This window comes from Puma concolor, chromosome D3, assembly GCF_028749965.1.
Source record: "Puma concolor isolate L17-30 chromosome D3, mPumCon1.1.hap2, whole genome shotgun sequence".
Lineage (NCBI taxonomy): Eukaryota > Metazoa > Chordata > Mammalia > Carnivora > Felidae > Puma > Puma concolor.
Window position 1 is genome coordinate 84,653,346 of NC_141678.1, and position 72,089 is coordinate 84,725,434.

At 36.8% G+C, this 72,089-nt stretch overlaps 1 long non-coding RNA gene across 1 annotated transcript; it reads right to left on the reverse strand.

Moving 5' to 3' along the window:
* Nucleotides 1-25,178: 25,178 nt before the first annotated feature.
* LOC147575680 (uncharacterized) lies at nt 25,179-51,735 on the reverse strand. The gene is made up of 2 exons (XR_015242767.1): nt 51,637-51,735; nt 25,179-25,352 (listed from the first exon to the last, which is right to left on the reverse strand). It is a non-coding gene; the product is annotated as an uncharacterized LOC147575680 (long non-coding RNA).
* Between the last annotated feature and the right edge of the window lie 20,354 nt (nt 51,736-72,089).

Sequence of the window (72,089 nt, forward strand, 5' to 3'; positions counted from 1 at the left end):
ATATAATTCTCAACATGGGATCAAAACACATGAGGTCAAATGCCAGCGTTACCATGAGCGACCATTGCTGTAAAAGTAAATAACATCCTCCCTGGATATAATGCAGTTCTGTCCGTGGTGTGGCACTTAAGGAGACAAGATGTATGGTGAGACAATAGCTTTGAAAACTGTCACACTGAAGAGTTCATTTCTCAAATGTGAGGAGATGCTACAGCCAAAAGAAATCCATGAACACTCTCCTGCTTCCTCTATTCTAACCCCCATAATCATGCAAACACTTTGCACTGTAGACAACAGTAAGTTTAATTGCTTTTTTCTGCTGCTGCCTTTACAGTTTATATTATATGGCTTAATTATCTCAAAATTCATAATAACTGGGAATTTTCAATAAAATGCACATATATTATGCTTCAACTTCATTCCATTTGATTTCATCAAAATTACACTTTTCTATTTTTATTATCAGAGTATTCATCCAATTTTTTACATATTGAAAATATATATGCAAAACCTTGTTTAAAATCTATTCAAATCAATCGGGGTGCCTGGGTGGCTCAATCGGTTAAGCGGCTGACTTCGGCTCAGGTCATGATTTCGCGGTCCGTGAGTTCGAGCCCCGCGTGGGGCTCTGTGCTGACAGCTCAGAGCCTGGAGCATGCTTCAGATTCTGTGTCTCCCTCTCTCTGACCCTCCCCCGTTCATGCTCTGTCTCTCTCTGTCTCAAATATAAATAAACGTTAAAAATTTTTTTTTTAAATCTATTCAAATCAAAGTGTTTATTGAAAAGAATGAAAACAAATTTCATACCACTTTTGACAAAACAAGCTTCCGATAATTATAGCACTTAGCATTCTGTTCAAGGCAAAAAATAAACTACAATATTTTCAATGCGAATAGAATTAATATTTTTATTATAACTAATGTTTTGTTGTTATTGTTGGTCTTGTAATTAACTTAGTTATAATGTGATATTAATTCTAACTCTAATGCTATGTTGTTCAGAAGTCAGTAAAATCAAAAAAACAAGAAAAAATTGTTTGGCTCTACATTTAATTAGATCATGTATTCATTTCTTTTCTTATATAAAATAGATGGGTATGCTTAGAGAATTTTCTGATTAAATCTTTGTGTACTAATTTGCATTGTTAAATCTCTGCTGCATGAGTCATCAGCATGTTTGAGGAAGAAAGATGGATGTAGAAAAACACTTTCAAAATAGACTGTAAAAAAGTGTTCCAATTACATAATCTATGAGTAATATTTTTCAGAAAAATCTTCATCTTATGTCTATTTTCTCTGTCTTGACATTGAAATCTTCTTTTACATATTTTCAAATAAAAGCAACTCTCTTAGCATCACCAAGAAATGCCATTTGTCAAACCTTGGTGTACATATAGTTGCCTCAGCAACTCAGCAAGACGGTCATTGCAGAGGAAAAAGAACACACAGAAAAAGAGAGAGAAAGAGGAGGAGGAGCATGGAAGGGAGCGGAGGGACCCGGTAGTTAAGTGAACTGACCCGTAGTTGCACAGCCAGTAAGTAACCAGCTGAAAGTTATGATAGGAATATAGGTTGAACTAATCACAAACTCCTGGCCTTTCACTGTACCTGTAGCATCATTTACTGTCCGTTCTCCATTGTCATATTCTTCCATGCACAATTGGTTTCAGAAGTCAAGCATCACTGTTTCTTGGGTTGTTATGTTTACATCTAATTCACCCCACTTTTACACTAAGCAAGACCACTTGCACAAACATTAGGCAAAGATGGAACAGGAATGAGGCAGATAAAGACGAGTGGTAGAACGAGAGATCTTTGCTCTTTACGATTTCCAATAATTTTAAAAATAATTAAATTAGGGGCACGAGTGTCCGACTCTTGTTCTCAGCTCAGGTCGTGATCTCACAAGTTCATGAGATCAAGCCCCAGGTCTGTGCTCCCAGCAGAGACTGCTTAGGATTCCCTCTCTCCTCTCTCCCTTCCCCTACTCCCCACCCCTGCTCCGCTCATGCTTTCTCTCTCAAAATAAATCAATAAACTTTAAAATATAATTAAATCATGGGGCGCCTGGGTGGCTCAGTCGGTTAAGTGTCTGACTTTGACTCAGTTCATGATCTCACGCTTGGTGGGTTCAGGCCCCATATTGGACTCTGCACAGACAGCTCAGAGCCTGGAGCCTGCTTCAGATTCTGTGTCTCCCTCTCTTTCTGCCCTACTTCACTCACGCTCTGTCTTTCTCTCAAAAATAAATAAACATTAAATTTTTCAATAATAATTAAATCATATAAATTTAATATATTTTAGATCAAGTCCCTTGGCTGAAATATGTATGGCTTACGTATAGGATGGGTATAAAGTTCCTCATTTATTTATCTTGTATGAAACCCATTTGTGATTCTGGCTTAATTTTTCCCCTATGTTGTGATCCAAACCATAGTAGTTTTAGTCTCCTGTTTTCAGATCCTGCAGCATCAGTTCTCCATAAACCCAATTTTTAAATGCTTCTTTCCCTAGCATTTAAGCTTAAATTGGTTTTACCAAATTTTCACAAGTTTCTTTTTTCTTTTTTTAAAAATATTTCATTTTTTTCAGTAGTCTCTGCACCCAACGTGGGGCTCAAAGTCCCAACCGCAAGATCAAGAGTCACATGCTCCACTGACTGAGCCAGCCCAGGCACCCCTACAAATTTCTCAATAACATCAATTGCATTAAAAAATAAGATACATTCATGTTTATATTTAATAACTAACATTGCTACTGTACCAGAACAGATTTCTAATCACTTCATAATTTTTTATTCAATTTTCGCCAACCAAGGAGAGAGATTATTATTTTATTTTCTCCATGTTGGAAATAAGGAAACCAAAACGTGTCTATATAAGTAACGTACTCAAAGTCACACAGATGGAAAAATGTTACGATTTCCTTATTAGTAAAATCCTCTAAATTTCTCTAGTGTGAAAGATTAGACAGGCAGGAGAAATTTGATATAAAAATCAGAGGCCAAAAAGCAGTATTACCAAGAATTTCAACATATAGTAATTGGTGATATCTATAGATGGTGTCAAGGAGTAGGGGAGAGAATAGATACAATTCAGCCAACAGGAAGTTGAGAGGGGCTGAGTGAGAAAACTAACTGCAAGGTCAGAGTTAAAACTATCAGGTCCAAAACGACTTCTGACACTCATTGAAGCTTCCCCCAAGACTCCCTCAGACAGCAGCAACCATGCAGAAGCTTGGTTGAGAAATCTGGTCATGACTAGTGACTTTTCTCTCCCCATAAACTCCTGCATCTCAACCACTGGCAAACCACCACCCCCCCGCCCAACCTTCCGGGATGTTTTTTCTGTAACCCACCAACATGTCACTGTGTATAATTATCTTATTGCTTCCTCACTGGTGTCCTCACTTCTAACTTTGTCCATTTCTAACCTTTATCCACACGGACACCAAAGTCGTCTTTCAAAAGCATCATCTTACTGGATTTATCCCATGCTTCAAACCTTTCCGTGGTCTCCTCTGATTTTTTTTTTTTTTAATTTTTGTTTTCAACGTTTTTATTTTTTATTTTTTTTTATTTTTGGGACAGAGAGAGACAGAGCATGAACGGGGGAGGGGCAGAGAGAGAGGGAGACACAGAATCGGAAACAGGCTCCAGGTTCTGAGCCATCAGCCCAGAGCCCGACGCGGGGCTCGAACTCACGGACCTCGAGATCGTGACCTGGCTGAAGTCGGACGCTTAACCGACTATGCCACCCAGGCGCCCCTCCTCTGATTTTTAACTTCATTACATTCATTCTACTTTCCATTGTGTCATTGAATTTTAGACAAAACAAAACAAAACAAAACAAAACAAAACAAAACTGGTTTCTTTCCATTGTTAGGCAAACTCAATTCATGCCTCAGTCCACCAAGTCTGAAGTTTTATACCTGGATACACCCTTCAGATGAATTAAAATGTATCATCTCATTCTAATCTTTTAAATGATCCTAATTATGTTACCTTAGCTGATGTTGAGTGGACAGTGACAATATTCCATACATTTTCTTGAGGCCTTTCCGAGTATTAACACATTTAATCTTCATAATACTGAGAGGTAGGAACTGTTATGTTATGGACTGTTATGAATGTCCACTTTACAGATGAGAAAACTGAGTCATAAAACCAATGGACAAAGCAGCTGAGATTTAATTACAGGGACTCTGGTCCTAGACCTCACGTTCATAGTATGAACGACATGTGCAGCATTTCTTTTTTAATTTTAATATGGTAAGATTCATGAGGGCAGAGACTACATATATAAGCTGGTCTTCATACAGTAGTCACATAAAGAGTCAAGACCATGATCCTTACATAAAGAGATTGCCAATCTCAGACTTTACTTTCCTGTTTCCTTGATGAATCCTTAGACCATCTCTTTTCAAAAACTCAGAACTACTAATAAATCTCTGACCTTACCTCTACTAGTATTCCCTCTTGGTCTCGTTTTTCCAATCAAGTACCAAAATCCTGGTAACATCTATATTATCTGCTAACTGCTAGAAGGTGGAGAAAAGGTCACGCTGATATAAAGTTTTTCCTTTCTTATCCGATTTCGGTTTTGGTCATCTTATGCTAGAACCCTTGACGGTTAATAAATAATCATGCAATGAATTAAAAGATCTAGTTTCTTCCATTAAATGTGCCCCTTGTTGTAAATGAGTTTCCTGAAGGCATGGACTAAAACATATTTTTTCTCATAGTGCCCGTTATAGTACTGAGCACACTGTAAGCACACAGTATTTATTTATAAAATGAATACAAACTTGACTGGAGCTGTATAATTCAATATTTTATACTTATTTCACAAATGTCGTAAAAAAGATATTTAAAAAGCCTCAGCAGAGTATTTTTTATTGTTTGTGTTTAAAACAAGAGTGGCTTCTTTTATAACGATGCAGGTGCATCAAATATACGCATCAGTTTTATTGAATGAGCCATATTGTATAAATTGTAAGTAGGACATAACTTTACTATTTCCCAACACACCCTGCTAAAATCATTTTGTCAGTTTCTTCATGCCCTTGAAAGAAATCACAGGCTAAGTCCCATCGATTTCCCGGGTGTTCAAAGATGATAAAAGTCAGACTCTTACACTCGCCATAACATTCTGATTTATTTAGGCCTGACTTCATTTGGGTTTCTTCTCCAATGTCAGCCCTCTCAGTCCGACAGGTATTTCCTGACCAGTCTGAGTGATAGCAAAATCATGCTGTCTTTATTCCCTGGCTCCACTTTATATTTCTTCTTAGTTTATCATCTCCCTTATTCAACTGGAATGCCAGCTCCAGGAGAACACCGATACCGGCTTTTTATTCACTTCTTATCCCCAACACTATACAAGAGTGTCTCCACCAGTATTGGTTGAGTGAATAAAAATATTAATGAAGTTAGTAATATAAAAGCTCTGTTTAGTAAAGCTCCCTCCTCCAACCCTCAACCCCATCTTCAGGCTGGGGTACTGTAACATACAGAGAATGGGATAAGGTCATTTTCTTCTTTCTCCTCTGTCTTTACCAGGTCACCTTCCTGCTACCCCCAGGGCATTTTCCACTTACTACATCAGAATTAACAGGACTCCGCCCATAGTTTCAACTTCAATTTACCATGTGTAAGTGTTTGTAAAGCTCCTCAGGACTTTGGTCATGAGGTGTACCCAGGAGAGAGAACCACCTCCATCACCGAGGTTGAGTTGGGCTCTGGGGTAGGATTAGGGGAAAGGCCAGTGCGGTGTAATCTCGAGCTGATTCCTCGGGAATTTGTGGATGCACAACTGCTGGGTCTTGTGCCCTGGGTCCCTCCCTGGGAGAGTGCCTACCGCTGGATTTCTGACATCCATGTTCTTGATGTAAACTACTGTCTCCTCTCTGTGCATCGGGCCACGGGTGGACCTCCCCACGCAGACCCTCGCCAGGCCAGCGGCATTTCCGCAGCCTCGTGGTCCTCAGGTGTTACCAAGAGTAAGAATCACCTGGAAGGTCTGTTAATCACACGCTTTCAATTAAAACAAAAACAAAAACAAACACTGAGATGGGGGTCTCAATCTTTGCACTTTTCACAAGCTTCCTTGTGGTACCGATGCTGCTGGTCAAATCATCAGGCCATGAAAATCACTGCATTAGGTAATTTTCTGGTTAGGATTCAAGATTGGGCTTCCTCTCCCAGGTGCACTTTGCCCAAAGCAATCTCACACACCTGGTCCCACGGCTAGTTCCGACAATTTTTGTCTTTGTCAACTCAGGCCAAAATGCCAGGAAATACCTGTCAGATCCTACAAGTGTTTACCTTGAAGAGCCATCCACTTAGCCTAAGGCAAAGGGAAAGGTGACTCTTCTATTCCCCCCTACAGCACAGCAGGGCTGTGGGGACATATGGCACATGGAACACTTTTTCCAAAGAAATCCTCGCTTCAGTACGGACTTACTTCACTTGGTGATCACCAGCAGGGTGAAACTAGATTGCTAACCTCCAGTTCCTTGCTTTAGGTTACATAGATATTGTCACTGGGTGCACCAGCTTTAACCTTTGCGACCCCGCCCAAAACACAGACAAAGCATTTCTATCCAAGTCCCTTTACATACATAAGAATACAACTCTGAAAAAAAATATATATATTTTTTTAATGTCTAAATGGAGTACCGAGTAGACTCTAGGAAAAAAAAAAAATCCTCCAGAGTGGTGTGCAAGCTTTCTTTCTGAGCTTGCTTTCCCCACTTGTGATAGCAGAGTGAGAGCAAGAATATATCATATTTTGGTATTCAATAACGCAGCATCATCTATTGTATTAAAAAGGTAGAACAAAATCACAAGAGTAAGGGGAGTAAGGGGATTTTGTTTTAATTTTAGATATTCTCCATTGTATAGAAATTTCCCACCCAATTTCCAAGTGTTTGATAGGGACTTCAGGTTTGGGTATCTGGCTTCTGGCAAATATCCAGTCCAGAGCTATCCATTTAGTCTGATACTGTGTATTAAAACATATACATACCGGGGCGCCTGGGTGGCGCAGTCGGTTAAGCGTCCGACTTCAGCCAGGTCACGATCTCGCAGTCTGTGAGTTCGAGCCCTGCGTCAGGCTCTGGGCTGATGGCTCAGAGCCTGGAGCCTGTTTCCGATTCTGTGTCTCCCTCTCTCTCTGCCACTTCCCCGTTCATGCTCTGTCTCTCTCTGTCCCAAAAATAAATAAACGTTGAAAAAAAAATAAATTAAAAAAAAATAAAACATATACATACATATATACACATAGCCTAATAAGTTCTAAAAATTCCGTTTCTTTCACAGGGGTGGGAAGTTAATTTGTTCATGCTTTAGCTTTCTGTATATATATATATATATATATATATATATAATTTTTCACATTATTGCAAATGAAGCTGCTGCTTTCGCTTTCTAGCTCTTTTTCTTATACTTTTATAAAATTTCAAATTTTATTTAGCATCGTATTACAGAATTACAACACTATTCCTCAGACATAAAGGATGAGTCTTTTAGACAGCGTGTTTCTGATGAACATTAGCTTACTCTCAGCAAACAAAACTATCCCCAATGATTTTTTTCTATTTACCCTTAAATTCAGAAGATGAGACTATCAAGTATAAATCTAAACTTTATATATAGTTTTATATATACATATATATGCATTTGATCCATTGCTTCTGTCATTTCATGACTCTTAGCTGTGATGAAAAACTAGTAGAACGGGTAGAACTCACCAAGGAAGAAAGAAGCTCATATTTACAGAAGGAAATCAAATTTTCACAGCATTCAATAACTAAGATGTCATTAAATTTAAGGTTTTCAAGATAAATTCATGTCTGATGAAAGGGATCAGGAAAATGATTGCCTCTGGGGCACAGAGGAAAATGACTGTAAAGGGTCGGGCAAATTTCTGTGGGAATGAAAACATTCAGTATCTTGACAAAGTTGAATGGAGACATTTGAAATATTTCATTCAACTGTTTAACATCTGTGCATTTTACTGTATGTGTTTTTATCTCAATAAAAAAGAAGGGGTGCCTGGGTGGCTCAGTCGGTTGAGCATCCGACTTCAGGTCAGGTCACGATCTCACGGTCCCTGAGTTCGAGCCCCACGTCGGGCTCTGTGCTGACAGCTCAGAGCCTGGAGCCTGTTCAGATTCTGTGTCTCCCTCTCTCTCTGCCCCTAACCCACTCACATTCTGTCTCTGTCTCTCAAAAATAAATAAACATTATTAAAAAGAAAAAAAAAAAGAAATATCAGTTCAAGTGAAAAGGGAAATTTATGGTTATTTCTGTTACCCGTCATTTCTTTATATAAGAAATTAAAGCAATCTAGTTTTCAACACCTTTTAATAAAAGAAAACTGATAGTGATTGAAGAAATAGCTATGTTAATAAAAAATTTAAAAGTCTCACTCCTGATGACATTACAGACTGAAGAATAATCCTAAAAACATTTTTTTCTAGGAGGATTTATTAAATTAACCTGTCACTAAAACTCATATTCATGAAAGACCGTGTATTTCTTCTTTAAGACGTAAAATAATGTCTTCATTTTCTTTTCCTTACATGAGAAACTGTTTCGTTTCAACAGTTTCTAGGGAAAACAAGACAGAGCAGCAGAGTATATTACTCTGAAGAGCATTTCCAAGAATAAAAATGGTTTTATTTATCTGATCTTTTCATTAGCAAAAATCAACCAAAAACCTAAATGCATATGGTACCAAAAAAATAATGACAGAAAATACATATGAATCGTTACTGTCTGCAATTGCTTGATATTTAATCTACAACTTTCAATCAAGTGCTACAGAGATATCCCAAAGGAATAAAATATGTGTGGACTTCAAAATACTAATATCTGCTTCATGTTATTGTAAACTGATGCAAGCATATAGCACTTTTAAAAAAATTTAACTCAGGTATTGGGGCGCCTGGGTGGCACAGTCGGTTAAGTGTCCGACTTCAGCCAGGTCACGATCTCGCGGTCCGTGAGTTCGAGCCCCGCATCAGGCTCTGGGCTGAAGGCTCAGAGCCTGGAGCCTGATTCCGATTCTGTGTCTCCCTCTCTCTCTGCTCCTCCCCCGTTCATGCTCTGTCTCTCTCTGTCCCAAAAATAAATAAACGTTGAAAAAAAAATTAAAAAAAATTTAACTCAGGTATAATTGGCATACAATAAACTGTATATATTTAAAATACACTATGTGAAGAATTTTGACATGTATATATACCCGTGAAACCAGTCAAAATAGTAAACAAGTCCCTCACTCTCAAATTGAGAAGGTAATGTCAAAAATATCCTTTCAGGGGCGCCTAGGTGGCTCAGTCGTTGGGTGTCCGACTTCAGCTCAGGTCACGATCTCGCGGTCCGTGAGTTCCAGCCCCGCGTCGGGCTCTGGGCTAATGGCCCAGAGCCTGGAGCCTGCTTCCGATTCTGCGCCTCCCTCTCTCTCTGCCCCTCCCCCATTCATGCTCTGTCTCTCTCTGTCTCAAAAATAAATAAAACGTTAAAAAAAAAAATTAAAAAAAAAATCCTTTCAAATGAGGTTTTTTTTTTTAATTACACAAATAGATGGCTATGAGGTCGTATGTAACTATACACAAAAAAATCATTTAAGTTTTAGCTTTAATTCATCAGAGTGGCAATGTTTAAAACAAACAGAATCAAATAACAATAGTTATGAGGACTCTAACTTTTTCAGAAAAGATCATTTTTAAACATATGAATCGAATGGCAAAAATCAGCATGGAAGCTAAAAAAAGTGAGCGATTCAGGAAGTGAAGTTTTTGCTGATGGAAGGGACCCATGGCGTCCAAGCAGCAGAGAGAAATTTCTTCCAGATCTATTGGTTTTCTTGTCGCTCTAATTCTTAATTTTTAAAACCTGTAAAAATACTTTTATATTTATGTACTTCCACATATGCCATCAATTTCATGGTGAAATGACATTATTTAAATTTTCCATTTTAGTTCACATGTCATGTATTCATTTTATCACTTTATCGTAAGAGCACCTGCTACTTTAATTTATCATTAAGTTGGAGATTGACAAAAAGAAAATAAAATGTGTCTATGGGCAGTATAGTACATTAATCAGTATTTGCACTTTTCTATCTACCTTAACCTCTTAACCTCAGAAATGCCCAAGTAATCAAAAATGACTTAATAAATTCACTTGATTTTATTGTTGTCCAAGGACAGTCAATTAAGGATCTTGGAAATCATATTTAGTATTATGTCACAGAGCAACATAATCAGTATAGTCAAAGAGATGATATTTATATTCTTAATGTTTATTCATTTCTTTTTGAGAGACGGAGAGAGAGAGCAAGGGAGGGTCAGAGAGAGGCGGGGGGTGGGGGGAGAAAATCCCAAACAGGCTCTGCACTGACAGCACAAAACCCGATGTGGGGCTGGAACCCACCAACAGCGAGAGCATGACCTGGGTCAAAATCTAGAGTCGGACACGTAACCCACTGAGCCACCCAGGAGCCCCAAAGAGATGTTATTTAAAACTGGCACCCGCAGATCAGAGGTGGCGTCTTTAAGTCCAAATGATATGCAGTGGAGCATTTCCTGAGGTTTGCAAGACAGTTGCTTTAAAAAGACATCCGTTATTAAAATTCAACTTACTGGAACATTTTTGTGATGTTAAATTATTCACGGAAATACTGACAGTACATTTGACCCATGAAATTAATATAGAGAAATAGAAACTTCAAAATAATCACACATTTCATGAAATATTTAAAAACAAAAACTCAAGACCTTCAAAAATTAAGTGTTATGTTCTTATATTATTCTAAACTGGATGTGACCAGAGAGTAGACAATTAAGACTTAAAATTTTAAACCTAATTAGTCAACACATGTAATTATTCTAATGATTTGCTTCCACTAGATAAATTCTACAAGTTGATCCTTATATAATTATTTGCCAATATATATATTATATTGTCCAATTATATATTTGCCAACATATAATTTATTTTCCAAGCTTATAATAAAAAGTTTTGTCAGTTTTTATTAGGGAAATTTTTGTGACTCTTAATTTCTGTCTTAAGGTATAAACACATTCCTTTATTTCATATGGAGCAATCGGCTCTTGTCTTTCCAGGGTGGTTATTCTATAGCCGGGAATATTTTAGAAAAGAGTTTTCCTAACAGGAAAAGCATGCACAACACATTGGTTCTTGCTCTGGCATCACTCTCCATTTTCTCTTGTCCAAAGTCTTGAAAACTATTTTCCAACACATTTTGTCCGTATTAAAACTTTTCAAGTGGGAGAGTATCTGGTCTTACTTACTCCATGTTGGCCAGAATGGGTATCGCCATTTCTTTTTATTTTTAGAATGTTTTCTTCTCAATTCCCTTCACTGTCTTTTTCTCTAAGGATCTGTTATGTTTCAGCTCATATTTTCTTTCTAATTTAGGCTTCATGCTGGACGTGGTTTATTTCTTCTATTTCTAGGTTTTTCTTGAGGTAGACTCTCTCACTTCTGAATTTCACTCCTTTTTATTTGATGCTAGTTCACATATTATAATTTCCCTACCATATTATATCTAGTTTTGAAATTGTAAGCTGCGGTTTTGAATTATTTTGTAAACATGTCCTTCTGTTGGCATGCTTTTCTATTTATGATGTTATTGTTGATGATACTTGAGAATGTAATTGTGCCTTGATCCTTCCCTGTTGCTGGTTTTTACGTGAAATTATTTGTCTGAACAACTTTTTGAGCTGGATCTGCCCCTAGTCCCCAGACTTGGTTTTTTTTTTTTTTTTTTTTTTTTCTCTCATTTTTGTAGTAACTTAAATTCTGAGATTTCTTTTATTTCCCTTCACTATGTTTATCTGAACTTTCGCTTCCGGATCCACAGGCGTCTTGACCTTGGACTTCTCATCCTCCAAAACTGTGAGAAATAAATATCTTCTTTAAGCCATCCAGTCAAAGGTGTTTTGCCCTAGCACAAAGACAACTAAGACAACGTTATATCATTTACACTTCTAAGTATAATTAATGTAGTAGTTACTGAATATAGTGCCCATCATTGAATTGATAAAGCAAGGAATTTAAATCTGCTAAAACAATGGTAAATATGTAATTATTTACAATAGTTTGGGCAGAAAACAAACTGAATATTTGTATAATATAATGAGAATAATCTTTCACTGCCATCACGTGAAAGCAAATTTTCCTTTTCTTTCATAGAATTTTCCTGATCCACTTTTATTATGTGAGTTAAAAAGACAAATAATTATGCAAAACATGTTTTTTTTTAATTTTAAATATGACTTTTTATTTCAATTAAAGCTTAAAATATCAATTCAAGAAGAATCATATAAATAATAATGTCATTTACTCCATATATTTCAACAATATTACTGCCTTTTAAAAGACAAATATGTGGGCACTTGGATGGCTCAGTCGGTTAAATCTCTGACTTCAGCTCAGGTCATGATCTCATGGTTCATGAGTTCCGACCCTGCATTGGGCTCTGTGCTGACAGCTTAGAGTCACGAGCCTGCTTCAGATTCTGTGTCTCCCCTGCTCACGCTCTGTCTCTCTCTCTCTCTCTCAAAAATAAAATAAACTTTAAACAAAAAAAAATTTAAGGCAACTTTGCATGAATTAATTGTCGAGGGGTTTATAACATTTATACCATAAAGGACAAATAAAGACAAGAAACGTACAGGGATGCCTGGGTGGCTCAGTTGGTTGAGCGTCAGACGTTAGTTCAGGTCATGATCTAGTGTTCGTGGGTTCAAGCCCTACATCAGGCTCTGTGCTGACAGCTCAGAGCCTGGAGCCTGCTTTCGATTCTGTGTCTCCCTCTCTCTCTGCCCCTCCCCTGCTCAGGCTCTGTCTCTCAAAAAATAAAATAAAAATGTTAAAAAATCTTTAAAAGACAAGTAACATACATACAGGATCCCTCTAAAGAAAGTGAATTCAGTCTTACAGTATTAAATAATAAAGAGTGTCTATCCTTTACCAAATTCGCATTTCAAACTACTTTGAGATGTTGTGGAAAGAGAATTATTAAGTTATGCTTCATGAGAATATTTATAAGACAGTAAATATATTGAAATTTTTGAGACCTGCATCTTTAAACATCTTTCTAATTTTTTTTTTTAGCTCTAGTATAGGTAACATACAATTTTATATTAGTTTCAGGTGTATAATATGGTGACTCAACAACTCTATACATAACTCAGTGTTCATGATAATAAGAGCACTCAATCCTCTTTATCCATTTCACCCATCCCCCCATTCATCTAACCCTTTCACATATATTTACCCTTTCTGTATATTTAAATGAGGCTCTTTTTCTCTTTGTCTCTTTTTTCTGTTTCTTTTCTCTTCTTAAAATCCACGTATGAATGAAATCACATGGTATTTGCCTTTCTCTGACTGACTTATTTCACTTAACATTATACCCTGCAGATCCCTCCATGTTGTTGCAAATGGCAAGATTTTATCTTATTTTTTATGGCTGAGTAATACTCCATACTATATATATCCATTCTATATCCATTCATCTATCCGTGGACACCTAGGTTGCTTCCAAATCATGGCTATTGTAAACCGGGCTGTAATAAAAAGAGGGGTGCATATATCTTTTCAAATTAGTGTTTTCATTTTCTTTGGGTCATGACTCCGTAGTGAAAACAAGTCTATTAATTTTTTGAGGAGTCTCCATACTATTTTCCACGGTGGCTGTGCCAGTTAACATTCCTATCAGTGCACAAAGCTTCCTTTTTCTCCACATCCTCACCTGTACTTGTTCCTTGTGATTTGATTTTAGCCATTTCGACAGATGTGAGGTGACATCTCATTGTGGTTTTGATTTGCACTTCCCTGAGGTTTAGTGATGTTGACCACTGTTTCACGTGCTTGTTGACCATATGTATCTTTTCTTTGGAAAAAATGTCTGTTCGTGTCTTCTGCCCTTTTTGTTTGTTTTTAAGTAGGCTCCAGGCCCAACATGGGGCTCAAGCTGATGATCCCGAGATTAAGACGCACATGCTTTACCAATTGAGCAAGCCAGCCACCTCTGCCCATTTCTAATTGGATTATTTGGGTTTTGGGGCTAAGTACTTTAAGTTCATTATATATTTTGGATACTAACCCCTTAACAGATACATCATTTGCAAATATCTTCTCCCATTTGGTGCACTGTCTTTTTGTTTTATTGATGGTTGCCTTCACCGTGTAAAAGCTTTTTATTCAGTACAGTCTCAGTAGTTTAAATTTGCTTTTGTGTCTCTTGCTAAAGGAGACGTATCTAGAAAAATATTTTTGCAACTGATGTCAAAGAGATTACCGCCTGTATTTTCTTCTAGGAATTTTATGGCTTCAGGTCTCACATTTAGATCTTTGATCTATTTTGAGTTCATTTTTGTATATGGTTTAATAAAATGATCCAGTTTCTTTATTGGGCACATAGCTGTCTAGTTTTTCCAACACTATTTGTTGAAGAGACAGCTTTTTTTTTTTTCCCCATTGTATATTCCTCCCTCCTTTTTCACAGATTAACTGACCAAATAATTGTGGGTTTATTTCTGGGATCTCTATCCTGCTCTATTGTTCTGTGTGTCTATTTTTGTGGTGGTACCATACTGTTTCGATTACGACAACATTGTGTTATATCTAGAAATCTGGTATTGTGATACCTCCAGCTTTGTTCTTCTTAATGATGATTTAAACGGTTTGTAAGAGTGGGCCAAAAAGATTATGATTGGAGTTTTGACATTTATTTTAACATATTGTGCTCTAAATATTGTTTTTTAAATTAATTTTTATAGTTTGAGCCTCAAAAGCCACATGCCCAAATACATTTTTGGTCTCACATATATTTGATAAAAACCTGTTCAAATTTTTAAAATAATAAATCCAGCTGATGGAAGTACAAATCGTGACATTAAATGCTGGAGCTCTGGTAAAAACGAGTGCCAAATGAGAATGGCTATACAAATTCACAGTGAATAGAATTTTTTAAACTTTATTCAAGTTCCATTTCTAAAAATTATTTGCTTCTTAACAATGGGAGAGTCCTTGACGTATTACCTCAGGTCTTTCGTATGCAAAGTAAACTAGCTGGCCTGAGAAAAAACTTTTTAGCATAAATGACAGTTCAATACTTTCATAAATATCTCTCTACTTGCTGTTCAATGGTGATGATTTCATTTAACTTGGCAAGATATTTCTCCCCATTTAATTTTATTTTGACAATTAAAAAGATACTACTGAAAATTGGGGTTTTGTCATAAAGCTATAAACAAGGCCATTTGGCAATTTTCACCAGATTTTTGAATTTACGCCATAATTTGTGAAACAAAGTAAGCATCCTGAAAAATGTTGTTTGTCATGCAAATTACTGCAGAAACATCACTCCCTCTTTGCTCTCTAATGTTAATTATCAAAGTAAATATATTTTGAAATGTTTCTATTAAATAATCAACAGAATTGTTGAAGAAAATATTCTGATTATCAAGATCATTTATAAATATGTATTCAAAATATTTTTGTTGCTTTAGTTTATATTTGAATAGTAAAGGAAATAATTTCCTCAAATCTATAACTACTGTACAAAGACATTGAGAGCATGTTTTTATATTAACGTTCTGCCTAATGTTATGGTTTGCTCATCCAAATTTATTGAAATAGACTTTCATATGATAATACTAATTATGGGACATTTGAAAATTCTCTTCTGTATTATGAGTTTAGGAAATTTACACACAAGTGAAAATATACCCACTTGATATTTCTAAAAAAGGCAACTGACTGCCTCTTCCAGAGTTTAGTGAACAAAAACAAAATTTGTAGACCAAATTTTAATAGACAAAATTATTATTGTTGTTATTGTTATTTTGCTTTTGCTAGGGCTAAATTTTTCATGCACTTAATCTGTTTCATGTCTCATTCTAAGTTTTTACTTTTTGTAAAGTTTATTTATTTATTTTGAGAAAGAGAAACAGTGTGTGGGGAGGGGCAGAGAGAGGGAGAGAGAGGGAGACTCCCAAGCAGACTCTATGCTCTCAGTACAGAGCCTGATGCTGGGCTGGAACCCAAGAACCCTGAGATCATGACCTGAGTCAAGATCCAAAGTCAGATGTTTAACCAACTGAGCCACCCAGGAGCCCCTATATTTTACTTTTTTTACTCCATTTTAGAAACTAGATATTGATCCTCAACTTATTTCTTGACTGGAAGTTTTGTTTAGTTTTGTTTTAAAATCGAAGTAAAATTAACATACACTATTATATTAGTTCCAGGTGTGCAACGTAGTAATTCAATATGAAATTGGAAGCTTAGATTTTGATCTTTTTGTTCTGTCTGTGCCTGAGACCAAGTCTGATTAATCCTCCTCTACTTTGCCACTTAAATTATCTCTGAAATATGCTAGTATTTAAAAAAAATAAATTAACAAGTTGTCATTCATAAAAATGTTCAGAATATTTTTAAAAAGCAGACTAACAGATATGTAAAATCATATTTAGCATCAGACTGATAGTTTGCTTAATAGTCTTATGTTAATTTAAGTCAAATTCCCTAGTTAATTTAGAATTCAGCCTGCTCTTCATAATCAAACAATAATAATTGAAAATAAAATGTATGTTACTATAGTGTATATTCTCAACCTGAAATAAAGTAACCAGGGAATTGCATTTAGTGAGGGAAAGAAATGGTATTAGGTATTTGCTTTAGTTTTTCAATTTGATAATAGCAATATGTTGGGCCAACTTTTCATTAAACCAAATTTTTAACACCCCAATGACTTTTATTATATATTAATTGCTTCTTTCTATTTTGTTTGATTCAAGCTGTTTGTCTACTAACCATATAATGATAATCCCACAATGATGATACGCTTTATGAACATAACTAAGGACTATTAACTTCTATTTAAGAAAAATATAGGTAAAACATTTAGTTTGCCATAAAATCATATATTTACCGTTAATTAAATATAACAATTTTTTGAGAGTAATAACATAAAAATTACCACAACATCCATATTTGGTTTGAAATTCTGTTTTGTTTTTACTATGTTGTACTATTTGCAAAATTTATTTGATATAATTTTAGAAATAAAGATAAATTCAAGGAAGGGATTGAGTTTGTTCTAGAGTGTTGAGGAGATTTCATAATATAGTTTTGTTTGTATGCCCATAAATAGTAATATTCTATTCTTAAATGTTAAAGATATAATGAAAATATACTAGAAACAGTCTAACAAAGATCTTAAGATATTAGTTTATATCATATTTGCAAAGCTGTTATGATTCTAATACAATACATAAAATCATAAAAGAATCTTTTGGGGAAAAATAAGTATCTTGTTATTTGGAAACATTTTGATTATATACTCAAGAAATCTGAAGGGACTTAACTGGGCAATTATTACAATAAAGTTCACTAGATTTTCTAAATACAAGACAAATAGTAAATGAAGAAGCTTACTTATTATTTGAAACAGAAAAGCTAAATATTGTAAAGATGAAACATTTTCTAATTAATTCAAGTGTATCACAAGCTCATTTAAGTGACCTGGTGTATGTGATAAACAAACAAACAAACAAATTTAGTAAAGGGTCACTGCCTTGTGCCAGATATGAGCTAATAGAAAAATAAGACATTTATAATAAATTGCAAATGCTTAGTCATTACAACATGATATGACTTAATAAAATTTTACTGCTATCATTACTCCATAATTATCTTTATTGTATAATTACCACAATATATTAGAGTGGCGTAATTCATATTTAAAGGCAATACTCCAAAAATCAATTCCATCAGTTAAAAGAGTGCAAATCACAACAAACAAACAAAAAACAAATAAATAAATTGGAAGATTGTTTAATGGAATATTTGTAGGAAATCATGGTAGAAAGACTTTTTAGAGAAAACATAAATATCATAGGTCTTGATGATTGTGTCATCATGAGATATCTAGATTGAAAATATTTAAGATTGAAAAAATTTAGCATTTTATTTGAACAATGATTTATTACGGTAGATTAGTATATTACACATAAAATAATAAATGTTTCCATCACTGTATAACTATATGCCATGGAACTCATTAATGAACTTTATTTTGTTTTCTTAACTTTAAATAATTGAGTGTCATTGATATCTCACCTACAAAATCCAAATTTCATACATATGGGATCGCCATAAAAATATAAGACCAAAGGGGCAGCCAGATATTTGAGACATATACCATTCAGACCTTCAGAAAGGGGTAGGGATCCAGGGATATGAAGAGAAGGGAGGCATTTCACAGGAAGGGTGAGGAGATATTTGGAAAGCAAAGATTACCCTGGTAGATAAGTTTCTTCAGTAAAAAAGAATCTCTAGGAATAGATCACTTTCTGGTACAGGCCCCATTTCCAATGTAAATTTAGGCAGTGAGATGGAAGTAAAGAGCTTTTCCTGAATCTGTGGGGTTCTGATGGCCTTCAGCAAAAAATAATCCTTGTGCCAAAGAGGCACACTTTACACCTGCTCCCCTCAGCAGCCACTGGCATCCGTGAGCTGTGCTGGCCCTCACAGCCAGGTCTTGGTATTCTTCTCTTGAACACAACCAATATTATATCAGAGAAGCTCTGTCTGTGGCCTAGCTGGATCAAGACAAAATAGTTTCACTCTGCAATCATGTTTTAACAAATTTACAAACATGAAGAGTGTACGAACCATAATATGAACATTAAACATCCTTTTATCCTGGCTAACAAAATGACTTCTACTTCTTAACCAATCGCAGCTTTGGTTTTTCTTCATCTCTACCACCATATAGACAAGATTTATAAGATACGGAAAGATAGACTTGTCCCCAATTCCTGATAGCATCTGATATTATGAAAAACCCTAACTTCTTGATGTCTCCCCAAAATTACCTGGCATGAGATTAAATCCTATAATTAGTGCTTGATAACAGCCTCTTGTTGTGATGTCTGTAGTTCCCTAAAACTGTGATCTCCTTCACTGCAATGAGTTATACATTCAACTTCTTCAACTACAGATGTGTACTTGGCAGTCTCTGAATGCAGGGCATTGACAGATCCAATTAAACTTTAAGCAGAATTGGTACGTCTATTAGCTGTGTATAGTATATTCTATGGGCTTAACTGATTTCACTAACCCATTCCCCAAATGTCATTTGCTATGGTAGCAGTAACCTGTCTGGAAATGACAATCAGGCTAACAATAGCCTTGAAGAGTTATCTGAGCTCACTGTGAGATAAGTCTACTTTTAACTTCTCTCTTAATGATTTTAGTAAATTTAATTAGTATTATAGGACATATATCAATTCATATTTAACTGTGTTCACTTTATTTACTCCTAAAAGTTGAATAGTCACCACAAGATACATTAACATTGATTTCCTGGTACCCACTCTAAATTAATATGAATCCTTGATATATAAATATGTCCAGCAGGCTATTAATAGCAAGCTGGAATGTTTCAGATGCCTATTGAGTTTGTATGAAGTTAAAAAAATGATGTGACCAACTACAGTACAAGCTACACTAGAATCAGACTTAGAAAGCTATAATAAAGTCCAAACACCATTTAAATACTGAAAGTTCCATTAGAGTGTGGGGATTGTTGGGGAGGAAACTTTTTATTCTATCCTTCAAGGGTTATTTTTATGTATAATTAAATTGACGTGAGACAGAGTAACAGGAGAAAAACAAATTTAATTTTGTGCATACAGGAATCCCATATAATGAGAGGTTCAAGGACAGAAAGGTAAAATGAAGTATATGCCATATTGAGCTAAGTAATAGGGTAGGACTCTGGGGTTTCAAAGGGGAGGAAGGGAGTCCACAGGGCAATGAGAAGAAAAGGAGATGTTAATTAAATGTCTTTCTTGCCATACAAATGGGTCATTCAGATAAAATTTATCTCCGGTAATAACTCCTACTCTGAGAAAGAACCTAAGCATAGACTCTTCCAGGGAGTTAAGGGAAGGGCAAATTATAGTGATAAAACGTCTCTGGTTGCTAGAGGGAAAAAACATATTTACTTCTCAGAAAGGATATGTACGTATATATTTTCAAATGGGATATGTTGTAAATGGAGTGTGCTGTATTTCTCAGCATAGAAATACGTGTGTGGTTGTTCTGGATTGAGTGTTCCATGAGCTTTAACAAGGAGATGCAAAACTGGATATACACACAGTAGAGCATTTCCCACTCATATCATTTTACTCAAATAGACGGATAGCCCAAAATGGATGGGCACTTATGCTCTACAAGGTCATCATGAGAGGCACCAAATAGCTCTTTGCTTTCTTTGAGCATATCTCCAAACCTTATGATCTTTCATACAGACTTCTGGGTTAGGGGAAGCGTATATGAAACAGTAATACAAAATAATTAAAACTATGTGAAGGAGATAGTCATGGTTCTTTTTCTCTTCTCTGGTTTTGAATTTCAGTTGTATGTGGTATCAGATGGAATGCTTTTCAGCATTTCTGAAATGTCCCTTCTGTAAAGGTATCATATTTATTTTTACAGTCACAATTGAGTAAAGGCAAACAAATGTCTGTACTAAATTTCAAGAAAACCTAGCTAACTGGTCCTTTCTGAAGATTGTTTATCTAAAGTTCAAACACAGAAATCAGAATTGGAAAATAATCATTTCTTTTTTGAATGGTGGCAATACAAAGCTTAGAAGGAGTTAGAAAGAAATGATTTGCTCGTGTAATTGCAGTATACTTATTGCAATGCCATTCTCAAAAATTATTTGTCTGATATTTTTGTGACTTTCATGGTCACACTAAAGGAAGTGATCATACTGTTTACACCATCATGAGCATCTGGTTCAACTGAATATGATGTGTTATTATTAATTACTATTTGGCCATTGTAATTTTTCTAACATTCTACTGACAGATTATATTCTTTGAGTTTATCCTCAAGAATCCTCTCTTCTTAGTGCACATGTATACTTTTCTTACACTGGACAATTCATGAACATATTTAGGATTATGATGACTTTATGTTCAAAAAATCATCCAATAAACATTTACTCAATGCCATTTTAGTGCCAAATATTTTTTAAGTTTGTTTATTTGTTTTGAGAGAGAGAGAGAGAGAGCTCACATATGTGAACAGGGGAAAGACAAAGAGAGAAAGAGAGAAAGAATCCCAAGCAGGCTCTACACTGTCAGTCCACGGTCCCATGCAGGGCTCCATCCCATGAACCGTGAGATTATGACCTGAGCCAAAACCAAAAGTTGAATGTTGAACCAATTGAGCCACCCAGGCACCCCTCTATGTGCCAAATATTATACAAAGGACAGAGTGAGACAGCATTCAAGAAAACGCACAATTCCTGCCATGATGGAAATTGCATTTTTATGTGAAGATACAAATTTTAATAAACATTAGTTTCATGTCTAAGTCCCACATACAAGATGACATGTGAGACAATATTTAGAAGAGAGAAGGCACTGAAGCACATTATTATCCACAGGAGGAGTACCACGGAGAGGAAAAGCAGCCTGTGCTATGTCAAGGAGGGAACGGGCCACCTGTGTTGAAGGAGGAGTAGAGAGACTGAGACAACCACAGAGAGTGAATGGGGAGAAGCAGGCGGGACCCACAAGCCACTGTAGGCTCTTTGATTCTCACTCAGAATGAAAAAGAAGGCTGGTGGAGGGCACAGAGTCCGGGAGTGATCTGCTTTAGAAATGTCACTCTCTTGCTTTGTAGGAGATATTGTAGTAGGACATGTGGGCAAGCAGAACATTGAGCTAGAAAATATTGTAATAATATAGGAAAGAAATGATGATAGGCCGAGAGACCCTAATGTCATTATTGAGGCTTCTTAGAACCTGCATAATGGCAGTCAACGTGAACTTCCAATACGGCAAAACAAAATTTTTCATGTGAAATGAAGTCTCTCTTTTCTAATTTTAATAATATCTGGCCTTTGTTTGTTTGTTTTTTTGTTTCATGAGGTCTATAGGAATGACGTAGTAGAGTCCCCCCCCTAAGGGATGTGGTAAGAAAAGACCTCAAGACAAGGGAAGGCAACCTAGCCATGTGCATACGTGACATCCCTCATGACCCTGTAACATGAGACCACCCGATCAGACTGTATGTGTATGTTACCCATATATGGGAAACAAAGAAGTAGAAATATATAAAAGGCTATACCATGCAGCTCTGGGGCTCAGCTTTTTAGATATGAACCCAACTGACCCTTTGCTGTCACGAATAAAGTTGCTGCCTGGAAAGAAAAGCTTCGGTGTCACAATTCTGCACAAGAATCCTGCTACAATGAAATTTAATTTTTTAGGTTTACTATGTCCTAGAAGTATTTTGTTTCTAGACCAGAACAGTCCAACAGAACTTCCTTTGATGATGGAAATATTCTCTTTGCCGTCCAATACGAAAGCCACAAGGTACATGAGAGCACTTGGAATGTGGCTATTGTGACCGAAAAACTAACTTTTTAATTTATTTTAATTCATATTAAGTTTAAACGCATACACCTGTGGTTATTGGAACCTATTGCACAGTGCAGTTCTAGAAAATAATAGCTAATTCCAGTGTACAGGGAGATTGTTATTGGAAGAGTTCCATATTGGAGGAAGAATTCCAAATTGTTACCAATTTTTTTATTTTAAATCTAAATGACAATTACAAGAGTGTTCACATTATAATTCTTGGGCAAATATACCTTTATGTTTATGGATTTTTTAGTATTTAATTATTATTTTTTTAAATGTTTAGTTTTGAGAAAGCTCAAGCAGGGGAGGGGCAGAGAGAGGGGAACAGAGGTTCCTAAGTCGGCTTTGGGCAGCAGATGTGGGGTTCGAATTCACAAACCGGGAGATCATGACCTGAGCTGATGTCAGACACTCAACCAACTGAGCCACCCAAGGGCTCCTTGATATTTTATTATTTTACACACACACACACACACACACACATGCACGCACGCACACACGCACACACAGAGCAACCAGACAGAGCAAATTGCTAAGAGCATATTAATTCTATACATCTATTAATCAAAGGAAAACTAAGAGTTCTATTATTGATTTTTTCCCTTGGGAAAGACATAGCTTGATTTTACATCATTGTAAACTGAAAGGTCTCAGCGATGTGTGTGGTTGAAGAGATTTTTTTTTGTCTTTATTTTGAAATCAAATTTGCCCCCAGTGTTCTCACTGACGTCTAACTTGCCAACTGTTATTTGAGACCATGAACCCAGAAAGCAGACAGTAGGAGAAGAACAAGAAATTATTAACGACAAGTGGAAAAATATTAATTTGGGGGAAATAGGATGTTTAATAATAGAAGAGTATTGTTATTTTTGTTACTGAAATATTTTTCTACTTTTAATTTGATGCAAAGTCTTTAGAAAATTATTTTAATTTTGTGTCTGTTTTCTCCTAATCTTTAATTTATTACTTCAGTATTTCCCCTGGGGAAAATACTCCAGTATTTTCTCCTAATCTTTAATTTATTACTCCAGTATTTCCCACTTGAAGTGTCTCAGGTTTGGAGGTACCTCAGAGGACAGCAAGATGTGCCCACCAAACATATGCTGAGTCCACACTCAGTCCGAGATGATCATCAGCTCTCTTTCACCCATGAACACAGAGTCATAGCTTTGCAAGTCTTAGGATGTGAAAAAAATGTGTTTTTAAAGACTTCTGGAGATCATTTAATTCAACATGCAGATTATTACTCAATGGAGTGCAATGCCACGGGCCAGACAATTTTATATTACACTTTTAAGTGGTCTAGACAAAAGTATTTTTTTTCAAATTTAATAATAAATTAATAGAGTTAGATATTGCTTATCCAGATGCAAATGAAACTGAAGAAATGGACACCAACAGCGACGACACAAAAGTGCTTTAACCTCACAGCACATACTTGCCTGAGCACTTCTTTCATTATTCATTGACTGGAATGATTTTGTAAAAATAGCTGGTTTTTTTCCCCACAATATATGTTCTTTATATTTAAAGTATAGAACTTCTTAGCCACCCGGGGCAAGTGGACTATCTTCATTTTAGCAGCTAAAATTCATATTCATATGTACTGATGCCCAGTTTGCTTTGCAAGAACAACATGTGTTTTGCATGTTACACATAGTGGTGCTGGCAACACATTGTTTAGTGGAATTAGTCGCTTCTCAGAGAATCTCTCATGGGATAATATCCACAAGCCTCTTGCATTCGAAAGCAATACTATCTGAAGTAAAGCTATCAAGGTCTAAATTTGCTTTGGTTTTCTTTTTTTGTGTTACTGTTGTTTGTCTTTCCTTGGCAAATAAGAAATCATTTTAATTAAAGAAGCAATCACATTACTATGTGCAATGAGAATATCCTACAAAAAAATTCATTTCGTTTCAGTAGAACTATTACGGCTTACACTGCAAGTCAGTGCTATGCAAGTAAATTACCTAAATAAAAATAGAGAAACTTCCTAGTTAACAGGCTTTATGGAAATGATTATATGGTGTGTTTAATCTCCAGATCATAATGGGTAGGATCACTAGTAATGTAATAAGGGGAGATTGATAAAAAAGAAGGAAGGAAGGAAGGAAGGAAGGAAGGAAGGAAGGAAGGAAGGAAAGAAGGATGGGAGGAAGGAAGGAAGGAAGGAGGAAAGGGAGGGAGGGAGGGAAGGAATAAGAGAGGGAGGGAAGAAAGGAGGGAGGGAAGAAAGGAGGGGGAGAGAGAGGGAGGGAGGAAGAAAGGAGGAAGAAAGAAGGAAAGAAAGAAAGAAAGAAAGAAAGAAAGAAAGAAAGAAAGAATCTCTCCACTGAAACAACCATCTGAGAATCTCTGTGATTAATATCTTAATTACTGTTTACGATATGAGAACTCACTGGCGTGTGAAGGCAATGTTCACTTTAATCGATGAGATGCAGAAATCAATTTAATTGTCACATGGTATTTGTTCTTACTGGCATATTGATGTGATGCATTTGCAGAATGACTCTTTTAAGTAAAAACACCTTTAAAAAAATTGAATGGAGTGGCTTTATTATTATCTTAACGTTATCAACCTTAGAAGTAAAATAGCCAGTTATTTTACCAGAGTTTACTTTAGGGAGTAGCAGAGGAATTGCAATTCAGGACAAGTAAGCTATAATGAACCACAGGCAAATCTAAAGAGACAAAGGGAAGGTCAGTTTTTATTAGGTTTTAGAAGGAAATACGGGAGGGATGTTTTAAACAAAAGTTCATTGGAGAAGAAGAAGAGTTCAAGGTTGCAGTGGTTTCTCACTGGCTGCAAACTGCCCTTAGTGCATTGTTGTGGCAGGGAGAGATCTTCCTTCTTTTTCCTAGAAGCAAGAGATAAAATTCTTTTGTGAAAAAATGTCCTCCCTTGTCAAGATAGTTCTTATCTTCCTTTTTCTGGCTGGTAATGCAGGCTGCTGTGAAGGCTAGGTGGGCGAGAGCTCCCCCTATCACCTTTTAAGTGAAGTTTCCTTTATTTATTTCCACAACCTCTACTGACTTTTAAAGTCCTGACTAAATAAATGTACATTTCGTTTGCATGGGAGCAAGTTGGAAAGATTATTTCCTGTGGTTGCATTAAACAGTCCGGTAAAAGCCAAAATAGTTTGCCATTTGTTTCATTTATTGTCTCATTTATACGACAAATATGCTTCCTTGTGCCAAGTGGTGGGATAATAGAAGTGAGCAAGACCATCTGGTTGCTGAATTTTTAAAGCTTATAATCTATTGGAGGCAAGAGGTCTGAAAAAATCTACACAAGTTTTCTAGTTGAAAGGTGGTTAAGTGCTATGACAGAGAGCTACGAGGCACAATGAGCTTACCTACCAGAAAGATCTAAATGATTAGGAGGAGTTGGGGGGGGGGTCTTTCTGAAGGAGAGAGATTTAAAATGAGCCCTGAAAAATCAGGTGAAAAGGAGATGGAATCCAGATTGTATTGAGGAAGAAAAATCAGGGGACTCAAAGGTTCTAGAAGATAAGGGATAGGGTGCCTGTGAGGTGTGTTTGAACACCAGGGGGTCACAGAAAGAGTGCTGTAAAGTGAGGATAGAATCAAAGACTTGGAAGGGTTTGACATATACCAGTTCCTTTCTCCCTGAACGTCTTTCTTTAATTGCCTCCAAAGACTCCATGTTTCCCTCATTTTCTCCTAATTTCCCTTATCTCATTCTCTGTGTTTAGGCTTCTCAATGTTTGAGTTCCTTGGGACCTAATCTTTCATCAGATTCCTTCAGGTAAATACTTGTACTCTCTGGATGATCTTCAGCACCCCATCTATAGAAATCATCTACATTACAATGACTCTAGATGCTATGCCTGGGGCCATCACCTCTGCTCTGAATCCCCGATTGCCCCCAATTCAGCTGCATTTCAACATCAAATAATTCACTGAAACCTAACAAATAACAGGGAGTAATCCAGGTTCCCATTTCCCTGTGCTCATGTTGTAATGAATAGCGCTACAACTCACCGATTACTTAGTTCAATTATCTTGCCTTATTTCTTAACTGTCATGTCAACATCAAAATCCATCAGCAAATTCAGTCATTTTGACCTCTAAAATATATACCAAACCCAATAAAAATCTTTTAAAAAAAGAAAAAACAGGGGAGCGCCTGGCTGGCTACGTTAGTAGGGCATGTGACTCTTGATCTCAGGGTTATGAGTTTGAGCCCCTCTTTGGGTATAAAGATTCCTTAAATAAATGAAAACTTTAAAAAAACATCTTTAGAAATATAAACAAAAATAAAAATAAAAACAAAGCATAAGCCAAACCTAATAATGTTTCCTCCACCACCACCAACTGCAAGGTCACATAAAAATTAAAAATAAAATAAAAATGATTTTCCCTGTTAAAATAATGGGAGAGACACCCTACCTCCCTTTTTCCCTTTTTTTTTTTTAGAACATTTGTTTTGTAAGCCTGCAATTGCAAATTCTTACTCTACTCCTTTGAGATGTATGTAAATCTTTTTTTAAACAGCTTCTTGTCAGGTTTAAAACCCAGGACTGTCTTTTTCAGGAGAGTAGGACTGACATGTGACCAGTAAGGAAGATAATGCCTCTACCCCCAGTTTCTGTGGAGGAATAGGAACCTATTCCTGGGATGTAAGGCAGATTCAACATTAGTAAATCAATCAGTGTGTTCCAATACAGCAACAAAGTAAACTAAAGATCAATCAATACAGAAAAGCATTTCACAAAATTTAGCATCTGTTCATGATGAGAAAACAAAAGACCCCAAACACTCTCAGCATACTAGGGATAGAAGAGAATTTCCCTAACTTTTTAAAGGACATCTAGGGGCACCTGGGTGGCTCAGTTGGTTGAGCCTCTGACTTCAGCTCAGGTCATGATCTCTCAGCTTGTGAGTTTGAGCCCTGCATTGGGCTCTGTGCTGACAGCTTGGAGCCTGGAGCCTGCTTCTGATTCTGTGTGTGTGTGTCTCTCTCTGCCCCTCCTCTGCTTGCGCTCTGTCTCTCTCTCAAAAACAAATATTAAAAAAAAAATTTAAAGCACTTATAAAAAACTAAAAAGAAAGGACATCTACAAAATGCCTATAGCTAACATAATACTTAATGGTGAAAAACTGGATCCATTCTTTCTAAGATCAGAGACGGGACAAGAATCTCTTCTCTCACCTCTCCTGTCCAGCATTGTGCTACTTCATACATGTGTATAAGAAAATGAAATAAAAGTCATTTTCCCGTTGTGGTCTTTCTTTTAAAAGCCCATAAACCCATACGACCATGGGGGAAAACACCAGGAGAATTCTATTTGTGATGCAATCTACAACATATCTGAGCAGTACTCAAAATTTTCAAAGTTGTCAAAACTAAGTAATGTCAAATACACACACACCCCCCACACACATACGCAAACACACCCACACACACACACACCCCCCAAAACAAAAACCCACCAAACAAACAAAAAACTGAGCCAAAGGGAGTCTAAGGAGACATGACAACTAAATGTAATGTGGTATCCTAGGTGGGGTCCTAGAAGAGAAAAAGTGCATTAAGTAGAAGTTAAGCAAATTTGAATAAAGTTTGGACTTCAGTTAATAATAATGTATTTGTTGGTTTATTTAATATAAGATGGTAATGATAGGAGATCTTGGATGTGGGGTATACAGGAATTCTCTGTATTATCTTTATAATTTTGCTGTAAATCTAAAATTGCTCTCAAACTTTAAGAAATATTTTAAAAGGGGGGCGCCTGGGTGGCGCAGTCGGTTAAGCGTCCGACTTCAGCCAGGTCACGATCTCGCGGTCCGTGAGTTCGAGCCCCGCGTCGGGCTCTGGGCTGATGGCTCAGAGCCTGGAGCCTGTTTCCGATTCTGTGTCTCCCTCTCTCTCTGCCCCTCCCGCGTTCATGCTCTGTCTCTCTCTGTCCCAAAAAAATAAATAAACGTTAAAAAAAAAAAAAAATTAAAAAAAAAAATTTTTTTTTTTTTTAAATTTTTTTTTCAACATTTATTTATTTTTGGGACAGAGAGAGACAGAGCATGAACGCGGGAGGGGCAGAGAGAGAGGGAGACACAGAATCGGAAACAGGCTCCAGGCTCTGAGCCATCAGCCCAGAGCCCGACGCGGGGCTCGAACTCACGGACCGCGAGATCGTGACCTGGCTGAAGTCGGACGCTTAACCGACTGCGCCACCCAGGCGCCCCAAAAAAAATATTTTAAAAGGAAACAAAAATACTCATCTAAAACCATAAACCATATGTTATTTTCCCATAAGAAAGTTCCAATTTGATGGCTTCGATACATCTCCCCATTCTGCCCTTACTGTTTTCCTCTCCCTTATTCTGGTCCAATCTTTTGTCTTTCATCATATCTCAAATTCAAAACTACATAGGACCATTGCCCCTTTCTTCTCTCTCTGCCTGGAACAAACAAGCAAAAGCTCTTTCCACATCTAATTTCATGACTTTGTCTCTACTAGGAATGTGACTTGGGTGCTACTTTTTCTTGGAGCCCTCTGAAATGTATTCAGTTTTATCTGTCACTTTATTTCCCCTGTTCCCTGAATCAATGAAGCAAGACATAAGCAGTTGAGTAAAATATATCTATTTTTAGTTATTTCCAATAAAATATTATGATTCATCAGCTGTGGGAGGTGGAAAGAATGAAATGTCCATTCCTACCTCAGATTACTGGTACAACTAACTGCAGGAATAAGTCATGAAATATTGAGATGGAAGTTTGGAAATCAGTTTAGATTATGGAGTTAATTTAGATTATGGAGAACTTATGAACATGGCTTTAATATCAATTTAGATCTTAAAAGTGGAAATGTCAAATAAATACCTGAGTATACAGATCTAAAGATAGAAATATATGTGAAGCCGTAGAGAGAGGATAAAATGGTCTGTGGTTGGAGTGTAGTTTTAAGATTAAAAAAAAAAATGAAAGACTCAGGATCAAACTTGAGTAACACAAATGATTAATGGCCCAATAGAAGAGGAGATGCCACAAGTACTGAGATATAGAGCTTGAATGTCAGAAGGAGGAAAAGGGTGAAATGTCACAGAAAAGGAATTTTTCCAAGAGGGTGTGGTTGAGTCCGTTGATACATCAGAGAGGCTAAATTAAGAGAGAGACAAAGAGAGGAGAGAGAGAGAGAGGGAGAGAGAGACCTGAAAAATGCCATTGGAAATAGGAACTTTCATGTGATCTTAGTGTTACAAAATTTTCAACTGAGTAAATTTAAATAGCAAATTGGTTTTATACAATAATTCATGAATTGACATCTCACAAATAAAAAGGCTCTCCAAGAAGCTGTACCAAATGGAAGGGTTTTCTAGGCAGAAAGGTGAGAGAGACAAGGAAAGAATGGGTTGCCAACAAGGTCACCTTCCTATGGGGGACAGATGGGGTCTATCCAGTGGATTACCTCATTGATGTTGACCAAGTAACTCCAGACTGACCAGGTAAAGGTTACACTCCTGGGAGAGGCTGAAACTGCCCTTAGGTTACTACTAAGTCTTGGTTTGTTGACATGGGCTTGGCACCAGTGTCTCCATTTTGGACCTGTGATCCCTTTTTTAATATTAGCAAACATAGATTGATGAATGGAACAGTGGAAGCTAAATGCCCACAAATTGAAAAGTGGAGTTGCAGGAGGTCGGAAAATGGAGCCAGAGCGTAAAGAAAATTGCTTTGTAAAACTTGGCCAGTAAAAGCTTTAGTTGAGAGGAAGGGGATCCATGGGAAATAAATTTACTTTTGGAATGGAGGAGACAAGTGTGCGTCCGCCATGCTGATTGGAGAGAGCTAATGAAGAGGAAGAGGTCTGGAAACAGACAAGGAGGAATTGTTGGAGAAAATGCTGAGCACGAGCGTAAGTGGCTTGAAACTTTCTTATTCACATTTTCCAGTCTGCATGCCTGAGCAGGCTGTATTTTCCTACACTTCCACTATTTTAGTGTTCAGACGCAATCCTTCCTTCTCGAGAAAGTTTAAGTGGCTGTTTTCCTCTACCCTCACTTTCGGGGCTCAGGATATTTAAGGGAGAGTTTCAAGATCCAATTTCTCTTGAGGCTAGGCTTTCACACATGCTAATCCCAGGAGAGGAAAGCAAATTGTGGGCACATCTAACTTTTGTTTTTCTGTATGACTTTATCAGTAGAAGTTACTTTGTATCCTATCACTTTAATTTCTTCATCTTTATCTCATGCTTTAGAATTTAAACTACACGTCAAGGCAGGAGTGATTAAATACTACCTATTAGGGGCACCTGGGTGGCTCAGTTGGTTGAGAGTCTGCCTCTTGATTTCAGCTCAGGTCATGATCTCATGGTTCCTGAGACTGAGCCCCACCTCTGGCTCTGCACTGATATAGTGCAGAGCTTGCTTGGGATTCTCTCTCTCTCTCCCCACCTCTCTCTCTGCTTCTCTCTCTCTCAAAATAAATAGATAAACTTAAACAAGCCCACACATTATGTTGCCCCTTCCTCATATCTATTTTTTACCTACCAGATTTAAGAATATTTGTCCAGAAGTGGCTACTTGGGTCAGCCACTGGTCACCACAAGTGGGAATTGGAGGGCGTGTGGGGAGTGCGGTTGAAGTACTTATTTCTTTGAATCATTTCTGTAGGGTTGTTGGGAGATAGCTAAATCTTTAGCCTGAAGATTGCAGTTTCTGAAGATGACTGTAAGTTTCTATTACTAGTTACAGGGCACTGTGCTATTTATTCATTGTGAATTGTTTGCACTTTGGTCACTGTGCTCACACCTTATTTTTTTAAGTTTAGTTATTTATTTTGAGAGAGAGAGAGAGAGAGAGAGAGAATGTGTGTGTGCATGTGTATGCACGCACACACACACACACACACACACACACAAATATGCATGACTGGGGGAGGGGCAGAGAGGGAGAGAGTATCCCAAGCATGGTCTGCACTGTCAGCACAGAGCCCAATGTGGAGCTCGAACCCACAAAACATGAGATCATGACCTGAGCCAAAATCAAGAGTTGGACGTTTAAATGACTGAGACACCCAGACAACCCCTCATACCTCATTTTTAAATACTGTCCTCAAATTACCTAATTTTAAGTTTTGCCATGTTGGGAAATCATCAGATAAAGTTGAGAGCTCAATTTCAAGAAAAACATTTTAGAAAATTAACAGATCATCTTCATAAATTGCGATTCTTGCTTATTTATTTAATAAATATTTATGGACAAACTGCCATATGTCAAGAACCATTCTGAGTGCAAGATGTACATTATCGAACCAAAATAAAATGGGATGTTTGCTGTCATGTAACTTCCGTCATAGCTTTTGGTAGCACTTGGCCGGAAACCTAGCGGTATCATCAAGATTTAAACATTATTCTTTTTATACATAAACTCAATAGGATACTGAATTTATTCTTTTTATTTTATGGATAACACGTTCTAAATCACTTACCAGCTAAACTTCTCTTCTAAGGGTTATTATTTAATACCATGAACAAGTTAGGATATAGTAATTGCTATAGCAAGTAGACCCGAAACTACATAATATCTAAAATATAATAATTTTTTTTCTCAGACAGCAGTGCTATGCAGTAAACAGAGCAACAGGGCGTCCCTAGGCCGTGTGCTCTGTTTCCACTCCTGGCTTCCAAGTTTACTCTGGAAGTTGTCTTCAGTCCAGCCAGCCAGAAAGACAAAGGAACCCTGAGGGAGTTTCTGTGGGCCGTTCAGGGAAGTAGCATATAACACTTCTGCTGTGACAGACAACTACTCAGTCACATGGTCACTGCTAACCTCAGGGGAAACTAGAAAGTGAAGTCTAACTGTGTATCCGGGAAAGAGAAGAGACTTTGGATTCCTGTGATCTAGGAGTCTCTATTGTATCACAGATTGCATAAAGACACATGCACACACACACACACACACACACACACACACACACTTTATATATGCATGTGAAAAGATATATATATATGCAATATTTGTATTTATGTTTTATGGAATAATTTCCATTATATGTAATATGGCTGATATAAGTAACCAGAAAATGATGGAAGTACTTCAATTTCTCTTATGATTTATCTGTTTAAGAACACTGTGCTCTAGAATGTGATTAACCAAAACTACTAATGAAACTGTAAGTAATTCACATGTATATCTAGCTCTTGGAAGTGTGGGAAGGTTTATTGACATTTATGCTTTGAGTACAACTCAGAGCATAAGAATGGTAATGCCATATACCTTGAGTCTCCTTAAACAGGTTTTGTTTTTGTTTTTGGAAGTCAACTTTATATTTTGGGTAAATGTATTATGGTCAGGCTCACCTGATCTGATTGGAAAGAATAGAAATTTCTTCAAATACAGGCACTTTTTGTGATAACGCGTCAGAGAAGTGAATAAGCACTTGACACAACCTTGTAATCAAGCCTCCTACAGACCTGCGAGGTCTTACAGAATATGGATCAGGACCCTGTTATTTCCTCAGGGGCAAGCCATCATAGCACCTTAATGTGCAGGAGTAAAAATTGAAATATTTAATCATCAGTAAGGCACAATCCTCAATCCATCAGAATAAAGGTTCCTTGCACTTTAGTTTCTGGATATAGGAGAGTGGCCAGGGTAGCTGGTGGCCAGGAATGGATGCATAGGAACCTTTGAGAAGCAGCTATTTGCCAATTATTTTCAATGTATTTCAATGCTTAAAAGAGAGAGTGGCCATACCAGTGTGTGTCAGCCGAATAGCAGCCCTGGATTACTCACTTAGCTACTTTTGTCATGTGGCTTTTCTGTTTCTCTTCTCTGCTTACATCTGATAACACTTCCAGTGACTTCTTACTTTGCTTTCCCTACTTCAGGACATTTTGTGCTCACAGCTTCTCACAGAAAGGTCTGTCTGTGCTGACAGTGCAGAGCCCAACGTGGGGCTCAAACCCATGAACTATGAGATCATGACCTGAGCCAAATTCGGTCGCTTAATGGACTGAGGCACCCAAGTGCCCCCTATGGGTTTTCTTTATGTCCTATATTTGTGTGTCTGTGTGTTTTGTGTCCAAACTCCTTGAAGAAGATCAGACTGGTCTAATGAGTCACAATCAAAATAGGGCATGTTCTTTGGCAAGACTTCATATCACCGATTTAGGCTAATGACGACTGCCCTTTATTTTAAGGACCAATTCCAGTCTACTTTGACCCAAGCATCCAGGTCACATGATTCAGAGGACAGCATCCTATGTGAAAATAATCCCTGGTGGCCACTCTTTTTGGAGGGGATTCTGAACATAGTATGCGTGAAAAGTATCAGGGTTCATCTGAGATCAAACTTGGTGCAGTGTTCTATAGAGCAGCTCAGATTCCCAAAATCCTCATACTGTTACAATAGTATTTAGTATTTTCATTGTGAGAAATCAGCTAGAAAAAGAAAACAATATTCAGGGATATCAGCAAAACACCATTTTATTAAGCATCCTCTAATTCCATTTCCTAAACTATTATCACAACCATCTCTAGGCAGTAATGACTCTGGAGAGAAAGAAAAATAAAAACAAAAACAAAAACAGGAATGTCACCTTCATATTAGTAGGCATGAAACGCTGTTCACCATGTTAATATTAAATATTCATCTGGGAACCAGCTGAAAAAAAACAAATTTACTATGAATATGACCAATCATCACTGCTTTTCATCTTGTCTACGATATCCAACATCGTTGGAAAGCTAACAGACAAAAGGCATTAAAACAAACCCCAAAGGATCAGTGAAATGAATTTATCATTTATGGCTTCATGCCTACATTTTCTGACTATCGCTGATGGGACAATGACACTCTAATGACCTTCCACTAAGTGGAAGCCAAAAATATAATTCAGTTTCATATAAATTAAAACAAATGAAATGGCTTTCAATTTAGCAGTGTTGACATCTCTTTTCAGAGAGCCATCTTTATAGTAAAAACATTAAGACCATGCGGGGTAAGAAGTACACTCAAACATATCATCTGTCAGATTGCAAGAGGCATAAATTACAAATAGAGGGGTCCAGGTAAGACTCACTCAGAAAAAAACTCTATCTTGAAGACGAGAGTTATTAAGACATACTTTTTGTTACTAATTTGCATTGTGTCTAAAAATATACTTCTTTAAACTAATTTAATGATATATATACATCTATATAATTATATTTTCCCCTTTGAAAATATATTTATATTTTGGTGGTGCCTGGGTAGCTCAGTCAGTTAAGCGTCTGACTTCAGCTCAGGTCATGATCTCACAGTTCGTGAGTTCATGCCCCACATCTGGCTCTGTGCTGACAGCTCAACGCCTGGAGCCTGCTTGAGATTCTATGTCTTCCCCTCTCTCTGCCCTCCCCCATTCATGCTCTGTCTCTCCATCTATTAAAACTGAATAAATGTTAAAAAAATTTAAAAAAACATATTTCTATTCCTATCATAACTATAAATAAATGAATATTTATATAAAGTTTTTATAACTATACGTCTAAATTATATCAGTGATCTTTTTTTTTTAGTTTTTTTTTTAATGTTTATTTTTGAGAGTGAGAGAGAGAGAGAGACAGAACATGAGTAGGGGAGGGGCAGAGGGAGAGGGAGACACAGAATGTGAAGCAGGATCCAGGCTCTGAGCTGTGAGTACAGAGCCCTACACGGGGCTTGAACTCAAAAACCGCGAGATCATGACCTGAGCTGAATTGGGCTGCTCAACCAACTGAGCCACACAGGTGCCCCTATCAGTGGTCTTAAGAAATGATGGTTCATCATTTTCGAGAAAGACATTATCGTCTTGATAGTATTTGCAGGAACTCAAAAACCTCTGAATGATACCTAAGTTATATGAGGAAGAGCAATTTTTTTTTACCAGATTATTACTATCTAACATGAGATAATGAGGCTTCTATTCTTTACCTAATGCCAACTCTATTTATTTAAATATTCTTTATGGTTTTTTGTCAGGTATTTGTCAGTTTCTTTCACTTTTCTTATAAAATTCTCATTTGGTTTCTCAGATTCCAGTCTGATTCTCTACTTGTAGCTTCTCTAACAGCTTTCTTTCCTTCTAAGTCTTAACTTTCTTTTCATGCTGATCACAGATCACATTGCCCCAGTGTTTTAGGTCTTTGTTTCTTATTTTTGTGTAAAGAAAATTGTATATTATAGAAGAGAAATTTAATCAGCAATTTGCCTCCATGGATTTCTCCCGTTTTCTTCCTTCCTTCCTTCCTTCCTTTCTCTTTCTTTCTTTCTTTCTTTCTTTCTTTCTTTCTTTTCTTTCTTTCTTTCCTCCTTCCTTCCTTCCTTCCTTCCTTCCTTCCTTCCTTCCTTCCTTTTTCTTTCTTTCTTTCTTTCTTTCTTTCTTTCTTTCTTTCTTTCCTTCTTCCTTCCTTCCTTCCTTTCTTTGTCTTTCTTTCTTTCTTTCTTTCTTTCTTTCTTTCTTTCTTTCTTTTCTTTCTTTCTTTCCTCCTTCCTTCCTTCCTTCCTTCCTTCCTTCCTTCCTTCCTTTCTTTCTCTTTCTTTCTTTCTTTCTTTCTTTCTTTCTTTCTTTCTTTCCTCCTTCCTTCCTTCCTTCCTTCCTTCCTTCTTTCTTTTCTTTCTTTCTTTCTTTCTCTCTTTCTTTCTTTCTTTCTCTCTTTCTTTTAACAGAATTGGCACATATTTTTCCTTCTAAGTTTCTGGATATCTGCTTTATATTCTACTCTACTCTACTTTTTAATGCTGTCTCTGTCAAACTTAATTATGAAATGGATTCACTTCAAGTCAAATCTGAGCATGCTTTACAATAAAACTTTTGTGCGTGTGTGCTCATAAACGTAGTCTCATCTGGTAACGACAAAAATACAGAATGCAAGTTGCCTAGTGGAAATGTCATCAACATTTTAAATAACTTACATATTCTCTATGTTTTCATTCACACATGTGGGCTACAGAAGCCTGAATGGAAAAGCTTTATTATTGACTCTTCAAAAATATTGGTGAAGTAACACATAGCTAAGAAGACCAAGGCAAAGTGAAGTTGATGTATTATCAAAGCAGGGCCTCAGTGTCTGTAAGCAAAAACAGTGAGAGAGAAAACTATGTTCAATGTCATGTTTACCCTTGGCCATTTCCACAGGTCAATGATTTCATCATGTGTGAACAGATGGAATGGGCATATTGTCACAAGAAAACAGGGTGCACCACGACCAATGATACCCTAATTTCTTAAGAAATTTTTCATCCTAATAATAAAAAAAAAGGAAAACCTGGAATGCTCTTTCCTGAGAATTTTTGTGTGCTTCCTTTTTTGTACTACCTACATAAAATAATAAAGGCATCCTCTCAGTGCCCCAAATAAGAAGGAAAAGGTTGGAAAATATTAATCTTTTTTAAAATGTTTATTTATTTTTAAAAGATGACTAAGTTTTTGAGAGACAGAGCATGCTCAAGCCAGGGAGGGGCAGAGAGAGAAGGGGACACAAGATCAGAGGCAGGCTCTGTACTGTCAGCACAGAGCCCGACGCAGGGCTCAAACTCACAAACCTTGAGATCATGACCTGAACCAAAGTCAGATGCTTAACAGACTGAGCCACCACGGTGCCTCTAAAAATATTAATCTTCCTAGAAATAAAAGAGAGAAGCTAATCCATGAGAGGAAGAGTAGTGGTGACCAGGCTTTGCCCAAAAGGCTGGAAACCGGCAAATCATTTTTGTTACTATTCAACAGTTGGGAGGGAGGTAGCTGAGAGAAGAGAAGGAATTTTCAGGCCTTTTATATAGTTCCAAGAGATGTCCAATCAGCAAAAAAGATGGTCATTTTACTCAATTGTTTATTTTTGTACCTAACATTACCTAATTGTTACTGATATTGTCAAGGGTAGAAAAATACGGGCTCTATGGAACATTCCCTCTGGCTCATATCTGCAACCTGGACTTCTGAAGCTTTCTTTTCTTACTTTAAAAATAGAATTAAAGGGGCGCCTGGGTGGCGCAGTCGGTTAAGCGTCCGACTTCAGCCAGGTCACGATCTCGGGGTCCGTGGGTTCGAGCCCCGCATCAGGCTCTGGGCTGATGGCTCAGAGCCTGGAGCCTGTTTCCGATTCTGTGTCTCCCTCTCTCTCTGCCCCTCCCCCGTTCATGCTCTGTCTCTCTCTGTCCCAAAAATAAATAAACGTTGAAAAAAATAGAATTAAAAAACTAATAATTAATTTGGGATTTGTCAAGGAGAAGCTGAGTCTCCCCTGACAGTCATACCAGATTCTCCTGAAACATATGAAAAAGTAGTATTTTTGAACGATATACACATATTAAATAAACTCTCTGTAGTCTTCAAATACATTGAGTAAATTAAATAACTTAACATGGAGGCAACGTTCTAACTTTGAAAGATATATATATTTCATATTTTAATTTTATCATATGTGTATATTATTTCTACATATTTCTATCCTATGTACATTCATATTATATATATTTATTGTGTGTTTTTTATAAATAATTTCAAAAGACAAAAATACTCTCATTTCACGATCAAATCTACAGGATTATTTTTATTCTCTTCCTTTCTTTGTGCAATAGAACGCAACCTGATCTTACCAATGTTTTATCTGCTACCTTGACCTCCCTTTGGTGTCTTAAATAAACCGAACTTTCTCATCTTCATCCAAATTTTTAAACGTGCAGTTTCTCCTTAAAAATCATTTTTTTACATTCTTTATCTCATTTCTACTCAATTCCATGTCTCATCACACATTTCACTCAATGGGACCTGCCCTCACTTTCATCTGCATTAGGTTCTTCCAGTAAGAGCATCTATTGTCTTCTAAAATTTCACTTCACGATATTCATGAACACTTTTTTTCTTTTCCTAATTGCCTAAATGTATGGATATCTTAAAAAAATCTACAGTTTCCCCTATTTTATTGCTCATAAGGGTGCAATCTCAGCAAGTGATTCAGAACCTTGGTTTATGGTTGGAGGTTAGTGATCAAATAATGCATTCCTAAATAAATACACGAAGGGATATGTTTATGGCAACTATTCTTATATAACCCAATAGTTATTTTAACACTAGTTTTATAATATCATTTTTAAACAGTTAAATAAGATGGATGTCCATGGAAAAGATGAAACTAGAATACGTCAGAAATGCAATATCCCAGGGCATTTTTTTTTCATATGAACGTCAGCAATACCTTTCTTCTTAATATCTCTATTGTTATTGTGTATTGTTATAAAATAAAAGTAGTAAAGAACAAATAAATATTAGAATATGTTTAGCCTATGCTCAACATTAAAAGTTTTTCTTTTCTACAATCTTTCATACTGTCATTAGTGAGGTAGTTCTTCAACAGTCATCAAAATCTTTTTTTTAATTTTTTTTTACATTTATTTATTTTTGATAGGTAGAGACAGAGCACAAGTGGGGAAGGGGCAGAGAGAGAGGGAGACACAGAATCCAAAGCAGGCCCCAGGCTCAGAGCTGTCAGCACAGAGCCCTACTCCGGGCCCGAACTCACAAACCGCGAGATCATGACCTGAGCCGAAGTCGGAGGCTCAACCGACAGAGCCACCCAGGTGCCCCAGCATTCATCAAAATCATAATCATTGTTGTGATCTATTGTTAGAACACAGAGAGTCCCTAAAACATGAAGGTGTCACACAAAACTGCTTTCTTTTCTACTAGAATTTTTACTTTCAGATTTTTATGTTCTATATTCAATACCGATCCTTCAATGCCTTTGATGGCTTCCTAATTATATATCAAAATTTACATGGTGAAAAATTATAATGTATGATTATGCCCTGGAGTTCCCTGAACTTAGAGTCGCTTACCGTCACTTAGATTCACAGGCTCTTGGCGCCTTGCCTCAGGGCCTAGCCAGGTGCCAGGGAAGGGATTCTGGCCCAAGGCTCTGAAGGGGTGGGACCTGCTGAAGCCAGAATGGGATGAAATATGCATGAACCAGCTGTAAAGCTACAGCCTTCCAGGGGCCCCTAGGTAGTGGATATGGACTTTTGGCACAGAGCTCTGGGGCCCCAATCTGACATCTGTCAAGGTCTAAGGCTGCAGTAATCTGAGTGCTACGTTTCATTGCAAATCCAAGGGGGCCAGTTTTCCTTCCAGCATCTGTGAGGTATCTAGAACTTTCCTGGGAGACTATGTTGCCAGGTCTTGGAGCCTTTCCCTGCAGAACAGCCCTAGGGCACTGTTCTCTCTTTCTGTCCTAGCTCAACTGCTGGCACCCTCGGATGAGAGAGCTGGCCCATCCACCTAAGCCCCCACATCAGGAAATGTTCTTCTCTTTTGAACGCCACAGGAGATGCCTGTGGGCCAGGACCAGGGCCTGGTCTGGGTGGGTGTTGTGTGGGGTTTCCCAGGAAGGTAAATGGGGTACAGTTAGAGCCCATCAGAGGCTTAGGGTATATGAAGAGTGAGTGCAGATCCTGATGGTAAACAGGGGAGCAGAGGCTGAGCTGGAAAACTCTGAGCATCAGGGGTGGCTCAGTGAATGGCTGAATCAGGCCCAGGCACTGGCCAATCACTTTCCCCAGAGGAAGGTCTATCTCGTGAAATCTCGGTTCTCCAATGGGAGACAGAGTCGTCCTGGAATGAGAAACACCTGGGTACCCCAGGTGCTAGAGGCTCCTCAACTCACACTTGTCTGCAAGGACAGGCTCACATCACCTGTCAAGCAATCCTCAATGGCCAGAGCTCTATGTATGAGATAAAATTAAAACACACAGTATGTTTTCATCTATGATAACAGAGAATGCACGTTTCATATTTGGTAATTTCAGGATGAGATAATATTGCATTACAGATTGCATTGCTTCATTTCTTCTTTCATAAATGACATACATGCTTATTGAGTTCCTTCTATATAATAGATCTTGGGAACACGCTGAGAGGAATTCCTGCCCTTAGGGATTGCAGTACATTCTTAAAGGAAGATCATAGATTGACACCTTGTGGAAAGAAACTTGGCAGTGTATGTCACGAACTTCAGAAGTGGTGGCCAGGAATTCCATTTGCAACACTATAGCCTATGAAAGCATGTGACAAGTGATCTAAATATGTTGATTATATCTTTACATAGGAGAAGAGCTTTGGAAAGAAAAGGGATTAAATTCTCTGTAAGAGAATGGATTAAAGACATTTGGATCTAAATCAAAACAACCACAGCAATTAATGGGCTGCAGACCAGGCCATACCCACCATGAGAATTATTATCTGGACATTATAATGTTTATGGGAAACGTTAGTGTTGTAGGAAAGTGCTTATGAAATGAAGTAAATATATATGTGATGTAGGATTAACACAATAAAAACTATAGGAAAAGTACTGGAAAGAAACACAGCAAGATGGCTTTTTTTTTTTTTTTAAGTTTATTTATTTTGAGAGAGAAAGAGCAGGGGAGGAGCAGAGAAAGAGGGAGAGAGAGAGGATACCAACAGACTCCACACTGCCAGCACAGAGTTTGAGGTGGGGCTCAAACTCAAAAACCACGAGATCATGACCTGAGCCAAATTGAGTCCAACGCTTAACCGATTGAGCCACCCAGGTGCCCCAACAAGACAACTTCTGATGTTACAGAAGTCCTTACTTCTAAAAGCAATATATCTTGATTTAATTTTCTTCTAGGAGAATAAGTAGCATTTATTTATGTTTTATATTAAACGTCTCTGTTTTAAATACTCAGCTTTCTTTTTTCATTTATAAAATAGGAACAAGGCCAAGACAAATAAGTCAATTCATCAATAACTACTATCGATTGTCCATTTTGCATGATGCACAGTGTAGAATAAAGAATTAGTATAGTTTGATATGGTTTTTACTTTTATGAAATATTTATAAACAGAAACCCCATCCATCTTTATAGTAAGGTACTTGAAAATGGGCTTTTGTTGTAAATATATTTGCTCATTGTGTACCTAAAGTTAGCTTCAAGGAATATTAAAAGAATTTACAAGGACAGCATGAAATTGTGATTTTTCTTAAAGAACTTTTTCTTTTTTGTTAAATAAAAAACACTGGTACACCGATTACTATAATTTTCATGTCAATCATAGTAATTTCATATTTATTGAATTTTTCATCCATTTATTTATTAGTTATAACAATTGATTCTTAAACATTGAAAGAATATGTTTAAACACACCAAACTGATGGAAATGTGTTAGAATTTTCTACCTGCTTTGTGTTTCCGTTTTTATATTTTACTGAAAGCCCCATCATCCTTTTATAGTTATCGAAATTGTATAAGACATGATTTATTATATATTCTCCACAAAATACACCCTAAAACTTGATTACAGAATACTTTACTTTTTGTTAATAAAAATTCCTACACTGAAAGAACCAGAATGCATTCTGGCCCCTGTAACTTCTAGATTTCCACAGTCTGAAGTATTAAATTATCCCTAAAGACTCAGCCCAGCACCCATACAATGGGCTCCTGCTTGTGCCTTTCCAACACAACAGTTCGGCAGCTCTGTATCCACTGAGTCTGGCCATGGTACCATTTCAGCCACATGCCATATTGGTTCTGACTGGCTTTCTTAGCTAATTCCTCCCCATCATATCATTTTTCCACTTCTCCCTACAGTGGTATGACCACACAGTCTGCTGGGTTTTATTTTTGTTGGTAGAAAAATGCAGATGGTTAGACCTCTCCTTGTAAACTCTGATGGATACCAAAGTTTGAAGGTCATTGCTTTAACCCCACTCTGATTTAAGAAAATACAATTGTCAAAATGACTGCATTCTCCTTTTAGTGAAGGTAGGTCCATTTTTGTGTGCGGTTAAAACCCTACATTATTTCAAAGAATACATGATGACCAAGGAACGGGCCAGTAAAACACAATTTTTATAAAAATATCTTTGTTTTTTTTTTAATATTTGTTTGTATGCTGGTGTCCGAAATATTATTCAACAACAGATTTGATTATTGAAGCAATCATTACAGTAGTGAGTTTTGTCCCCAGGAATCAATGTGAGCATATAATAATTCAAAATTATAACACATTTATTTTTCAACAATGTATAGAGAGAAGAAAATTTAATATTCCATACATCAAAAATATTTCATGTACTAAAAATATTCTACATTTTAACTAAACCGACTAAAACCTATGCAAAAAATAGGTATTGAAGTTTAGTTACTGGAAATAAGAAAATCAAATGAAATAATGACTTAGAATAAAGCTTGGACCAGTATTTTTCCACTCTGTGTAGATAAACAGCAGTCACATAATTCTTACACCCTGTGACTTAGATGACTCTTTTATGATTTAAAAAAAAATTAACATTTATTCAATTTTGAAAGACGAAGAGAGACAGAGCATGAGTAGTGGTGGGGCAGAGAGAAAGGGAGACACAGGATCTGAAGCAGGTTCCAGACTCTGAGCTGTCAGCCCAGAGTCTGACACAGGGCTCGAACTCACAGACCGAGAGATCATGACCTGAGCTGAAGTCTAACCAACTGAGCCACCCAGGTGCCCCTGATTTTTTTTTAAATTAGTATCAACTTAAACAATTATAACACTGTTCAACAGTTATTTACTTGATGATGCCAGCTAAAATGATGATTCTAAAAAATTGCAATGATAAATCAATATTTTATAAGACTTAAATTTAATTAATGTGATATAAAAATACTCATTAAATTTCTTTAATATGGTCACATTATTGTAATTTATTTTCTTGAAGCAGTTCCAAAATTAGTCCCCCAGAGTACTAATGTAACTATATTTAAGTTACTTTTACATAACTATAAAATAAACCTAAAATTGTAAAGATTAAAAGATACATAGAAAAGGGTAACGCAAGAAAATTAAACCAACCAATACATGCATAACTATCAAGTTATTTTTCCATTATGGTTTATCAATGGAAGTGTATTAACCCACAAATAATACATATGTTAATATAACTATTTTTCACATCGTATTCCATCATATTAAACATACACAAATATTTATTATTGCTTAACTATAATCATTTTTGTATTTCTATCTAGAAATAACAGTAAATAATAGAATAATAAAAGAAACTTTATTATTATTATTATTTATTTATTTGGCAAACTTAATCTTTTTTTTTTGTTTTTTCATTTTTTTCTACTGGTCCTTGGAAATAATTTATTTAACAGTTAGCATGTGAACAAGTGTAACTCTTCATGTCCTAATTTTAATGTTTTTATGAACCATAGCTGAGATAGTTCATAACAAGATAGAATTTGAACTACTACAATTAGTGATGCTGTTGTGTGTTTGTATCAACTTCGAACATAACGAGTACACACACTTAAAACTCCCTAATTTCTATAATTTACTCACTATGTAACTTGTTATTCATGAAGTGGTTTAAACTCCTCTATAATTTATCATTTTATTCATTTTCCTCTTTTGATATAATAAAATCCATGAATTGCTCTATGCTAATGCAGTTCAAGTTTCTCTGTTTGTACTACACATAACAGTCACTATCTTAAATGGTTTATCTTCATTTTGATGCGATTTATAGAATCTTTTTTTTTTTTTTTAATTTTTTTTTCAACGTTTTTTATTTATTTTTGGGACAGAGAGAGACAGAGCATGAACGGGGGAGGGGCAGAGAGAGAGGGAGACACAGAATCGGAAACAGGCTCCAGGCTCCGAGCCATCAGCCCAGAGCCCGATGCGGGGCTCGAACTCACGGACCGCGAGATCGTGACCTGGCTGAAGTCGGACGCTTAACCGACTGCGCCACCCAGGCGCCCCATGCGATTTATAGAATCTTAAAGAAATTCTTCATTGTACAATTATACATTCTACATTATACAGGATTCCAGTCCCTCTACTAACTCTTAATTTCTATCTCTTAAGTTATGAACTCAACTACTCACTTTACAGATACAAAGCCCAAATTTATGTTCTTATGAATTGCTTTTCTTTCAAAGACTTCTGCTCAGGAAATTTAGTGAGTAGGATGTGATTCAGATAATAAAGTATAAGGGTTACTGAAGGGAAATATATATGTTCTGCTTTGCTTCTGGTGTAATTATTTAAAAAAAAATTGTTGCTGTTTTTGTTGTTAGTGTTTATTTTTGAGAGAAAGAGAGACAAAGCACAAACAAGGAAGGGGCAGAGAGAGGGAGACACAGAATCTGAAGCAGGCTCCAGGCTCTGAGCTGTCAGCACAGAGCCCAACACAGGGCTCAAACCCATGAACCATGAGATCATGACCTGAGCCGAAGTCAGATGCTTAACCGACTGAGCCACGCAGGTGCCCCAGCTTCCAAAGTAATCCTTGATAAACACACCCATATTTTGTGTTTGTGTGATAAACACACTTACCTGGATGGAATGATAGATGATGAGAAGGAGGAGGAAGAAGACGATAGACAGATGAATACAGGCAAAGATATTCTGGAGTATAATCTTGTCGAATATTTTTCAAAATTCTACATCTATCATGTAATTTCATTACATGTTTATTTTTCTTTTAGCCACATGCACAGGTACTACCTCAAATAGATACAAAAGAGGAGTGGAACATGATATCCCCTTACATTATTATTCTAATATGTGGAGACTAAAGGTATAAGCTATCACAATTCCTGGTTAATGTAAAATATTTAACATTGATGACACTATATCTTTTGTATTAGGTAGCAGTTTGTTCAGTCTATATTTTCCAACACAAGTAATTAGTTTTTCTGAAAGTACAGCTATAAAAAAAATGTATGGGCATTTGTTTAAATTGTAATTAACTTTTTAAAATCCTATGAAAGCCTGGGGCATTTGGGTGGTTTAGTGGGCTAAGCGACCAACTCTTGATTTCAGCTCAGGTCATAATCTCACGGTTCATAAGATCCATCTCTGCGTTCGGCTTCGCTCTGTGTGGAGCCTGCTTGGGATTATCTTCCTCCCTCTCTCTGCTCCTTCCTCTCCCACCCCTTCAAAATAAATAAGTAAACATTTAAAAAATAAAACACTTTTAAAATCCTATGAAAACCTAAAACTACACACAGGAATGAAAAAACCACGTATTTTAATAAGTTAAGGAATGTAGAGAATGTTAAAAGTTAAAAAAAGAAAGATTTTATAAAAATAATAACTTTTAAAAGAACAATGTTTAGGGGCACCTGCTGACTCAGTCAGCTGAGCATCCACCTCTTGATTTCAGCTCAGGCATGATCTCAACAGTTTGTGGGTTAGAGCCCCACATCAGGCTCTATGCTGACAGTGTGGAGCCTGCTTGGAGTTTTCTCTCTCCCTCTCTCTGTCCCACCCCCCCCCCCCCCCCCGCTCACACTCTTTCTCTCTCTCAAAATAAATAAATAGTTTATTTTTAATTTTTTTTTAACATTTATGTATTTTTGAGACAGATTTGTGTCTGACAGCACAGAGCCTGATGCGGGGCTCGAACCCACAGACCATGAGATCATGACCTGAGCTGAAGTCGGACGCTCAGCCGACTGAGCCACCCAGGTGCCCCAAAATAAATAAATAGTTTTAAAAAAAGAAAAGAATAATGTTTAAATAAGGTTAATCAAACTTTACACATCGATTTCAGTATTAAAAATCAGAAGGAAATTATTTTCTTTCGTGAATTAAACTGAATTACACCATACTTTTTTTTAATCATTCAGTGAATTATATTAGTCTTCTGGTGGATGTTATACATTCCCTTCTATATTTTGTTGAAAGAACAGTCCTACATTACTTTATTGAATAACATAGAACGTGCTGCTTCTTTACCTAGAGTTCTAATTTTCAAAATATTAGCAAGTCTTTGATTTTCAATTATTTTCTACTTATTATTCCTCTATTAAAATGACACCCATCTATCTATCTATCTATCTATCTATCTATCATCTATCTACCTATCATATCTATCTGTCCTCTATCCGTATACATACATGTGCACATACACTGAGATATTTTTGAGGTTAAATGTAGGGAATATCAAATTCATTATATTTGGGGAACCATTACTATATTTTAATAAGTAGTCTCAATGTATGAAAGTTTTAGATATAAGGTATCATGATAACTTTGTGGTTTGTGGATTTAAACATATATGACATTTAATTAACTGCATTTTGAATTTTGGGTCAGAGTTAATTTAGGGAGTGAAATTGTAGGAGACAGCTCAGGAAATCATTTAATTGAAAACCAATGTTTTCCCTTTGTATATTGAATTTTATACACTGAATACAGTTTTGAGTTAGACTTACTGTTTTACTAACTAGCAAAACAACGAATTAACTCATACTCTATTTTTTATACTCTTACTAATCAAAAGTCTTAGAAACACATGATATAGTATAGGTTTTATATGATATTAACTTTTATATAATATTTTAATATTTATATATATTTAATGTTATATTTTATATAGATACAATATTAATTTTGCTTAGGAGGGATTCTAAACTCCAGGTAATCGTGCTGAAGAAATCTTTTTGGATGATGTTATTTACATCTTGTATGGATTCTTCTCAGACTTCTGTAGAAGGGTAGAGTAATTACCCCATTCGCTTCTAAATGGAGATAGTTTAACCAAAGGCTTATAAAAGTTATATTAATTGCAAAGCATCCAGCTTCAATGACTACTACTCATTAGACCGTTGAAAATGCTAACAGAAATTAAGATTTTCAAAAATCAGTATTTATGTGATATAAAAAGTATTTAAAATCTTTCTGGATATACGTTTAATAATACTTAGAAATGAGATGAGTTCCTGGAGGGCTATTTTGTTATTGAGAGCATACTGAATAACGGCTATTAGAATATCCTGCTGCTTGTGAGATATTTTTCACTACGTCTCATTCACTGCTATCTGTGTTAATTATACTTCGTAGAAACCTAATCAAGCTTTTCCCTTAACTGAACAAACCGCTTCGACGGGACTGCATTTTTCCTTCCGAATAGTTTCCTATCCTTCCAAGGCTGCAAATGATCTTTAAACTTCAAGTAGGGTTTTTGCAGGAAGGTCCATCTTTATCGATTTAGCCTGATCTTGCAGAGGGTTCTCTTGTTTACGAAAGAGGGTTCCTAAATTAGTAGAGATAGAGCTCAAGCATTCTGTAAACTCTCCGTAACATGTTGTTTTTTAAGCGAAATAAAGTCTGTGTAGTATGTTACAGGGAAAAATCTATTTGATCCAACTGTGTTTTCATTTCCTTATACCAACCGGATCTAATCAGGAATTTTGTTCCTCAGACATCTGTCAGACTACAGTCAATACAAATTCACCTACTCTGGACTCAAATAAAAAAATCTGGGGGCGCCTGAGTGGCTCAGTCAGTTAAGCGTCCGACTTTGGCTCAGGTCATGATCTCATGGTTCATGAGTTCCAGCCCCGCATGGGGCTCTGTGCTGACAGCCTGGAGCCTGGAGCCTGGTTGGGATTCTGTGTCTCCCTCTCTCTCTGCTCCTCTCCTGCTCATGCTCTGTCACTGTCTCAAAAATAAATAGACATTATAATTTTTTTAAAAAAATCTGTATGATTTTTTCCTCTGTAGCGAGTTTGTGCTCAAAGACAATCTAAAGAGTCTAACATTATTAACACATTGTTTTCTCTGAATACAGTCCTGTTCCCCTAAGACCTCTTCTTCATGCCCAGTAGCAACAAGTATTTAGTATGGGAATTGTCATTTCTTCTATATCTAGTTTGTTTTGCTGTAATAAATCCAGGAATGATGCTTTAGAAATAATATTTGACTTACGTCGTTACATTAAAATGTGTTGAAGGGGCGCCTGGGTGACTCGGTTGGGCGACCGACTTCGGCTCGGGTCATGATCTCACGGTTTGTGGGTTCGAGCCCACGTCGGGCTCTGTGCCAACAGCTCGGAGCCTGGAGCCTGCTTCAGATTCTGTGTCTCCCCTCTCTCTACCCCTCCCCTCCTCACGCTCTGTGTCTCTCTGTCTCTCAATAATAAATAAACGTTAAAAACAATTTAAAATGTGTTGAAGAAGCGTTTTGTGGATTTCATAAAAATGTTTCATTCTGCCATTGCTGCTGTTATCCATTGTTACCCTTGGGTTACACACAAGCACTTGCTTACTCTCTTGTTCTTGTTCATCAGTTTGCTAAGTATCATTTTTTTTTTACATTTTTAAATATCTATTTTTGAGAGAGAAAGCATGAGAGGGGGAGGGGCAGAGAGAAAGAGACACAAGAGACAGAGACAGAATCTCTCTTTAACTTCACAAATGGTATCTCGGAACGGAAAGCCCACAGCCAGTTCTGGATATTGAGACCTGACTGGGCACTCAGGCTTACTCTCCGATGCAGAGCCCCACCTCTGTGTGTCTGTCCAAAGCGTGAGTCATAGAAACCGTCTGAAAGCTGGCGAGCTCACTCGGTTTGGAAAATGATGAAATATTCCACCCTGACTCATTTAGGTCACAATGCAATTCTCGTTTACCATGTTAATTGGAGAGTTTCCGAATCCTTGTAGAAGAATGCACAGCCCATGACCCGAGTGATGCATGGCATCTGTGGAGTGCAAAAATATTTTATACCTGAAAACTGGAGTGGTAGCTGGGGTTCCCGTGGCACAGAAATCGCCAGAAACAAGTTGTTCAAAGAGTAAACCTTTCACCGTGTTTATGAAAGTGTGGTCAGGGTTTTATTCTCCCGAGGGATAAAATGTTTCTTCCATCCTGCAGTAGGGCAATTTCATATAATTTATATGACACCACTTAGAGGAAGCAGACAATAAATTTCGAGACCGAGAATTCAGGAGATGGGGATATTTGGAAGTACTTGGAGCAGAACATGAAAGTTGGAAAAGGAATGATGAGTCTTCTGAAGATGATTTGCAATGTATTTTTTTTTTCCTTTCCATTCTTATGAATAAGAATTTGTTACAGGAAGCTTACTCATAGCTATGTGAAACCGAAGACAGCGTGAAAACCCCTGAAAACTCACACAGTATGGTTTTAGGGGGAGCTGAAGGCGAAATATACTGCTGAATGTGAAGTAAACCACAGGACAAAGCTCCTACATCAGATCAGAAAAGAGTGGCAAAGAATTCCTCGTCTTCACATTGAACATAACTGACACAAATAAAAGTTTTGCTGTTAGGAATTCTATTTCTAAAATCAGTTTGCTATCCAACGTATTTCCTGTCTGTGAATCAAACATACCTATGATATAACAAAAGTTCTTTTTCACTGAAAGACAGAACATTACATATCAATGTTCAAAGTGAATAATGGTTATGATGTGACCAAATCAGTTAACATGAGGGTAACTGACAGCAGAAATATCTGAAAAGAAATTTGAAGAATAAGTCTTCAATAAAACTTTTCATATTTTTTTTTAAATTTTAAATATTTATCTATTTTTGAGAGAGAGGGACAGAAAAAGACAGAGACAGAGCATGAGCGGGGGAAGGACCAGAGAGATAAGGGCAGGCTCCGGGCTCTGAGCTGTCAGCACAGAGCCCGACATGGGATTCGAACTCATGAACCGTGAGATCATGACCTGAGCCAAAGTCAGATGGTCAACCAACTGAGCCACCCAGGAACCCCAAAACTTTTTCATATGTTTTGAAAATTCTGTTTCAGTGTTTACTGGACAGAAACTATTTCTTTGTGTTTTGCTTGTTTTTTTTTTTTTTTTTTTTTTTGGTTTTGGTACCTTTTTTTCTGTAGCTATCATTTACAATGTGAAACTTCAATTTTTTTTCCTTATTTAGATTACGTAACATACAATGTAATGTTAGTTTCAGGTTTACAATATAGTGACTCTACATTTCCATACATCATCACAAGTGTACTCCTTAATCCCCGTCAACTCTTTAACCCACCCCTCACCCTCCACCCCTCTGGTAACCATCAGTTTGTTCTCTAGAGCTAAGAGTCTGTTCCTTTGTTTATTATTCTCTCTGTCTCTTTTTTTTTCTCCCATTTGCTCATTTGTTTTATTTATTAAATTCCAGATATGAATGAAATCATCCTAACCAAAGAGGTAAAAGACCTACACTTTGAGAATTATAAAACACAGACAAAAGGAATCAAAGAGGACACAAAGAAATGGAGAGAGAAAACTCAATTCTTGACAATGAACAGTGATTTTCTATTACTAGTAGAATTCTTCCCATAAGTGAAGACAGTGTTGGTACAGTTTTCTCTTCAATACTGGTACAACTTTTCTCAGCCACTGGAAGATTATCCCTTGTGGTTATCTTTGAAATTTCCTCAATACTTTTTCCCCCATAGATTATCCCACTTTTATTTATTGATATCCTGGATGTTATCTCTTCTACTGGACTGTATCTTACCTCCATCTACTACTAAAGAACAAGAGGTAGCTTTTGAATTTCTCCAAATCCTCATGTTTAAATTATTTATTCCTGATGTTTCACTACTCCAATACTAATTATAATGTATAATGTGGATTTTACTTGCATACCGTCACATACTTAGAAGTCAGACGAAATAAAAACTTTTGACCTTGTGGAATATGATGGGGCTTAACTCAAAGGACTGGTTGAAAGTCTGTATAAGAAACGAATAAAAATACATATAAAACCACCAGAACTTCTCCCCCGCTCCACGTACACACACAGTGAACAAGAGTCATGCAACCATAGCTATTTTTCACAGCAAAAGCTAAATTCACAGCAAAAGACCAGATAGAGATGAAATACTAAAAACAGACATCAAGGATGTAAAGTTAAAGTCAACACATTGAACGATGAGCCTCTCCACTCTCAATGCCTCCTATAGCTCCAAAAACCCTGATAGAAGATTGGAACATTCTGTCAATGAAAAATCAGCAGCCTGAGAGAAAAGACCTATCAGTAATTGGTATTTGGGATTCTCCAATGAATTGGTCAAGCCCATACCCTAAACAAGAATTGAAAAAGGACCCATAAGAAAATACATTAGCTTAAACTTGCAACAGACCTGAAGTGAAGAGTAAATCTTAAAAGCTAAATGACTATACAGGCCATCATAAATAATTGCAAATGACACCATTTGGTTATAGTCAATAATGCCAGTGGAAGCCTGGGACTATAGGAACAATTCTCTCATATTCTGATAAAAAATTATCCACTTTCACATTATATACCCGAATCACTACTGATATGTCAGAATAGAATAAAGATATTTTTAAGTTCAAAAGTTCTGAAAAAAATTACCTTTTCTGTGCATCATCAGAAGGCAGTGGAAGTTAGGTGTGGCAAATCTAAGGGAATCAAGAAGGAACAAGACAGAACGTGCCAGATTGCCTCGCCTTTAGGAGGATTATGCTCCTCTCTCCACATGGAGGGCTTTCTATTTTGACCTGCTCAGGTTAATGGCATGTGACACGTCTAGAGGAAGGTTCTTAAAGCTACTTTTAGTGCAATTTATTAGTGCCAAAGTTGATTTGACATGAAAAAGGCCACTTCTGCTCTCAGGCAGTTTTCACCATTACAAAAATGATCAGGAGTTTCTATTAGATCAAAACAGTTTCTAAACTTTATGATTCTACAACAAAAGTGTTTTGAGAAGTCATGGTGATTAGCCTAACCAGAGATTTTTGTATTATTTTGGCTCAGCCTTTGTTCTGCCTCCATTTAGTCATCTTTCAAACTACGGATTACCATAGAGGCATTTCTATTTTACTTCAACTTCACAAAGAAAATTCAGTTATAGTTCTTTTATATAGTAGACGTCCTTTGGAAACATAATTCTCAATTCCACATAAGGGGCAATTTTATTTTGGGCTATTTTGGGTAGGACATGACCTCCAGAAATACATACCTTCTCATTTTTTATTCCGTACCTAATTATTTTCTGACTTAGGGAATCATTCTTTTATAATGAGCCAACCTTTGATAATGGTTTTAGGCAGCTGAAAATTAAACTTTATTTATGATCCTTACTAATAACATTTTATGGCACTTCCCAAAAAAGGGTGTTTTTTTTATTTATATTTTATTTTTGGCTATGAGGCAATTGCAATTTCCTTTGATTTTTCTTTCTGTAAATGTAAAACGGAGATACCTGCTCACCATGAAAAGTATCTAAACTGAGAGGATAATGACAAGATGGGGGAGGGGAAAGCAGAGTGTAATTACGGTATTTTATTGAGAAGAATGTTGCAACTTCCATAAGAAATTTCCTAATTTCAGAAGGGTTTTCTGTGAAATTTGATACCGCTTTCCATTCAGTTTTACTGAAAGTCCCTTAATAGTGCTTTGTAACCTTTTCTTTCCCTTAACTTCCTCCCCTGTAAGCCACCAGTAGCTCTTGCTGGCCTCAGATGCAAATCATTTGGATACCAATCATTTTGAGAATTTTTGTTTTGATCTAAAATTTTTTCTCTTCCAGGGGAAAAAAAATGCCTAAGTGTTAGAGTTAGACCTTTGTTTGTGGTGGGAGAGCTTTGGGTTTCAAAAGAAATATTTTTATAAAGATATTTTAATTCACTAGATAACAGGAGAAACATGTTTTGAAATGGCAATGCTAAAATGCTTGGTTAATTTATCATTTTTAGAATTGACCCTTTAAAAATCTTATTACCAAAATCCAACAAGTAATATATATATTATGATTGTGAAGTGAATTATGTGGATTTGAATAGGGGTGAATTTTAACGTGAACTTGAACGCAGCAAGTTTTCCCACTGCAAAATGTTTCTTTGCTTATAAACATGTTTTCTTCGGGTGTAGCTATAAACCTTTATTTTTCCCTTAAGCATATGACCACATTGTCGGATAGAGTAAAATACCACTATAAACTAGTAGGCAATAAGTTTGGACAGTACTGAAAAACTCTAGAATATATTGATAAAGAATGATGTGAAATGAACACCATACCTGCTTACACACATACATACATACACATGTGCGTGTGAATGTATCATCAGATTAAGGTTGACGCAACTGTGAACCAATCAACATTGAAGCACACCAAGAATACTAAGTTGCTTCAATTAGTAGAAAGGTCTGGCCTGCCAGATAACATCAAGTATTAACTCTGGGCATCTTTCTGGAATGTGCTGAGCTTCTTTGCAGGCCACTACAGGGTGATCCTGTGGAATCCAGTCCCTTAAGACATCTTTAAGTGGAGACCACTGAGCAAGCTAGCCAAGAATGAATGGTGGCTGAGTGAGTGTGAGAGATTGGCTGATCTTAGTCAATCCCTTGAAGGTAGCCTGGATCTTCCACTCTCCTCACTAGCTTGCTTGCTCACAATTGCCATGTTGCCTGTTGACGAAAATAAGTGAAAACTGTTTAAGCTAAGTGGTGAAAATGTGCAGTTTCTCTGGTGTATTTACTACCTATATGTCAACACCCAGTTCCTTGTCTTAACCTTAAGGCATAATTTGGGTCATTGGATGATTAATTAATTGAATACATTTTATCGTATGACTTCCTGAACTTGTCTAGTAGTTACTTTCTATATGTTTTGCCAAGATCTAACAGGAAAAGAAACCCTAACCCTGATATGCAGCTGTGATTATATGAGTAAAGTAGATCCTGCCTACATTATCAACAAAACAAAACTAAATCCCTTACCGTGACAAAATATTCTCGTCAGACTTTTCCCCCACCTAACTACCTTCCTAGAGGTTGTTTGTCTTTATCACAAACCTAGTTTCCAACCTCCTAAAACAAAACAAAAATATAATAGATGGTTCATAGCTTTCTACACTGGAAATCACTTAGATTCGTTCATTGGCAGTATTTAATTCTTGTTCACATCCCTATTGAATGCATGTCAGACAGAGAACCAGTACATAATTGTGGTGTTATATAGGCTCTTAAACATATAAGTCATGAGGGTGAATAAAATATGAAAGTTAATGCCTTACCTATAGATAAGAACTACACAGAGAAAATAAGAGAACCTTAAAGCAAATGACTATAAAATGAGAAAAATGTTATTTGAGTTGAATAAAATTTTGAAGGACATATAAAACGGTAAGCCACAAATTATTTGAGGAGGTAATGGACTGAAAAATAAGAGGCCATGAACTGAAGCTAAAGCTAAGAAAAGAGAGTACACCAAGGGAGTTCATGAAAAATGTCCTCGGGCAGAGGGTGATTAGTGTATGGAACAACAAGCAATTAGAGGCAAAGAACATCATTATAAAATCTGACCACTGCTCCTCACATGGATGGATATAACTTGGCGGCAGAGTCTTTAATCCTCAAATTCTCCTGTACAAGATGAGAGGCATATAGAAGAGATATTTAAATTAATATATGTATGCACACACAGACACACACACACACACACACACACACACACACATAGACATATAATACACTCAAGTAAGTGATTGATTTTATTTTAAAATAAGAGGACACATGAGTGTATGGACACATGGAGTATATGTAGGAAAGAGTAATTATGGACTATTAAACTATTGGGATCAATACTCATTTGGGGTAACAGCATCCCAGATCAAGTAGGTCTAAAGGTGATGTTCAACAGCCGTAGAGAATACCATGAGGAATGTGGCAAGACCCTGGCATCCAGGGTGACCCCACTTTTTCCCTGTGAGACCTACATTTTCAATGTCACTTTTCAATCAGTTAAATTAATATAATATCATGATATGACTTTAGTAAAATAATTATTTCAAGCATTTTATTTTAAAGCAATATATTAGCTATATGCAAAGCTAAATTTTTTCAGGGGTAACAGTGTCATGAGAAAACCGAATAGAAGAGAAACACATTTTCAAGAGGGTGTCTGGAATTTAAAACATTAACTACGTGCCAGGCATAAGACTTTTGTAGGGGTTCTTGCACAGCCAAGAAGAGTACAGTGAATATGTGACACAGGATTGAGGGAAGTACAAAAGCATCAGGTTTCTGATGACAGCAATTACATGATTCTGCCTGAGTCTGTCTCTGAAAGGAAATTTCTAAGCTAAGAAGGTTCTGAGGTTCTTACAAAAAAACTATGATAACTTTCTAAGAGTGACTCTCTTTCCCCTGATCCGTATTCTTTCAGGAATAAGGTGATAATACAAGTCTGTTAAATAAAGTGGAGAAGGATACTGCTTCCAGGAAGTTGTGAATCCTGGAGAACCATGGAAAGCATGGAAGCATGGAAAGAGGCATGCAGAACACTGAAGCCTGACAACGTAACATGTTAGACTCAGTCTTATAGACGATAGGAATCACGCACATATGACTGAGCTCAACTGGCCAGATGTCCGGGATAAATGCAGATGTTGGGTTCGTAGGACTCCTAAGCTTTGCTGCATTTATCAGGTACAATTTCTAGAGTTATGAGGAAAAAAGAAAGTTAATACTGAAAATCCCTTGCGAAAAATTGTGTCGAAACCACATGCAACACACTAGAGTTAAAATGGTTGACATGGAGGGCACACCTGGGTGGCTCAGTCCGTTAGGCGTCCAACTCTTGATTTCCACTCAGGCCATGATCTCACAGTGCGTGGGTTCGAGCCCTGTGTCTGGCTCCACACTGACAGTGCAAAGACTGCTTGGGATTCTCTCTTTGTCCCTCTCTTCCTGCTCCTCTCTCTCTCCCCTCTCTCTCAAAATAAATAAATAAACTTTAAAAAATATTTTAAAAATGGTTGAAATGGAGGAAGGGTGATGGTGCCTGAGTTAATATCCTGAGCCAATTGAAAGACAATATCATACTTTACTGAAGAGAGTACTACTTTAAAGCTGAGTAATAATTCCAGGCCAGACACAAGGGACATACAAGAGAGATTTCCAAACTATAGGAAATAAACTCTATTGGATACAGCTCTTTGTAAAAGTTTTCTTCGAAAATTATTTTCACTTAATGTGTAGTCATGAATCTAATGCTAATGAATATGTGTTTACTATGATTCATGTTCTCAGCTGGGCATTGGGGAACACCATGCCTCATGGTGTTATAGTCACATGGAGTAGTGACTATAGTCACATGGAGTAGTGACAGTAATGTCCATAAGCAAGGCTGATTCAGTGTTAAACAGTGGCAATTGCCATCCTAAAGGGCAACGGGTAAACATTAAATTATTGTTGTTTCTGTTTATTTTCACTTTTATGACAAGTTCGTTGGAAGACTTGTTCAATTCACTTCGAGAAGGAGGTGCAATGGCAAGCTATGGTTTTGATGGCAAGGATCAGAGAGTTAAAGAATAGAAAGGAGCATCTGAAAAAGTGAGGATAATTGTTCCCAAAAGAGAAAGTGCAGTGGAACTCACCCACAGCCTTTGGGATGCTCATATGTGCGTAGGCAGAGCGGATGTTCTGTGATGCTTCAGAGGGCAGTCAGAGGAAACTCAGGAAGAAGTTATAGCAAAGCATAAGTTTTCTGAAAGTGTTTTCTAACAATCGGTGTTGGCCAAGAGAGAGACGTTACTGAAACTACTTAAAGACTCAGAGGAATTGTATACCGGTGTTAGGATTGGAGTCTATTTTCCGGAAGGCTTTATGTTGAAGAGGTTAAGAGCATAACCTTTTAGAGTCAGATAGACCTTGGGCCAAATGTCAAGCCTACAACACACCGGCTGTCTCATCTTGGGCAATTTACTAATCTGTCCAAGCTTCAGTTCAATCAGAACAGCACTGATAACAATGTCCACTTGAGGAGATGTGTGGATGACGTGCGGTGAGATACCTAGATAAGTCAGAGGAGCATTTGGTATGCAAGAAATCTTGTTATTCTCTTTCACTAATAGTTAGATCACGCACTAATAATTATACATCAATTGAGGGATTATTTGAATTCCAGTATTTATAACCGGAATTTATAATTTATAGCTACATGGTTATTTATAATAACCGTTATTTATAATTTATAGCTACATGGTTATTATTAGTTAATGAAAATATGAAGAATAAAACATTAGATGACCTACTGTAAAATATTGAGGAAAGATTAGCCCTCGGAAAGAAAAAAAATCATAAAAAAAACAAGTGTTATGTATTTCTAAGAATTCTTTTTTTTTTTTTTTTTGGTTTTAAAAGATTTTATTTAAATTCCCTTTAGTTAACAGACAGTGTAATATTACATTCAGGTCTACAATATAGTGCTTCAACACTTCCATACAAATCAAAAGTGCACTCTTTAATCCCATCACCCATTTAACCCATCTCTACACCAACCCTTTCTGGTAAACATCAGTTTGTTCTCTAGAGTTACAAGCCTGTTTCTTTATTTGCCTTTGTCTCTCTCTCTCTCTCTCTCTCTCTCTCTCTTTTTCCTTTTGCTTGTTCTTTTTTTTTTAATTCCACATATAAGTGGATTCCTAGCATATTTCTTTCCCTGACTTATTTCGTTTAACATAATACTCTTTAGCTCCATCCATGTTGTTGCAAATGGTAAGATTTCGTTCTTTTTTTTACCTCTAAGTATATTACATTGTAATATCACAATACATATGTGATACATATACATCACATATATTTTATCAATTCATCAGTCGATGGACACTTGGGCTGTTTCCAAAACTTGGCTATTGTGGGTAATGCTGCTATAAACGTCAGGATATGTATCCCTTTGAATTAGTATTTTTGTATTCTTTGGATACCTAGTAGCTGGATCTTAGGGTAGTTCTATTTCTAACTTTTTGAGGAACTTTCATACTGTTTTCCAGAATGGCTGCACTGGTTTGCATTCCCTCCAACAGTGCAGGAGGGTTCCCCTTTCGCCAAGTCCTCACTAACACCTCTTGTTACCTTGGTTGTTGATTTTAGCCACTCAGACAGGTATGAGAGGATATTGTAGTTTTGATTTGCATTTCCCTGATGATGAATGATGTTGAGAATCTTTTCATGTGTTTGTTGGCAAACCGTATGTCTGTTTTGGAAAAAGGGCTGTTCGTGTCTTCTGCCCATTTTAATCAGATTATTTGTTTTTTGGGTATTCTTTGTTTTTTTTAGTATAAGTTCTTTATTTTGGATACTAACCCTTTATCAGATATGTCATTTGCAAATATCTTCACCCATTCTGTAGGCTGACTTTTAGTTTTGTTGATTGTTTCCTTGGATGTGCAGAAACTTTTCATTGTGATGTAGTCTCAATAGTTTATTTTTGATTTTGTTTCCCTTACCTCAGGAGACATATCTAGAAAGACGTTGCTATGGCTGATGTCAAAGTAGTTACTGCCTGTGTTCTCTTCAAGGATTTTTGTGGTTTCAGGTCTTACATTTGAGTCTTTAATCCATACTGAATTTATTTTTGTGTATGTTGTAAGAACGTGGTCTAGTTGTATTTATCTTCATGCTGCTGTCCAGTTTTCCTAACACCTTTTGTTGAAGAGACTTTCTTTTTCCAACTGGATATTCTTTCCTGCTTTGTCAAAGATTAGTTGAAATTACAGTTGTGAGTTTATTTCTGGGTTTTCTATTTTGTTCCATTGGCCAATGTGTCTGTTTTTGTGCCAGTGGCATACTGTGTTGATCACAACAGCTTTGTAATATAACTTGAAGTCTGGGAATTGTGATCCCCCAGCTTTGCTTTTCTTTTTCAGGGCTGCTTTGACTTGGTTTCATACCAATTTTAGGATTGTTCGTTCTAGCTCGGTGAAAAACGCTGTTGATATTTTTATAGAGTTTGCATTAAATGTGTACATTGCCTTGTGTAGAATAAACATTTTAACAGGATTTGTTCTTCCAGTCCATGAGCATGGAATGTCTTTCCATTTCTTTGTGTCATCTTCAATTTCTTTCATCAGTCTTTTAGTGTGGGTCTTCTTCATTTCTTTGGTAAGGTTTATTCCTAGGTATCTTATTGTTTGGGTGCAATTTTCAACAGGCTAGATTCCTTAATTTCTTGTTCTGCTGTTTCATTATTAATGTACAGAAATGCAACAGATTTCTGTACATTGATTTTGTCTCCTAACAATTTACTGAATTAATTTATCAGTTCTAGCAGTTTTTGGTAGGTACTTTTGGGTTTTTCATATATAGTATCATGTCATCTAAAAATAGTGAAAGTTTGACTTCTTCCTTGCCAATTTGGATGCTTGTGTTTCTACTTGCTGTCAGATTGCTGAGACTAGGATTTCCAGTACTATGTTGAATAACAGTGGGGAGAGTGGACATCCCTGTCTTGTTCCTGACCATAGAAGAAAAGATCTCAGTTTTTCCCCATTTAGGATAATATTAGCTGTAGGTTTTTTTTTTTTTTTTTTTTTTTTTTTTTTTTTTTTTTTTTATCATGAATGGATGTTTTTCTTGGTCAAATGCCTTTTCTGCATCTATTGAAACGATAATATGTTTCTTATCCTTTCTTTTATTTTTTTAAAAAAAAATTTTTTTTCCCAACGTTTATTTATTTTTGGGACAGAGAGAGACAGAGCATGAACGGGGGAGGGGCAGAGAGAGGGAGACACAGAATCGGAAACAGGCTCCAGGATCTGAGCCATCAGCCCAGAGCCTGACGCGGGGCTCGAACTCACGGACCGCGAGATCGTGACCTGGCTGAAGTCGGACGCTTAACCGACTGCGCTACCCAGGTGCCCCATCCTTTCTTTTATTGATGCGATGTATCACATTGATTGATTTGTGAATATTGAACTACCCTTGTAACTCAGGAATAAATCCCACTTGATTGTGGTGAATGATGGTTTAATAGTATGTTATTGAGAATTTTTGCATCTATGTTCATCAGAAATATTGTCCTATAGTTCTCCTTTTTGGTGTTGTCTTTATCTGATTTTGGTAGCAGGGTGATGCTGGCCTCAGAATCATAGAATTCATTTGGAAGTTTTTCTTCTTTTCTATTTTTTAAATAGTTTGAGAAGAATAGGTACACACTATTCTTTAAATGTTTGGTAGAATTTGCCTGGGAAGACATCTGACCCTGGGCTTTTGTCTGTTAGGAGGTTTTTTGATTACTAATTCAATTTATCCTTCTATTCTGAATGATAGCTTTTGTTGGATGGAATATTCCTGGCTGCAGATTTTTCCAAGGCAGCACTTCGAAAATATCTTTGCTATTCCCTTCTGACTTACCAAGTTTCTGCTGAAAAATTTCTAGCTAGCTTTATGGATTTTCCTTTGTAAATTAAGGACTTCTTTCATCTTGCTGCTTTTACTGTTTTTTTCTTTATCACTATACTTTGCAACTTTAATTCAATATGTTTTATTGTTGGCCTGTTGTTGTTGATTTTGATGGGAGTTCTCTGTGCCTCCTGGATATGAATGTCTGTTTCCTTCCCCAGATTAGGGAAGTGTTCAGCTATTATTTCTTCAAATAAATTTTCTGCTCTCTTTTCTCTCTCTTCTTCTTCTGGAACTTCTATAGTATAAATGTTATTACTTTTGATGGAGTTACTGAGTTCCCTAAGTGTATTCTCATTTTGCATAATTATTTTTTCTCTGTTTTCTTCAGTTTTATTACTTTCCATTAGTTTCTCTTCTATGTCACTAATTTATTCCTCTGTTTCTTCCAGTTTACTGGTGATTGCATCAAGCAAGTTTCCAATCTCACTTATCAGAATGTTCATCTCTGATTATTTTTTAAGTCTTTCATCTCTGTGGTAAGGATCTCAGTGATGTCTTCTACTCTTTTCTCAAACCCAGTGAGTATCCTTATGATCATTTCTTTACATTCTCCAGCAGGCACGTTACTTATGTCTGTTTTGTTTAGGTCTCTGGCCATGGACTATCTTGTTCTTCCATTTGGGATATGTTCCTCTGTTTTTGAATTTTGTCTAAGTCTCTTCCTTCTCTGTGTTAGAAAAGCCAGTTATGTCTCCTGCTCTTGAAATTGGTATCCTTATGAAGAAGAGGTCATGCAGTGCCCAATGCCTACTGCTTCAGAGAGTGTTTCTGGTGTGTCTGCATGTGCTCTATTATTGTGTTCTGGTTGCTCTATCCTTCAGGCCAGCAATCTGCAGAAGCTCTCCTTGCCTGCTGTGGGCAGTGTTTGGTCCCTAGCCTGAATGTGGTGAATTTTAACTAGGTGTGCTCTGGTCTGCTTGTGAAATGAGATCTGTCACCACTTCCACTAGAACTGAGGCCCTGAAAAACTCTGTTTGGGAGACATGGTCTGGGCTGGGGTTTTTGCTGGTCTTCTGGGGGAGGGTTCTTGTGCACTGGGACTGAGGCAAGCATGACCAAGAAGGGCAGATTCACCTGATTGCAGGGGACTGGGACTTAGTTTAAGCAAGTTAGGCAACCAGTGTCCACATTGTGCTGCTTCCCACAGGTGTCTTTGTATTTATGCTGAGGGGCAGGGGAGGGAAATGGTGGTGGCCAGCTCCTTTGTTCCTGGAGAAGTTTCTCTCAGGGACACACTTCAAAAAGACCAAATAATTTCCCCATTGTGTGCTCCAGGTGCTCTCTGATTGCTGTTTACAGGTTGTCTGCCCCCCAGGGTTGCTTGCAAGCTTTCTTTCCAGGACTAGTGCAGTGCCCTCAGGGCTCAATTCCGGCCAACTCTGTGAACTTTAAAACTCCAGGCTTTAAACCCCCACTGGTTGCAGGGACTCACAAAAAAAATCCCCTCTCATTTACCAAGCCAATGGCTTTGTGCATTCCCCTGTGTATTCCTCTGTCTCTCGCCCTTCTCCATAACCACAACTCCAACCCCTTTGTTGCACCCATGACACATTTCTCTCCTGAACCATGGCTCTTCACTTCCTGCCTTCTTTGATGTGGCCTCTTCTCTCCCTTTAGTTGTGGAGTTTGTTCTGAAAGTCTTCAGGTTGATTTCTTGGGTATTTAAAGAGATTTGATAATTATCTACTTGTTTTTGTGGGACTAGACAAGCCTAGGCCCCTCCTACTCTGGCACTATCTTTCTGCTCAGCTTTATTTCTAAGAACTCTTGTCCTAGAATCTGTAATTGTTAAGTAATGATGAAATAAGTAATTTTTTATTATTTCAGAAATTGTTACTTAAGAAAGACTGGAAAATATCAGGTTCAATGAAAAGTATAAACACATGAAACTTAGACAAAAGTTACATTTGATATATGAATGAAATTAAGTCATATGGAAAAAAATTATCACCACTTGCACCATAAAATGCATATACTTGAAAATTAGAAATTCACAAGGAGAAGAAGACTCTTGTGGATTTCTCAAACACTTCCTGCAGTAATCAGCATACCTTATAAATATTGAGAGCAATTTTGACCTGGTCATTTCATGATTAAGAATAGTTTCGAGGTTCTACAACTATGGCTGTATCAGTCAGGGTGTGATCAGAGAAACAGAATCATGATGTGATAAATAAAAAGGGTTTTATGAAATCACTAGAATTTATGCAATTGTGGGAACTGATAAAACAGTATTTCTTAGATGGTTACTTCTGCATCGGGTGATGGGGAATGAGGTCAGCTGGGCAGGCAGTGAAAAAGAGAAGGTTCTGAGAAAGTTCTGAAGTGGGAAAAAGACAAACCAGGACCTATGTGAGTTCAGACTCACAAGAGCAGACTGGGATTCACATTCCTCTCTCACTGTCTCCTGCTACCTAGTAAACCTGGTTGGTATAAATTATTGAGATTATAAGAAATTTCTAAATAAGCTTGGGAAAATTAATCTATTTAGCATGTAGAGCCACCCTGTTGAAGAACCAGTTATGTCATTCTAATTTTTCATTGCTACTTTCCATCTGTCTGTAGTGTTTTAATACTTTCTTCCTGTGGGTTTGTGAACATTTCTCCTCAAATTTATTCCTCAATATTAACATTCCTTGTTGCTGTTGGAAATGGGGTTTTTCTATCATTATATTCTCTAATTGGTTACTATTTATGTATATGAAGACTATCAGTTTTTATACATTAATTTATATCCTGCCAGCTCAATATATTCCAAACAAACATATCCACAAAAGGTGGTGATTTCATTTATTTACTAATTGATTAATCTTTCCAAATTCCATCACCTAATAACCCTCCCCCTTACATATTCAATTGTAGTGTAGGAGGCCTCTCATCTTGGAGGATATAAATCTACTGTATTTCCATGAAGAAAAATGCTGGTGTTAGGACATTCTTCATGTGGATTCTTAGGATTAAGTGGATTCTGTGGATACTTCGGATTAAGAATCTGTGGATTCTTAGGTTTATTAATATGATAATTTATATTAGATTTCCTAAATTAAATCAACTTTGCATATCTGGAATTCGTTTCATCTTTTAAGGTATAGAAATAACACCCCTCCTATTTAAAGTCTAATTGTTTTACCATTATTATATCAAAAACCCTAAATGTTCTGGGCTATCATGCTATTTGTCTGCGTGCTAATGAATTAGCCTGCCAGTTTCTTGGATGCTAGCACAAGACAAGATTCCTGGTCACATAAGAAGGGCAATTCCTTATTCACAGGAATAGCAGTACACAGAGTATCAAAATTTTGACACTGGTTCCCACAGCCACAGCTCCTACGGGGTGAGACAGACAGAGGCCAGATGGCACCTGCACATTTCAGTGGGTTCTGTTACGGGAGAGGAAGCTGAGAAAATATTGTATAATGAGCAGTAAGCATATCTGACTTGCTTTGTAAACAGACACCATATCTAGCTTCCAAACTGTATGCTATATACATATCTTTGAAAAAACAGGATGGTCCGAGGAATGGTGTCCAGTAATCCTCTCAAAATGTAGATTCAGATGTCCTTTATCTCTGAAAATTTAATTAAGTATAATTATCAATATTAATAGCTAAATTATTTCAATTCCTTTGAATATTCCATTTAGAGTATCCTTTTATTTGCCTTCCATTTTAACTACTTTCCTCTCAAATATTTTAATTCTTTATTTTCTTCATTTTTACATCCTTGCTTTCTGGTTTCCCTTCCTGGCTTTCTTCATTATCCCTTATTAAATATGCAGTTAATTCTACTCTCTTTTGGGCACCTTGTACATTATCTTCAATTTTTTAATTATGTTGATCTTTTCTGCCTCATAGTTCCTTAAATAATTTAATCTCCTTTAATTTTTCTCCTTTGTTTTGCATTTCTATTTTCAATTTGGAAATTCTGGTTCCAGGTTTCTTTCACACCTCCAACTGTTTATTTAAGATATTTAATCAAATTGTTGTGTTTTGTTACACTTTTCTTCTCTATTTATTTTTTCTTTTTTGGTGGCAGGGAAAAGGTAATTTTACTGTCTCAAGTGCTTTGATTTTCATTTTCCGTTTTATTCGAATAGGAGCTTTGGCTAAGTAAAGACTTCATGTGTCCGTATTTCTGTGATTGCATGCTGTGGATAGGAATCGGTAGTTCAAGATTTCCTCATTTGAGAATATTCTCTTCTAGTGCTGCAGCAATACTTAATTTTCTTGATCAGAGCCATTTCATGAAAGATGGCAAGGACGTTGTACCTTCTTCCTTGCTTTTTCTCTCTTTTTTCATGTTTCCATTTAGCCTTTACTGTCTGACAACTGATGCCTGTGCATGACTGCCTCTTTGATTCTCTGTACTCTTAAACACTTTCTTGTTGGTGATTGGATCTACCACAACTATTTCTGATATTTTCACGCTTAGATGGACTTTCTCTTTCTGAAGATGATTTTTGTTAAATCACAGCACCTCTGTTCTTTTCTTCTTTTGTTCAGGTTATCCGGGTTTCCCCTACACTCTGCACAAGCCTCCAGTAGGAGATCAAGTGAGAGCCCTGCTGGAAGTGGATGCTTATTTTTTTCTCCTAGCAGGCAATTTGAACTTGCTTGTCTTCTGTCTTCTGACTCTGCAAATACTGTGGCAAGTTAGAAGTTAAGGACAAAACATGCTTTAGAATAGTATCTATGTTTCATTAGCACAGCTATGTAAGGGAATCAAATAAATTTTTAAGAACCTCTGTATTTTTCAGCATTTTTTCCAAGTTGGGGGTTTTAATTCTATATTCCTATTCTCCTCAAACTCATCTTCCATGGTGATTACTTTTGTTCTAAGTGAGATAGATACATAGATACATAGATCGATCAAGATCTGATATTTCCTGTCAATAAGGTTTCTTTCTTTGTAATTATCTACAGAGAGATTCCACCCCTTAAGTGGCCATTGATTTTCTGTGAATCTGTAACTCTTCCCTATTATATTGTGAATCTTAAGATACTATTTTCTCTAAACAAGGGTTCATAAGGAAATATGTGTTTTTCTTTTTACTTGACAATTATTTTCTTTGGTTTTGTGTGTGTGTGTGTGTGTGTGTGTGTGTGTGTATCCAATACGACTCAATCTTAAATTTCTTCCTTCCAAAATGTCTTTAAATACAATATTTTACTAGTAAGGAACAATTAATGCTTTTCCAAATTTCAGAGTTAAATCCCAAATCTCAATTTTTTACTCCCTGTGGCAATATTTTCCACTGAAAACATGTCAAGTGATTCATAGTACATCCAAATACCTCGGTTGCTAAGCAACTGCTAATGAATTTTCCACCAAAAAGGTTTCAGACCAGGCCTCCGAGATATCAAATACTCACACCGCTCTTGATATCTTTGCAAATGTCCCTCTACTGTAGCATGAAAAAGTTGCTGCAAACAATAAAAAGTAACTACTAGGTCTAGCATAAGCTGAAATTATAGAAAAGAAAAATAATTTTAGTTTGCTGTTCCTGAGCCACGGTCTCTTATATTACTTTTTTCTAAGAACATATAGACAATTCAACATCCATAAGTACATTTTGTAAAAAAATTAACAACGACCCTAACGACTTTGAATTTCCAAATCAAACATTAAGATCAAAATGCTGATGGAATTTTTAGATTTCTGTTTTTAATTAAGAAATTAATTCAAAAAATATAAAGGTAAAGACTTTGTGTTTACTGTGATTGCTCTGGTTCACAATGAACAATATGCCTAATTTAACAACAAAAACCAGAAAAACTTTTTTTAAAGGGAGATTCTGAATCACACAGAGACACTGTGGGTTACTGGTGTCTCTGAAGTAGGGTGTGTATGCACAGATTCTCTTAAGAGAACTTTCACTTGCTCTGTTTTCTCAATGATATAGATCACAAGGTCATCAGTAGAGAAGGAAGATGGGGGCAAGGGTTTTGGACGTCTGAAAAACAGAGAAGGTGTAAAATAGTTAACCTGAGAGAGCAGAGGCGTGAATGGACGATAGAAACGTAGCATCGCCGGGCTTCTTTCAGAGCCCTCTGGCTGTTGACGTTCATGAATTAATTATGATCGCAATTAGTAAGATTTGTGTGTGTGTGTGTGTGTGTGTGTGTGTTTCCAGCTGCATGTGCAGGAGAGGAGTAATGAATTGTAGCTTTGCCCTGGCCTCTGTGTGAGGAACATAATGAGTGTGCGGGAGAGAAAACAGCCCTCCCTGGAGAGGCTGTAAGGTGAGCTGATGTTTTGATGACCCCAGTGAGAAAGAGACGGTGAAGTCTACCGTAGGGAATACAGGTGCAGGGAAGGATAGGGACTCGCGCTGATAACTGACTGTGGTAGACAGTTTTTACTAATCTTCTTGTATTAGTTTCCTACTGTTGGGAAGCAAGTCACCATACATTTAGTGACATAAAGCAACACAGTTTATTAGCTTGAGGTTTCTGTTAGAAATCTAGGCATGTTTTACCTATGCACCCTCCCCACCCCCTCTCCTGCCCCGCACCCTGCTCTGCTCTCACAAGACTGCAGTCAAGGTGTTAGCAAGGCTGTGTGCCCATCTGGAGTCTCTACACAGAGAAGGATGTGCTTCTAGGCTCACTCAGGTTGTTAGAAATGTTCCATGTCCTTCCAGTTGTCACGTCTGGGAGTCTTAGCCCTCTTAGTTTGATGCCAACTTCAGGTCCCGAAGTCATCTACTGTCCCCTGCTCTGTGGCCTTCTTCATAGGTAGTTCGCAACACGGCTGTCTGATTCTTCCAGAATAGCAGGAAGATGTTCCTTTCTGGTCAGAGAAGACAGACAGTCAGTCATGGCAGCGATATCCCATCAAACTTGTCATCTGTGGTGAAGTACCAAGGAAGTGGCATTCTATCACCCTTTCCAGGTTCTATTGGTTAGAAGCCACACGTCTTCAAATGGTGGCTTGCCCAGGGTGGGATCCATTGGGTTTCACCGCAGGGTGTGTCTGCCTCAAGCCCCTTATTTGTTTTCACCTCTTTATTTACTCCTTTGGGTTGATTCTGGCCTCCGTTGTGTTCACTTGCTTTGGCCATTGAAATAACAGCAGATGTGATTCAGGAAGAGGCTTGAAACAATGCTCTTTGGGTCTTGCTTTCTCTTGGAAGCTTACTGCTATTGGAAGGAGCCAGGGTGGCCAGCATGTTGGACAGTGACCAGGTACCACACAGGAGAGTGAGGCCACCTTAGATTATGCTGTCCCAGACACTCTGTCAACTGACCGCAAGTACTTGAATATGCCCAGGAAAGATCAATCGAGACTTCCCAGAGCAGCTGGCTTATATTTCATTTTATATCTCCAGTTAGAGTTTGTCTGAGCACTCTGCATTCTTTTAAAAAGATGGAACATTGTATTTTATCTTTCAAATTTTAATGGTTTTCTATAGCATGCTAACAGTGGAGCTTCCTGTCATGGGTTGAATAATTTTGCCCTTCTAAAAGATATATCAAAGCCCCAATCTACAGTACCTCCTAATGTGATCTTATTTGGAAATAAGTTTCTTAAAGATTCAATTTCTCATTTTTGATTCATTTATGTAAGCTTCATATTGTATATTTTAAAAATGTTTTATATAATTCACTAGTGAAGTTATTGTGCCCTGTAATTTTCTCAGTGAAAAGGTTTTTAATAGAAATGCAATGTCTTTAAGATACAAAGATATACAGGGGCCCCTGGGTGGCTCAGTCAGTAAAGCATCTGACTCTTGATTTCAGCTCAGGTCATGATCTCACGGTTCGGTTTGTGAGTTCGAGCCCTGAGTCAGACTCCGTGCTGATAGTGCAGAAGCTGCTTGGGCTTTGCTCTGTCTCCTCTGTTTCTTCACTCTCCTGCTCACATGCTCTCTGTCTCTCAAACTAAGTAATAAACTTAAAAAACAAAGATGTAAAGATATACAAAGTTTCTATTTCTTCTTGTGTCAGTTTAAAATTTCTGACTTTTAATTTTCTTTTGCCCTCTAAATTGTTGCATTTATTGTCATAAGGCTGTTCATAATTTTATTTTATTATAACTTTAATAATTATAAAATGTTTACTGATTTTCTCTTCTCTTTCCTGATATCAACATTATCCTAGATAAAAACAAATTCCTCCATCAAGTTATTTATCATATTTATTGATCTTTCCTTAGAAACAACTTTTGAGTTTATTAGGTCTATTTTTCGTCTTTTCTATTTTATTGATTTCTACCCTTTTATTTACTATTTTCTACTTTATACTTTGGGTTTATTTTTTTCTTGTTGACCTAGCATCTTAAAGTCAAAATTTAGATAACAAATTTTGAGAATTCTTACTTTCTTATTTAAGTATCAGATAAGCCAATTGTCCTCAACCACTGCTTTGGATGCATCCTACGGATTTGGGTGTATTATGTTTTTATTCCCACTTGAATAAAATAGTTATAAATTACTGAGTGAATCCCCCTTTTATTCATGTGTTATATAATGTTGTATTACTTAATATCTAAGTATTTGGTTACTTTCTACATACCATTTTGTTATTTATTTCTAATTGAATTCCATTTGGTCAATGACCTTACTCTAAATGATATTAATGTATTTAAATATACTGAGAATTGTTTTTATAGCTTACATTTTATTTATGAAAGGCATATGTGAATATTCTATCTGCGTTTGAGATTTCATAGGTCTGAAGCTCACATGAGTTCCCACACTAGCCTCTATGTCTCTAATATGTGCTTTTTAGTTCATTCACCAAATGTCTACACCGATGATTTTGAGCCTTACCTACTCTCCTCAAAGTTCTAAACCTTCTCATCTATTTTTCACAGAAAACGACCTCATTTCTCATTGCATAGAGTAAAATGGATGACCCAGACAGGAGTGCTCTCACTTGATGATACCAAATATAGAAACCTATTTTCCTTTTCACCTGATAAAGCAATGGAGTTTTTCTTCCTATCAAAGACTAATCCCTTTGCTCAGAAACTTGTATCTCTCTCTCTTTCATAGACCTTACCCAAAGTATATCCCTTATCTCTTATATAGTTTAAGCCTTTCAAGTAGTTCTTTCCCACCTGTTATTAAACTTGCTGCAACCAAGGAGAAAAAAAGCAGCAGAGCATCCAAACCCCTTTCTTTAACCCTCACCTTCCCAATGTTACCTTCAGATCTTTTACCCTCATTCACAGCAAAATTCCTCAAGCATGTTTTCTAGTCTTTATTTATTTCATCGTCTTCGGTTCTATCCTGTCTATACAGAAATTTTACTATATTCCATTCAGATATTGTTAGTTACTCTAATAAGTTAACTAGCACATCTAACTTTTCATCAACACATGACATCTGTTTTCTCCCAAATGAGAAAGGACAATCTCAGAGACCAGCATAAAGGACTGTAACAAAGTACTTGTCATTATCATACCACAAGGAATGGGCTCACAGATGCAAACTTTTCAGTGTGAACTGACATCATTTCAGTACATGGTCAGAAGACTTTAGGGGGTTGAGTGAGGATTTCCATGATTCGTTTTCAATTTCAAAATAGAAGACCTAATGAAAGCTGATTGTGAATCCAACATCTTACTGAAAAATAATCACATGGACAGTAATAATAGTAAGAGAGGGAGAATATAATTTTGGTTATCTGTTTTTGAATATTATTGTTATTGTGCTACTGTATATATTCTGAAAGGCATACAAAGACATCGTTTACATTCTTCCTGGCCTTTTTATAACTTCAGTAGACTCTGCTTGTATAAACTGAAGTGAAGCATTGCTTGATTTATATCTTGTTCTCACTGACTCCACAAAAATACTTCTACTAAGTGACTTTGTTTTTCAAAGTAATGTAGTAATTTCCATGCATTCAGTAAGAATCTGTCCGTTTTTGGCCAGGTTATAGCCAGACAAATCAATTATACAACAAAGGATTCTATTTGAAAATACACCTTTTTTGAAAAGCTGATGATGCATATTATTGTAAATCCTTTGTGGGACCAGTGCCTATGAGGCCCTTTGAGGAAACTGATATAGCATCTGTTCTGGGGCTTGAAGCATTCAAAGTAAGAAAAGTCACTTTCTGGCACAACAGAAGCTTTAGCAGATTTGGAGAAATGCAAGAGAGAATAATTTACCCACATTAAAGTTTCTGTAAGCAAGACTGGGTGAAGACGATTTTCTTGGTTTTGAAATATACAAATATATATATATATATATATATATATATATATATATATATATAGTAGAAACCACTAAAATGCAGTATCTAATGTGAAATATCTAATGTAATATCTAAGGTGAAATTTTGGCATGGTTCATTAAGTACTTGCATTAGGACTATATTTTTAACCTTTTTAGGATGATTCTCTGACAGTTTTTCTGATTGGAATTAATGGTAGAGCTCACTGCCTTGACTATATTTCTCCTAAGATTACTCTCTCTGAACAGGCGAGATTCCAGGAAGAGACAAGGCAACCATATAGGGCCTGATTCAGGAAAGAATATGACCTGATCAAGGAGAATATTTCATAGAATATTTGCCATATACAAATGATAAAATATTATAGAGTTTAAAAAGTAACCAATTCAATACTCCAATATAAATATGAGCAGATTTCAAAAACAAAGTGTCAAGTAAAAAAAAAAAAAAAAAAAAGTCAAACCAGTGCAGAGTATATAATACATAAGGGGGATGTGTGTGGGGAGTGTCAAACAGAATCACTACAAGTAATGGCAGCAAGAAACAGAAAATAAAATATAATAAATGTTTAAGTGGTGACAGGCATACAGCAAAGACTCTGATTTGTTATAAATGAGAACTGTGATCAAAATGAATGAAAGAGGTAAGAGATGAAGGTGAAAACTTACGTAGAGACCAGGCTGTGCTGGGCTGGGCACACCATCAGAAAAGTCTTAAGCAGACTAGAGACATCGGCTGATTCATAGTTCAAGTTGAGGATCTCGTTGCTCTGTAGACTGGATGGAAAGGCACCAGAGAGGGCAGCGTGGGTCCATTGCAGGAGTCCAGGTGGAGGTGGGGGAGAAGGTATCAGAGGGTATGGGGGAAGCCATAGTGTAGGGAGAAGTAGGTGATCAGGTTCAGAACAAATTTTGGAGTTATATCACCATGGTTCTTGATGTGCTACAGCAGAGATAAAGGTGTGCAAGGATTTGAGGTAAAAGGGGTTCTGTTTTGACTTTCAAGTTTCGACTGAATAAGTAGATTGGGTAGTGGTGCTACCAGGATCACAATGTAATAAAGATAGGATGTAAAAAGTAAAATTGAGAATTGTTTTTCACTATTTCTTGGAGCTTTATTTGATTTTATCTTAGCGAGAGCACGTGAGGGGGGTGGGGAGCGAAAGAGGGAAAGAGAATCCCAAGCAGACTCCACGCTCAGTGGGGCTCGATCCCACAACCCTGGGACCACGACTTGAGCGGAAACCAAGAGTCAGACACTCAACGAACTGAGCCATCCAGGTGCCCCTCTGCTTTTTTAAAAACTATGCAGTCCCTTAAGACAAGTTGAGGAGATGTGGCAGGTGTTGTCAGTAAGAAGGAGGTTAAGCTCTGATGTGCAGCGTGGAGAAGACAAAGTGGGACAGGAGCGGAATTACCCGATTCACAATTT